Genomic DNA, 72,089 nt, shown 5'->3' with positions numbered 1-72,089 from the left:
CGTAGCTTCTGTGTGTGTCTGTCTTTGTTAGAAACTAGCATTGGAACGTGTTCAAGGAACCCCCCCCCGGTCTCCGGTTGCATTGTACCGGTGCCGGTGGGCTCGCTCAGCGCCAGGGTGGCGAAGCGGAGGAGGAGGAGGGGGGCAGAGAGCTGCACATTATAACTTTTGTGGCTCTTACAGATTTGCTTCACGCAGCCCGAGCTGCACGAACCGGTGCCGGTCACCAGCAGCTCGCTGCCGCCTCCGTCGCTCGCTTTAAAATAGACTCATACTCGGGGTTTTAAGTGCATTTCGCCGCAGAAGTGGCAGCAGTGTTAGCTTCCAAGGCTAGCCCCCACATCCCTTTGCCTGTGTGTGTCTGTGTCTATCTGTGTGTGTGCGTGTGTGTGCGTGTGTCTGTGCGAGCGCTCAGATACAATTATATACTGTATACACACATATCTAATGCATGTATTTAAATAAATGTACATCCTTATCAGAGGGTGTAGTAGTTTTAAAATTGTAGCTTCAATGAAGAAACAAAAACAAACAAATACAGAAATATGTGCAGGACAGTGACTTAAAATTATTTTAACAACCTTACATATGCTAAGGAGAGATTTAAGACGTGAAAGTGGATGTGTGTGTGTGTGTGTGATTGACAGGGGGGGGCGGGGCGGTGAGAGAGGGGGGGGGAGGACTCAATCTGAAGAGGGCTGTTTTAGACAGGGTAAAAAGGCTGTTGTTTTAAATGATCCTTGTGGTATTTTGACCAAAAAATGTTACAGACATTCCATTAAGACCCCAAGGAACCATATCAACTGTGGTAAAATGGACATACGAGGGGACCTTTAATACAAAACGTGGAACCATATTGTGATATATTGCATTTGTATCACACATATCCATCAAACTTAGAAACTTGAAGAAACAATAATGTGACATTTAGTATATTAATATTATTCATTACGAATTATTATATTTTGACATCATCTTTGCCCAAACCCTCCAAGTGGAATCCAATTTTGTTTAAGTGTTCCCCTGATGTACTCCCACAGCTGCAGAAGCCTGATCCCAACCACCAGGGGGAGATAGAGCTCTGCTTTTGTGACTGTGCAGCATGCATCGTGGGTCCTCCTATTTTTCTGCATGAGACCATCCTCCTCTGGTTCTGCTCTCCTCCTCCTCCTCCTTCTCCTCTGACCCCATCCCTCCTTTTCTTATTGTCTTCTGCGGTCTTAACATCCAGCTGTGTGTGTCCAGCTGTTCCTGGATCAGCTGTGACCGGACGGATCCCCAGCTGTGCGGCTCCAGTCCCGCAGGCAGAGAGCAGGCAGAGGCAGGCAGGGTCGGCCATGTTGTTGTGTGGGGGGTGGATACAAGTTTAGTAGTAGGAATTGGAGGCTGCACAGAGGAGGAATACTACAGGATCTGTTCTCCATCTTCTTTTTATTAGTGTCCTGTGTGGTGGCTGTGATGCAGCTGCAGGCCTCCTCTTCCTCCTGTACCTCCTCCTGCTCCTCTTCATCCGTCACCTCTCTGGAACAATGAGTGACTCCTGTTGAGGATTTCAAACTTTTAACTATAGGTTGTGTCTGACAGAATTCTAAACAAATAAAGATAGCATCATTTCAAATTATATTTGTACTCTTACCAAATAAAGATAGAAGTATTTTTAGTAGGCCTTCATACAAATGATTTTATTAACTGTTGCTGCTTAGTGTTAATAATGAATTTTGGATATTAAAGCGTAATTCCCTCAGATTCATTAAACTCACATAGAGATCCAGGAACTGTCCTTTCTGGGGCAAGTCAGTATAACATTGTTTGGGTTAAGTTGTTGCGAATGTTTACACAGTCAGGATTGTGTTGATATAGCTTAAACATAATATTCTTTGCTTCACTGGACAACAGTTTTGCCCCACATTGCATCTGCTGGTTGAAGGACTTTCATGACGTAAACAGGTTGCCAAGCAACTATAACGTCATTGGGAGTGTCTTCCTGTTCACTTCCGTATTCCAAAAGCCAGGAGGATGAATTACGCCTGCGCACTTCTGAGGAGGAGGAACGAAGATCTACTGTAATAAAATAGACAGATGCCGGATGTTCAGGGCGCTCTGATACAACTAATGTACTGGAAGCCCATTGCTTTGCTGCAACCTGTTCATTGCTTTCTAAATAAATACTTTGATTGACCAAACCGAGTTTGGCTCTACTTCTCATAAAGGATAAACGAACACGGCTTTCAACACTCCTGCATCAGCTCCGACCTCCTCGCACACTGCTTTGATTTAACTTCAGCACGAAACCCCAGCGAGCACACAGCAACCTCCTCCGCCACCGGATGCACAAAGTGAGGATGAAGGTTGGGTCAGTCCCTGCTGGAATAACTCAGATCTCCGTTATTTCACCAGGATCTGACTCGAGGAGGGAAGGAGGAGAGAAGGACACGGATCCTGATAAGGTAAAAGATCTCAGATTATTATGCAGGTCTTTGTCAGATAAGAATGGGCCCGTCTGACCTGTCAGCAACAAAGAGAAGAATCTGTCTCACTGTGACATAAACCTCACTCCCATTCAAAACGAATGTTATCGTTCAAAAATCACAACAGTCGACATTAAATGACACAACACAGGTTTCTCAAAACACTTCAGGAAACTCTAAAATGATAAACGTGTGTATTTGTGTTTCAGTGTGTCCTGCAGACGTCCAGCAACTGATTGTGATTGAAGAAGAGGTTCCCCCTGAGGAGCAGCATTGGAGCCCCCTTGTGGACAAGAAGGACCCAGAGCCCCCCCACATTAAAGAGGAACCGGAGGAACCGTGGACCAATCAGGATGGACAGCAGCTTCGAGGACTGGAGGAGGCTGATATCAAGTTCACATTGACTCCTGTCGCTGTGATGAGTGAAGAAGATGAAGAGAAACTGAAAACGTCAAAGCTTCATCCAAGTGAGACGAAGGAGAACAGAGTGGACTCAGTGCTTTTCTCCCGTCACATCTCGCGTCCCTCATCACCAGCGATAAGCTCTTGTTGTCCAGACATTGCACCAGCTCTGCATATGCCTCACCGTTCTTCGCCTCATCTTCCGCGAGAGCATCGTCGTCATCCTCGTCTATCCGCGGGTCCTCCAGGATAACTTCTCTGAGGCGACGCAACCAGGGCCGGTCTTTCCTACAGACGACATAGGCGGTTGCCTAGGGCGCCACTCAGAGGGTGGCGCCAAAAACTGCGCCCAGCAAAAAAACAAAAAATATATATATATATATATATATATATATATATATATATATAAAATATATATATATTTAATGACTTTAACAGTAATTAAAGATTATTCCTACTAATATACGTGATAGTCACGTGGATTTATGTTTCATTAGAGAAATCAGTAAACGACCGCAGCACTCAGGTGGAACGTTTGGCGCGGGAGCAGTTGCACCCCGTACTGTCTCTCTGGGGGGAACGTCCTCCCACATGCCAGATGCAGTCTGGATCATAGATATCGTCTGGATGAGGAACTGAATGCTCCGTGTCTTCATTGCTGCTGCATTCATCCTGTATTCTACGGGTTAGTAGTGGGTGAGAGTCACCTACGTTAGCTCCTAAAGCTTTGCTTGATCACCACGAGTGTCATTGAGACATATTGATATCGTTTTGATTGTCTACTTAGACTGGTAAAAACTTAGAAACTCGGCTGTGCAATACGTGGGCGGGGCTACATTCGTCTGTACACCGCGTTCCACATTATTATGCAAATTACACTTTGCTCAGATTTTCCTAAATAGTAATGCACAGCCAGTCAGTATAATTTTCAAGTCATCAACTGTTAGAGTATAATTCAAATTTTATTGAACAAACCTCCCAATGATAACAGTATTTTTTTCAAAAATAAAAAACTCAAAATGCAGTGTTCCAAATTATTATGCAAGTTTCTGAGTTTCAGAGTTTCAAGATATTTTATAGGTTGTTAAAAACTAAAAATTGTCATTTGTTGAATTTGCAGCATTAAGAGGTCATATTTACTGAAATCAAAACAAGTTTTAATCAAAAACATCTTAACAGGTCAAGTTGCATGTTAACATAGGACCCCTTCTTTGATATCACCTTCACAATTCTTGCATCCATTGAACTTGTGAGTTCTTTGATAGTTTCTGCTTTAATGTCTTTGCAGGATGCCATAATAACCTCCCAGACCACCTGCTTGGATGTGAACTGCCTTCCACCCACATAGATATTTTGCTTGATGATGCTCCAAAGGTTCTCAATAGGGTTAAGGTCAGGGGAAGAGGGGGGCCACACCATGAGTTTCTCTCCTTTTATGCCCATAGCAGCCAATGCCCCAGAGGTATTCTTTGCAGCATGAGATGGTGCATTGTCATGCATGAATATGATTTTGCTTCGGAAGGCACGGTTCTTCTTTTTGTACCACGGAAGAAAGTGGTCAGTCAGAAACTCTACGTACTTTGCCGAGGTCATTTTCACACCGTCAGGGACCCTGAAGGGGCCGACCAGCTCTCTCCCCATGATTCCGTCCCAAAACATGACTCTGCCACCTCCTTGTTGACGTCTCAGCCTTGTTGGGACATGGTGGCCATTCACCAACCATCCTTTACTCCATCCATCAGGACCATCAAGGGTTGCACGGCACTCATCCGTAAACAAAACAGTTTGGAAGTAAGTCTTCATGACTGACTCGAGGAGGGAAGGAGGAGAGAAGGACACGGATCCTGATAAGGTAAAAGATCTCAGATTATTATGCAGGTCTTTGTCAGATAAGAATGGGCCCGTCTGACCTGTCAGCAACAAAGAGAAGAATCTGTCTCACTGTGACATAAACCTCACTCCCATTCAAAATGAATGTTATCGTTCAAAAATCACAACAGTCGACATTAAATGACACAACACAGGTTTCTCAAAACACTTCAGGAAACTCTAAAATGATAAACGTGTGTATTTGTGTTTCAGTGTGTCCTGCAGACGTCCAGCAACTGATTGTGATTGAAGAAGAGGTTCCCCCTGAGGAGCAGCATTGGAGCCCCCTTGTGGACAAGAAGGACTGAATATGATTTTGCTTCGGAAGGCACGGTTCCATCAGGACCATCAAGGGTTGCACGGCACTCATCCGTAAACAAAACAGTTTGGAAGTAAGTCTTCATGTAGTCCTGAGCCCACTGCAACCTTTTTTGCTTGTGAGCTTGGTTTAGGGGCTGAATAACAGGTTTAAGGACACTTGCAAACCTCTTGAGCATCCTACATCTTGAAGTTCGCGACACTCCAGAGGCACCAGTGGCTTCAAACACCTGTTTGCTGCTATTCAATGGCGTTTTAGTGGCTGCCCTCCTAACCCTACGCATTTGTTTGGCAGAAATCTTCCTAATTTTGCCTTTGTCTGAACGAACCCGCTTGTGCTGTGAATCAGTGACAAATTTCTTCACCGTCCGATGATCACGTGCAATTCTTTTGGAAATATCCAATGTTGTGATACCTTGACCAAGGTATTGCACTATTTGTTGCTTTTCAGCAGCAGAGAGATCCTTTTTCTTCCCCATTTTGCCTGAAACATGTAGCTTGCTTAATAATGTGGAACATCTTTCTTAAGAAGTTTTCCTTTGATTGGGCTCACCTGGCAAACTAATTATCACAGGTGTCTGAGATTGATTTCAATCATCCAAATAGCCCTGAGACACAATACCATCCATGAGTTTAATTCAAAAACTAAAAAATGAATGTTTATGACCCTTAAATCCAATTTGCATAATAATGTCGAACGCGGTGTATAGGTGTTTATTTTACCTGCGCGTCGTCTTGCAGGCGGGTCGAGATAGTATATTGTTTACTTTAGACAGGGTGTAGTTCAGCTCCGACACAAACAGACTCTGTAATTAAGTCATGTATTGTTATTGTGCCTTATAAAGACCAGTTATAAGCCAATGTTCAATAGGTCTATATTGTAAATGTTTATATTTCTTTATGAGCGATAATGTTTGAAGTAAAGAGACACCATAATAATTGAATGTATGTTTTATGCACTTTAAAATGCAGTTACACTCAGAGAAATGCTTGTACTTGAAATTGTGTTTAATTTGAATAAGATGCAGTCTGGATGAGGAACTGAAGGCTCCATGTCGTTATTGCTGCTCCATTCATGTTGTATTCTACAAATATACTTTGTTGCTGTGGTATTAACATTAGGGTAAAATGAGCCAAAAATCGGTGACGGTGAAAACGGTGTTGTCAGAACATGCTAGCACATTGAGGCTTATGGTTAGAGTGTGTGTGTCCAAGCAACTTCGACGAAGAAAGAAATAATTTTATAAGTTTTCGTTTGAAAATCGGGGGGGGGGCGGCCCTGGACGCAACTCCATGTGCGCGAGGAACCTCGTCTCCCAGAGTTCGTAGCTTTTCTCATCACCGTCGAATAAAAGTCTGAACAACCTCTGGCCTGAATGACTGGGCCCATAACCTGTTGCGGTAGACATCCCTGCAGCGGTCTATCCGTTTTGGCGGTCACCAGATCGGTTAACTATAATCACGGGAGGAAAAATCAGCACACCTTCGTCTCTTTGGTCTGAGAACTCGAGACCGTTTATTCAGCGTATGCGCAACAGGTTCCCAGTGCACGCAGGCACAACATGTTCCGTGACATCACTGCCTGGGCTTTTTAACATGGCATTGCTCGCTCAACAGTTTTAAATAGACTATTAACAGTTTTTATGCCCCTAGAAAATATAACTCATTGAATAACACGAAGATTTGTGTTTCTACTGAATTACATAATTTGTCTATTTTTCATAATGTCCAATATCTCATTTTAAGGTTAAAGTGTTTGGTCCTTGCACAGTATGAATGTGTGTTTCTAACTACTTCATATGATTCAATATGTTTGTTTAAAACTGTCGTTTCTTGGTTGGTGAGATTCAATGACAGTGTGTGTTCTCCTTCATGTATTGAATGTGTTTCCAAGAATGAAAGTCTAATAAAAAGATAATGGCGTCGTCGCCCTCCTCCTCTTTGTTTCTGTACGAACGCAGGCTGCACTGGCTACAGTTGAATTGTCTCATCACGACACAAATGAATCACCTTCTCACAGTTAGACATGTTTGTTTACGTTGGATCTGGGCAATTTCAGGTCAGAATATCTGACATACGAGTCGTCTGGAACGCAGCATTACACTCAACACACAGACAGTGAACAGGGTATCCGTGGGGTCTTGAAAAGTATTACAAGTTGATATATAAATTTAGGGAAAATCAAGACTCTTGAAAACTTTTAAAAAGTCTTGAATCTTTTTCAAATTCAAGACTCTGTTTAGCCGAATTTTTTTTTCCTCTTAAATTGTCAGAACTCAGCCGAAAAATGACACAGGGCTCGAGCGGGCTCAAAGCGCGAGTCGTTTAATCTTCCATGTAGAGGACGGCCACCTGCGAATAGTGTGCTTTAAATTGTTTATATTCCTGCAATGGGGAAGTGTAAATTTGCGGGGTCGTGGCTGCAACACAAGCAGTTTATTCGGACATCGCCAAGACGTTCACCTGCGGCAAGGACAAATCTGGTTACATAACAAAATTCGGACTAGCACCATACTTCAAGCAACAGCTTGTTGATGGTGTCAATAAAGCTGGGCAGTTTGTGCTGATGTTTGATGAGAGCCTCAATCAGTCCACAAAAAATAAACAGCTCAATGTCCACGTTCGATACTGGGAGGATGACAGAGTCCAATCCAGGTACCTTGGATCTCAATTTTTGGGACATGGCAGAGCCCATGACTTGTTGCATCACATCAAAGTAAGTGTATCTCCGAGCATTTTTTGTATCGATAATTAAATGTTGTGTGGGTGTGGTTGGTTGCTGGGGTACAGATTTGACCAAATTTCTTCGATTTAGAATTGCTTTCAAGTTACAATTTAGCATGTCAGCAATTTTTTCCACTCTTTGGGAGTGCAGTTGTCTAATTATGCAATTAACATTAACTTGAATGGCTTGGAAGTAGCCAGAGTAACATGACCTGGATGTAAAATATTATCACATTTGGTCAATAGGTCTAGTGTACAAACAAACAAGATAATTGCACACATTTCACAATAATTGTTCAGTACCCTTGTTATTTGTTTGAGCAAAATCTAGGTTTATATTGTATTTTCTTTTCAGGCAATTAGAGCAACACAAAATAATGGTTGCTACAACAATTTTAATGTAAATATAAGTTAGAAATCTGGTGAATAGTTGTACCTTACTGTCTGAATGCCAGTCTATTTCAAGAATGAACATTCAAGGATTATTGTCATTAATAAACTTACTGCCTTGTCATCCACAGGAATGTGTTGCAAAACTGAATATGAGGCACCTTATGTCCATCAGCATGGATGGCCCCAATGTCAACTTTAAGTTGGTGGAACTTCTCCAGAAAGAACACGCAGAGCTCTATGGAGGTGCTCAGCTGGTCCTGGTTGGAAGCTGTGGTCTTCACACCCTCCACAACGCAGTAAAGGCATGCTTCACCATGTGGCATCTGGAAAAGCTCCTGAGAGCAATGCACTTCCTCTTCCACAATGTTCCTGCAAGGAGAGAGGACTTCACTAGCCTGACTCTGTCCTCCAGCTTCCCACTTCCATTCTGTGGCCACAGATGGGTTGAAAATGTCCCTGCGGCAGAGAGAGCAGTTGAGGTTTGACCAATGCTACAGATGTATGTGGATGCTGTCAAGAAGAAGAAGGTCCCAAACCCTGCCACTGCCTTGTATGACACCATTGAGGCAGCACAAGGGGATCCATTCATCATTCCCAAGCTACATTTCTTCCTGGCGATTTCCAGGACCTTCAACCCCTTCCTGACAAAATACCAAACCGATGAGCCAGTGCTGACCTTCTTGGCCAAAGACTTGGCTGAGCTGTTGAAGGTACTAATACAGTAATTTAACTGAATTGGATTAATCTATATTAAAAAAATGTCTATATCCAAATAGTGTAAACTGTTTTGCAGACATTCTTTTAGTTTCACAGTCATTGAGAGTTTATTTGAATTACGTTTTATAACAGTGATGTCGTACATGCACAAATTAGATCACTGGTCAACAACCTAAAATCAACTCTCAATAAATACGTAATGAATGAATGCATAACCCTTCACAGATTTTGGATATGCTACTGATTTTGTAATGATACAAAGCAGAACATTTCTTTAATTGCTCTGTCACTCATTACATGCAATTTCTTTTTAAGAGTCTACTGAGGCGGTTTGTGAAGAGGGAACTCCTACAGGATTTCTCGCCCCTGAAGCTGACCAAAGTCGATGCAGCTGATAAGGCAAACTGGGTCTCCACTTTGAATGCTGACATACGCCTGGGTGCAGAATGCGCCATCAAGGTAATTTTGATATATTCATTTTCAGGGTTGCATGTAGGCCACTCTCTCCCCCCTGGGGTAGTTTCAAATAAATATCTACTTAAAGTCTTTAAGTTCAATGAGTGTATATACAGTATAAAAAGCTAACCGTCTGCATCATTTACACTCTGTTCCTTAAATAAATCAGGCACTTCAGAGCAAGCCAGGAAGCAAGGTCAGTGAGCTTTCTGTGCTCACCTTCAGGAGAGAATGTATGCAGGGCCTGGCTAACATGGTTAAGAAAGTGCAGGAGAAAAGCCCTCTGAAATTCCCAGTGGTCAGGAACATCGCCTGCTTGGATCCCACAAAGATGAACACAGATCCAGAGTGGTGCATCAGAAAGATGAAGAATATAGTCCAAACATTCCTGCAGGACAAGCAGTTGGCTGGAGGCATTTCAGCTGGTACGAAAAATATGGTCTAGGGACAGTAGAAGTGGATACGTAACTGTATTTCCTGTAATATTGTCCCAGGCTTTTATTTACCTAAACGACTGAGGGTACCAGTCCTTTATTCAAAGCAGTGTCAAAGAGACATGCCTTTATTTATAATTCCCTGTGTTTGATAAGTAGATTTGCTAATATTTTAGTACCACACAAGGCTAACAGGCATCAAGAGTTATCAGTTTCACTGTTGTTTTTTGCCCCCACTTGGCCTGTACTTAGGGCCAGCCTTTATTTGTTTCTGTCGACCACGTCCCCAGCCATTATTTAAGTAAATATGATATTCCAATTTACCAAGGCTGTATTTTACTAGTCTCAATGTGCATTACCCTTTTAATTTGCGTGTATTCTTGCGTAAACATTGTGAAACTGAAATAACTTTCTGAAGAAATCTACAATACACTATTTACCTTTTTATGTGCACAGATGCTGTGAGAAATATATTTGTCAAATAAATGATGAAGCAGTTTACTAGAATGAAATTTAATGACCTATGTATAATAACTTCTTTTACTTCTCTCTTTTCCCTGTCAATTCTGTAGGTGATGTGATCGTCCAACAGTTCGAGAGCTTTCTTTCTGTTGAGGGCAGAGATGAGAGATTCCTCTCCTTTCAGCCACTGAAGCAGCGAGTTGATGTGTTCTTGCACTCAGTACTTAAGTCCTACCCTGAGCTTTTAATTTTCTCTCAGAGCCTGCTACTTCTGTCCCATGGACAAGCCACGGTAGAGAGAGGATTCTCGATAAACAAGCATGTTGAAACCTGTAACATCCAAGAAGAGTTGATGGAAGCTCTGCACTTGATCTGTGACAAGGTCAGTGTCTGTGGGGGGGTTCTGCAGGTACCCATCACAAAGGAACTCCTTCTGCAGCCTCCACAAGGTCCAAATATAGGAATCACCTGGAACAAGAACGGAAGAAAAGAGAGACTGACACGCAGGGACTCAAGAGGAAAGCAGTCGTGGATGAGCTGGAAGAGCTGAAAAATAAAAAGAAAGTCCTAACAGAGGTTTGCGAATTCCTGCAAAAAGATGCGGATCAGCTGGCAGAGCAGGCAGAGGGAAAGTCTGGATCGCTAATGGCTCAGCTGATAACAAAGTCAAACACCCTCAGGAGAAGGCACAAGGAAAAACGCACTGAGCTGGTTAAAACTGAAAAGTTGTTGGAAAACAAAGCAACTAAATTGAGGCACATGCCATGAATCCTATTTGTAAGGATTAGTTAGTTTCGTCCGTGTTCAATGTTTACACACATACGTTTCTGAGTTCTATAAATAAATTGTGACTTTTGGCTTAGTACCTCAATTTGTTCTTTTGAGCTTTATTCCCTCCCGGCCTATCTGAATTCTGTTGTGTTGATACAGTGCTACATAGAAGTTCTTGCAAACTTCATTTAATTTTGCAATCTCAAACTCAATTGTGTCGCTGATGTAACCGGTTAAAGCTCCTAGTGGCGCTGGGGTCTTGAAAAATATTAGAAGGGTCTTGAAAAAGGTCTTGAAAAGTATTGAATTTAATCTCAGGATTGCTGCATATACCCTGGGGCCGGTTTTCAAAAGTAATCTGATCGGATTACGGCTATCGGATTGGATCAAATCTTGAAAATGGGTATTTCAAAAGAAAAAAAGGATTCAGAAATTGGATTGGATCACGTAATCTAATCTTGTTGTTGATCCGGATCGAACCTTGAGTTTGGGTTTTTCAAAACTTTGTGGTAGGATTGGGATCATTGTGATCCTAAAAATCTGGATTAAACTGATCCCAGCAGGAGGGTGGATTCATGGTGGATATCAGTAATAAAGCTAGGTAACTAAAATTGGTTAGTTAAATAATACAACATTTATATCATGCATTTTACAGTATTTATATTTATTCATCAATTTCACTTGAATTGTTCAACAGGAAGTACATAAAGTAGGTAGGCTATATAGGCTAGCAACCTTTCAGTACAGCAAATTATAAATTATAAATAGTTCGGCCCCATAAAATAATCCCCCAAACAGCTGTCAATATTGAACTCAAATAATAAATCAAGGCCAGACTTGAGATCCGCCTCCTAAAGGCCAAGCTTGGACACGCTGGTCTCTCCACAGCAGACGAAGCAGATGATGATGATGATGAAGAAGAAGGAGAACTCATAAGAAGAACTACTCATAACAAGAACTAAGAAGTAATTTATTTTGTTAAGTATTGGACATTTAAGCCTTTTTTTTATCCAGTTCAATTCAATAAATCTTTGTTTGAAACCTGTTCGATTTATTTGTTGTAGGTCTCAGATGAGTGGACTGCCTGTTTCCAAGAAATGGACAATGGAGGGGGATGTTTATATTGTTTGTTTGCTGTTCCGTTCAGTCCTTTTTTCTGTTCAAATGAAGCATATTGGAGTGACCCCACACTATTCTACCTGTTGTTCTTTACATAGCTACATTTTGATAGTCCCATTTAGACCACAGGTAATCCAGATTTGGTAATCCTGAAAAGTTTGAATCCGGATCAGAGTAATCCAATCCCACATTGCTTTGAAAAACCAGCATAAAAATAAAATGGATTACGTGATCCTGGATAGCAGAAAAAGAGATTTCCAAATCTGGATCAGTTTGATCCAGATTAAAACTTTTGAAAAACCGGCCCCAGGGGCCGGTTTTTCAAAAGTAATCTGATCGGATTACAGCTATCGGATTGGATCAAATCTTGAAAATGGGTATTTCAAAAGAAAAAAAGGATTCAGAAATTGGATTGGATCACATAATCTAATCTTGTTGTTGATCCGGATCAAACCTTGAGTTTGAGTTTTTCAAAACTTTTTGGTAGGATTGGGATCATTGTGATCCCAAAAATCAGGATTAAACTGATCCCAGCAGGAGGGTGGATTCATGGTGGATATCAGTAATAAAACTATGTAACTAAAATTGGTTAGTTAAATAATACAACATTTATATCATGCATTTTACAGTATTTATATTTATTCATCAATTTCACTTGAATTGTTCAACAGGAAGTACATAAAGTAGGTAGGCTATATAGGGCAACAAAAGACCAAGCTGAAGCCAAGAACAGCCAAACAGGCAACAACCCATATAAGAGGGGTGAATACACAAACATAGTCCTTGATATTATTGGAGGTGAAAAGTCGGAAGCTCTGCATGGGATCCAAGATGTTGCAGAGGATGGTGAGCCTGTGATGACAGCAGAAAGTGAGCCTTCTTCAGAAACATTTATTCTTAATCTCTGCCCTGTAATCGAGGGAGAAGGTCAATCACAGGTGGAGCCAGAAGGCCTAGTTCCCACAGGACCCCCAGAGAGAGGCTCAAAGCACCCAAAGAAAGATGACGCCTATAAGGTACTTCTGCAAAAAGAGACTGAAAGGGCAGAAGTACAGATCCATCTAGCAGAGGAACAGCTTATTCTTGCCCGACTACAGCAAACCAAGCAGCAGATGATGATGATGAAGAAGAAGGAGAACTCATAAGAAGAACTACTCATAACAAGAACTAAGAAGTCATTTATTTTGTTAAGTATTGGACATTTAAACCTTTTTTTATCCAGTTCAATTCAATAAATCTTTGTTTGAAACCTGTTCGAAACATCCATAATGTATTTGTGAGTAAAGTATGTATTTATTTACTTATTTGTTGTAGGTCTCAGATGAGTGGACTGCCTGTTTCCAAGAAATGGACAATGGAGGGGGATGTTTATATTGTTTGTTTGCTGTTCCGTTCAGTCCTATTTTCTGTTCAAATAAAGCATATTGGAGTGACCCCACACTATTCTACCTGTTGTTCTTTACATAGCTACATTGTGATAGTCCCATTTAGACCACAGGTAATCCAGATTTGGTAATCCTGAAAAGTTTGAATCCGGATCAGAGTAATCCAATCCCACATTGCTTTGAAAAACCAGCATAAAAATAAAATGGATTACGTGATCCTGGATAGCAGAAAAAGAGATTTCCAAATCTGGATCAGTTTTGATCCAGACCGGCCCAACTTTTGAAAAACCGGCCCCTGAGGATCAGCTGATCCTGATCCTGATCCAGGTCCACTAGGATCTGCTGATCCAGATCCACATCTGGATCAGCTGATCCACCAACACCCACGCCAACATCTGTGAAGAAATCAAAACAGTTTCATTAAAGATTTTAAACTTGTTTATTTTGTGTCTTTCTGCCTCAGCAAAGATCAAATGAATCATTCACATATAAATGTTACATGTCAGTATTATTGTTTTAAATTTCTTTGAATCATTACATTTATTAAATGAATCTAAATGTTTGAAATTATAAAAACAGATCAATCTTTTTTTAATACATCTAACTTCTATTAAAACAATAATATGTTGTTTAGGGCCCGAGCACTGACATCAAAGGTGTCAGGTGAGGCCCTATTGAAATTGTAAGGATTATTATTATTATTCAGGCAAATGAATTGGCTTTTTGAGGCGTTAACATGCTCAAATTCGTACCAAAATTTGCAGAAAGTTAGAAAGTGGTGATAATTTACGTATTCTGAAGGAATTTTCAATGGGCGTCGCAGAATGGCTCAACGGTGCCCCCCCCCCCGAGACCCCTGGAACGTGTTCACATTGACCAGTCTTCACAAAAATCGATACACATGTGTATCATGACCAGACAAACAAAAAAGTATTAGGTGCAATTGGAAAAACACAACAGGAAGCCTGCTGTTTTGCATTTAGTGGCTATTTTGGCAATATTCCACATTTTTTCTTTGATGTACTTGTACCAGGGCTTTCATCGGATCAACTTCAGATTGAGACGAGTGTCATCACAACAAGATGGAGATAAAAACTGACTGACGGATTTTTTTTTCGTCACACAGTGTGACCGTGGCGTGGCGTCAATGTTTGATTACACGCCATGAATTGTTTGCATCTTTGCCTTTTTGCATAAAGAACACTGACTATTGTCTGTAGCAGAGGAGGAGCTGGAGTTACATTTCCCTAAAGCTGCACTAGAACTGGATCAGTTAGGTGTTGGTGGAGGACACTGGGACAGACAGTCCACCGAGCAGCATCAGGATGGACCGGATCCTCTTTGGTGTCTTGTGTCTCTCAGGTCAGTGAATTTAACTGTTTGTATGATGTCTAACAGGAAATATGAATATAGAGATTAGTCCTCATACATAACAACAATAACTGGTTTCCTCCTCAGGGTGCCTCACTTTCTCCACCTGCCTCCTCCACCAGTACCACTTTGTGTCTGAAGCAAAGACTTGGACTGAAGCTCAGAGCTACTGCAGAGAGAAGTACACCGACCTGGCCACTGTGGGAAACCCTGAAGAAATGAAGAAACTGAAAGACACAGGTTCTGCTGCTGGTCACAGGTCTCAGGTTTGGATCGGCCTGTACAGTCATATGGACTGGAAGTGGTCAGATGGGTTCAACCAGAGTGGAGCTGAATATAGGAACTGGGATCATGACCAACCAAACTATTATGATGCCAATACGCTCTGTGGGCTAATGAATCCAGCAGGAAAATGGCATGATTATTTCTGCGATAACCCTTGTCCATTTGTCTGCTACAATGGTAATGTTGTGCTTTATATTGATCTTTACGATACAACATCATGTTTAAGATATGATTTAGAAATCCATTGTGTAATCTCAACAATCCCTCTTTTGTTCTCAGACTCAGCTGCAGGAGGATATTACTTCACTGTGCCAGTGAATACAGGAAAGAATTGGTCTGAGGCTCAGAAGCACTGCAGAGAACACTTCACAGATCTGGCCACTGTGACGAACGACGCTGACAACGACCAGATACAGAGCTTGATACCCCCTGGCCCTGGGGCATGGATCGGTTTGTACAGAGATCCTCAGATTTACTGGTCCGACGGGAGTCACTTCTCTTTCAGCTCCTGGTCCCAGGGTGTCAACCTACTTGGCTCGATGGAAGTCGTATGTGGTGTTGCAGATTTGAGTAATGGAGGAAAATGGAGATTAATTTCCTGTGAAGCAAGAAGAGCATTTGTCTGCTACAGCGTCACAAGTGAGAATCTTTTTTGTATTTTTATTGCTGCTTATTTGCTTATTTGTGAGTTTTTTGACAGGCCTGATCAGACTGTCTTGTAGGCAACGTGCAGCCCAGAGACAGGGTTCCCGCGGGGTCTTAAAAAGTCTTAAAAGGTCTTAAATTTGATTCGGCCAGGTCTTAAAAATGTATGGATTCTCAAACTGTGTCTGGGAGGTGGAAATGTGAAGCGGAACTTATGTTTTGATGTTGGCATCTCTTTAACGGTGGAACCGTAAACAAATCGTTCTTTCGCCGTAGCCAGGGGTCGCAATACTGTCTGTGGTCGCAACCCGCGGCTCTGCAGCGGCTACCTGTTCAGTATTGTGCGGGCGAATGCGTGTGTGTGTGCGTGTTCCCCCAGACAGCACACACACACACACACACACACACACACACACACACACACACACACACACACACACACACACACACACACACACACACAGGCCCCGGGGCTCCGCCCCCACTCATTCGCTCAGAGAGACACACAGTGAGACTCTTGGGAAAAGGAGTTAAAATGTGTGAACAACATAAAGTGAATGACCACTGACAGCGTGATGGGAGTGATGCTGCTGCTGTACAGCGAGAAAATAAAGTGTCGCCGTTAAGACGGAAAGAAACGTCTCCTCCTCCTTCTCCACGGAGTGGTCCGGAGCCACGATACTCCTTTTTTGCATACACATCTACTCTAGCTTCTGAAGGCTGTTCATGCAGATGAAAACCTGACGTGACTCAGATGAGGTCATAAATAATAATTGTGATCTATTGACATTACAAACAGCCGATTGGCTAACGTTTTGTAGTGTTCGATGGGATGTTTAATGCATGTCTAAAGCTTGTTTGACTTGTGTATTGTTATTGTTCTTATGTTGAACTACCTGGAGGAACTGAAAGAGAGAAGGAAAACCACCCTAGAGGTGTCTAACGGTCTGGCCAGAGATGCAGACAGGTTTTCAGAAGAAGCTGAGGGCAAGGCTGGGAGCAAGATGGCCGAGCTCATCGCCAAGTCAAATATCCTGAGGAGGGGCTGCAAGGAGAAGCTTGCTGAGCTTGAGACAATTGATAAGGAGATTGTGGCCAAGGCAGCAGAGCTGAGAAGTAAAAGGTTTTGTAGTGTTCGATGGGATGTTTAATTTCCTTCTCTGGACATGTTTTATGGAACATCCTTTTATTTCAATTTATTTCAGCATGTTTAATGCATGTTTAAAGCTTGTTTGACTTGTGTATTGTTATTGTTCTTATGTTGAACGGGTATAAATTTACTTTGCAAGTAATTCTGTGACATTTCTTCTTTCATAGTAATTTTCCTTCATACTTTTTGCCAGTATGGTCGTGAAATAGGTCTTAAATTCTATTCAAAGTGGTCTTAAAAAGGTCTTAAAAAGTCTGACATTTATCTTGTTAAAACCTGTAGGAACCCTGCAGAGAGCAGAGGTTCCTCACTCTGTGTTTTAAATCAAAGATCTGAGTAGTTCTATCTCCACAGGAATAACTGTAGGTTTCACAAAACCACAGACCACATTAAACGTGTTCTGTTTCTCTTCTCCTTCTTTGTCTAAGCAGCAGTGAAGACGTTGGTGAGGGTGAAGATACAGGGCTCCTCTGTGGATCTGAATGACCAGAAAGAACAGATTCTGAAACAGGCAAGTCTCCAAAATCCACCCTGAAACAATAACTCCTTCATAGACCCTGGACAAATGTATTACAGAGTTTGACATCATCAAATAACCATGAAGGAGTGAATGTCAATAAAACTCCAGTCACAGATGTTCTACAATGCAAAGCAGCCACAAGAAAGAAGAGTTATAATCCTGTTGACAGATTATTCTTCCAGGAAATGCTCATGTAGATCTGCAGTTTTGTATTTGAGACCAGGAAAGATGAATCCTGATTTTGGCGTGATTGCTATGTGACGATCACAAAATACAAACATTCCAGCAGACAAATATCTTGGTAGCTGAGCAGTTACAGCTCCTGCCACGAAAGAGCAGTGTCCATGTAAATATTATCTTTCTGATAAAGACCAAAAATACCTCAAAAGAAAATGTTACTTTGGGACCTGATGCTGTCCGGAGCTGCAGGATTCAGACAAACAACAATTATTATACTAAATCTTCTCCTTTTAATTATTATTATCATTATTATTATTTTTATATGATGAATTATTAGTGCTGTTATTAATAACATCATTCCATTAATAATGATCTCTCTTGTTTGTCGCTCTCTATTCTCTCGCCCCCTGTCTTCCTCTTCCATCCCCTCTTTTCCAGCCTCCTCTCCTCCCACTATCTCTCTCTCTTCTCTTCCTCTTTTACACCCCCCCTCTCCTTCTTGCCCACCTTGAGTCTGGCTCTAGAGGTTTCTTCCAGTTTATGAGTTTTTTCTCCACAGTCTCCAAAGTGCTGCTCATTGTGGGAACGGTTGGGTTTCTCTATACATTTTAAAGTCTTGACTTTCTATGTAAAGTTCCTAGAGATGATGTCTATTATGATTCACACGCTATATAAATAGAATTGAATTGACTAAAAACACATAAATCTTTGTATTAGAGAGCAAAGGAATCTGTTAAAAGTATTTAAAATAGCTGCCATTTCTGTTTTTCAGCTCCAGGACAGATTGAAGGAGAACGGACTGAGTGGCGTCACCTTGAGGTGGAAAAAACAGGCTGATGGGAACGTTTTCCACAAGGAGGAGAAAGGTTCCGACAAGAAAACAAAAACTGAGCTTTAAAAATGTGACTTTTATTGCATGCGCTAAAGTTTCATGTCTGCACGTGTACACACCTCTATCACTGTACGCAGTTAAACCATAACTATGAATGATGTAGAAAAACTAGCCTCTGTTTGATTATATGCTTAAACTGTGCGTCTGTGTGTAAAGAGCATCAGGAACTGTTTGCAGCCCGGCAAGAATGTCTAACTAACACCAGACACAGGGAGAGTCTCCATCGGAAGGAAAATGTAATTGTTGCTAGGCAGGTTTATAACATTACAGCTGAGTATGTCTTATACTAAGGGAATCATAAAGACCCACAGCACAGGTCAAGCTTTTACAAAACAGATTCCTGGTTGCAACTGTACACTTTTACCAGACAGCACCATATATCCAGCATAAAGAAATGTAATGCATGCGCCCTTACTGGAATGATTTTTTTTTAACCTATATTAAGTGTGTGGAAATGTGATCATTAATGTGTGTGTGTGTGTTTCCTGGAAGAGTCCTCCTTCCTCTACCTGGAGTGAAAGAGAGAGAACACATCCTGGCATTAGAAAAACAGTAATTGTGTCAATAGTGATTCTTATAAATTAATGCATTCATGAATATTTGGATGATTCTGTCTATTGTTTCTTTACAGTGAAAGAAACTAGAAATGTCTTGTGATGTACTTGTATGTTATTACTTCATTAATCTGCTCTGTGATGGTTCTTCAACACAAACTGACACTTTGGATCATTTAGACTCTGTCTGGTTTTGACTCCTTCACTCATTCTCCTTGTGAATGAGATTTCAGCTCTTAGCTCTCACCACACAACTTGTGTGTGTGAGTATTTGTCTTCACAACTGATTCAGCTGGATGTTTCCTAATGTAATGATGCTGGGAGTGATATTATATTATCGTTAGAAAAATAACCGTCTTTCGGTTTTTGTGGTCAGAATAAAATGCAAAATTACAAAAAATTGACTGCTTTTGGTTTCATGCAATCCTTCTTTTATAGAAAATAGTTTGTTAAGATAAAGTAGATATACAAAAACTTGTAAATTAATGAATGCATCAATAAATCTATGTATTTGCAACATAAATGAATGACTTATGTTCTTTTTGACATAAAATATCTTGAGCAGCACACATAAGTAGCTTGATTAAATATATGTATTGAAATAGTGACCAGCAGAGGTCGCTATGTGTTACCAAATTCCTCATATCTCCAAACATGACCAGCTAATTATAACTTTTAATGGGCCTTTTCCTTCCTGGTGAACTGTGACATTAGGTCTATAGTGGACAAATCAATTTTCCACAGCAGTATTGATCATCATATTTGCAACGGGCAGGCTTTTAAGTCCATTTAATGAATCATTAATATTAAAATGATCATGTATGTGTTTCCTGGAGGAGCCCTCCTTCCTCTTCCTGCCCTTATTCGGTGATGTTTTCTTCCAACTGATTCAGCGGACGGACACAGCAGTAAACAGCAGTAACAGCAGCAGTCAACATGTAAAGACATAAACGCTTTAAACATTTAATTATTTGTGTAATTAATCTATATAATATATGAGTTTCCCTTTTTGAATTGAATTATCGAAATAGCTATCCAGTTAATGAATTGTCAAACAGATTTCCAATATTTCAACTAAAGTTTTTGGCATTGTGTTAAATGCTACACCCAGGGCGAGTGATGTGAATTTTGCATCCCAACGCGTCTTTGTATTGACTTCAAATGTAATCTCGACGTTCGGTATAAAAGCACCATTGGGATCAGCATAAGACATGTCTTGACCTCAATAGGGAGCGGCCGACCAAACTTTCTGCATTCCTTGTTGGCTGAGAGTTGAGAACTCGTTCTGGTCACACAGTTCCATTTATTAAATGAGGCTCTGCGTTGTTCTGGCGTTCAGTGCATACGTACCTGATCCCACATTTCACTCCAGTTGGCAGATATATTGGACCTGGAGCCTGCACAGTCAATGTGTACAGTCAACGCAGACACACCATTTGGTCTGCATACAGACGTCCACATATGGGTCTGTGCATGGATTTACTGGGTCCAGACTATAGCTGGTGTTTGTCTTTTACGCAGCAAGAGATTCTCTGCTAGGACTCGTTCAGATCACCAAAAATCTCTCTTTGGAGCGTTCAGGTGGGGGGTGCTATATCAATTCTGCTGCGGAGATCGAATTATTTTGTTTACATCACATCGACACCGGCGTCAGCTTTTATCACCAAAAGCTCTCTTGGCGTCGTCTTCAGTGTCTTCTTCGTGTAAGGCACCGCTTTTTTATGCAGAGAGATTTGTTGTCTTTTTTTTATTTTTTTATTTTTGAGACGGTAACATGTTTGAAGCTTCATCAACATACCCAATCGCTCGCTCTTACTCTTAGTTAGAGTTTTAGAGAGAAACTCCGGAGAAATTCCTGATGCTCTCACTCTGAATTTTGCATCCTCACATACAGCACCTCTGGAGACTATCAGGAGATTATCTGGAGTTTAGTGCATGTCTGAAAGTGGCCTAAGATTGAGCTGACTTCTCTCTGTGAAGTCTGTTCACATGTACATGAGATTTCCATTTTAATTCCACATATTTCTCTCCTCAGATAAAGAGATAAACCTGCAGAGAACCAGTAGACTGTTTGTTCACTGCAGAGTGAATGTGCTCTAGCATCCAGGTATAATCCCACTGGGTTCTAGCACATTGGCTTTGTAGGGTACAGAAATAAAACCACTGATTTGTTACAAAGGGGACACAGCTCATCGTCTCACAGATGTCACTGCACCCAAACTACAGTCGTCTGGGAATATGAAACTTGGAGCATCTCTCTGCCCCTCCCCCTTGTTTTTGAGGGTAGTCTTGCTCCTTGAAACGTAGTTGCTCCTTGAAACTGTGGTGGAAATTTTTGTATTTAGATATGTTTAAATGAAACAAATGACATTTATGTAGAAGGAGTTTAATGAAGAATGTATTTCTGTGGCTCAGGACTCATAGTCAGAGTGTGGCTCAAGGTAACTGTATGCATATTGCTCCTGGAAGTCTTCAGATTGTGGCTTCCTCAATCTAGTGTGAACAAAAGGTTTCTCAACAGGGGCCAATTAAGTCTCCTGCAACAGGAGGCTTCAAAGGTTATTAGGTGTGACTGACCAGAGAGGTTGGGTCTGAGAGGAAGATGTATTCACACCTAGAGCCTTCCCTGACTCTGAGCAGAATCTATTGTATTGTAAGCCTGGTCAGAGAGGTGATTGGATAACTTGCTTCCTCTGTCTAAGGAGGGGCCTTTGTACAATAAATGCTGTGTGTTTGCTTAATGAAACCCTAATGTAATTTAGCACTACTGAAAATCGTTTGCGATTAACTTTAAACTCCCTTTTAAAATCTTTTAATTTGATTAAATGTATTTTCTTAGGATTAAATGTCTTGTAGCCAATGTGTCTATCAAAAACTACTGAGACAACACCGTATTTACTATTCTAAATGCAACCAAACTTATTTTATCCTTTATTTATTTCCTATATAACCTTTTAAACTTTGTTTGTCTTACCAAGTGTTTAGGTAAATCTGAGTAAATACCATTTGTGATGTAATTTGATCTCTCCCCCCTGCTCTTTGCAAGAGGATGTTAAGGATCTGGGCCATTGTGTTAAGTCTGTTGCCGTGACTTAACCCTTGCGCCCCGTCCGCAGACGGTTAAAGAATTAAACTCCAGAATGATAATTGTATTGCTGTGTCCTGTATGGAAATTTCTATTACAAAACGTAGTTACAAGGGTTAATGGTTAAAATCTTCCCCTTCAAATTGGGACTGCATTTCAAAAACATCGACTTCATTAGTAGTCGTTGATGTAAACTAATCCGACAAAAAGATTTGCCGGGGTAGTCATGGTAATAACATTGTTGAGATCTTAAATAAACCAATGCTATGGTTTGCAGTTACTTAACTGACAAACCTATAATATCATCAGAATATCTTTGCTAATGCAGATGAATCAATGACATTTGCCATTCATCCAATTGAAATTGAAAAGCTCTGCATTATTTCACGTATGAATCAATAGCACACAGCTTCAGGCTGCTAGCAGTGGTCTGTATGCAACCCTGCCAGGATGCTTTGTTATTAGAGGGTTGTTTCAGTGTTTATGAAGCTGTACATATCTTCACACTCAGTTAAGTGGAAGCAATCTTTGGACTATTATTATGAAAATACATAAGAAACAGCTAGTGTGTTTTTTTTTTTTTACACATCTTTTTATTAGTTTTTTCGTTCACATACAGCATAATAATTCACACATACAGTGTATACAAAAATTCTTAGAGGTAGAAAATAGCGGTAGGATGTCCTACACGATGTATGATGATAACAACAATGTGCTTAAACTGAGCCAGAACGGCTTCTATGAACCACAGTTAACCCTTGACCCTTCCCACCCACTGAAGCAGCGATGACGGAGGAGCCCTCGTTGACATGAATGAAGGTAAATGACAAATAACAGGATTGTTAAATTCAGAGACAGCTGTGATGTCCCCAATCTTTTAAATTAAAGATTATTTTTATATGCTTGTGTTTGCACTGGGATGGTTTGGTTCCGTCGGTCAATCTGTGTGATACCAAACTCAGTAGATCACATATATATAAAACAACAGATCATAGGGCAGTGATTCACAACAAACATTTTTATTCTTAAGGAGCAATTAACAGGCAAGGATCAACATCACGTTACGGACGCAGGAACTGAAGCGTGTATCCTTGCTGAAGAAGAGAAGAGTTGGGGGGTTCTGCAGGTACCCATCACAAAGGAACTCCTGGCTTCTGCAGCCTACGCAAGGTCCAAATATAGGAATCACCTGGAACAAGAACGGAAGAAAAGAGAGACTGACTCAAGTGGAAAGCAGTCGTGGATGAGCTGGAAGAGCTGAAAAATAAAAAGAAAGTCCTAACAGAGGTTTGCGAATTCCTGCAAAAAGATGCGGATGAGCTGGCAGAGCAGGCTGAGGGAAAGTCTGGATCGCTAATGGCTCAGCTGATAACAAAGTCAAACACCCTCAGGAGAAGGCACAAGGAAAAACGCACTGAGCTGGTTAAAACTGAAAAGTTGTTGGAAAACAAAGCAACTGAATTGAGGCACATGCCATGAATCCTATTTGTAAGGATTAGTTAGTTTCGTCCGTGTTCAATGTTTACACACACATACGTTTCTGAGTTCTATAAATAAATTGTGACTTTTGGCTTAGTACCTCAATTTGTTCTTTTGAGCTTTATTCCCTCCCGGCCTATCTGAATCCTGTTGTGTTGATACAGTGCTACATAGAAGTTCTTGCAAACTTCATTTAATTTTGCAATCTCAAACTCAATTGTGTCGCTGATGTAACCGGTTAAAGCTCCTAGTGGCGCTGGGGTCTTGAAAAATATTAGAAGGGTCTTGAAAAAGGTCTTGAAAAGTATTGAATTTAATCTCAGGATTGCTGCATATACCCTGGTGAAGCAGCGATGACGGAGGAGCCCTCGTTGACATGAATGATGGTAAATGACTAATAACAGGATTGTTAAATTCAGAGACAGCTGTGATGTCCCCAATCTTTTAAATTAAAGATAATTTTTATATGCTTGTGTTTGTATGTGGGATGGTTTGGTTCCGTCGGTCAATCTGTGTGATACCAAACTCAGTAGATCACATCTATATAAAACAACAGATCATAGGGCAGTGATTCACAACAAACATTTTTATTCTTAAGGAGCAATTAACAGGCAAGGATCAACATCACGTTACGGACGCAAGAAGTGAAGCGTGTATCCTTGCTGCAGTGCGCAAAACTTATGCAACCCTTCAAAATACATGTGCTCGGGTCCGTTCAGTGCTGCTTTGCAGTCCTAGAAATTGTAGGAATTGTAATTAACATGTTTAATTATTTTTGTTTCATCTCAATTTGAAGTTGATCTGATGTAAGCCCTGGTACAAGTGCCTCAAAGTTAAAATGTGGAATATGGCCGAAATTGCCCCTAAATGCAAAATGGCAAGCTTCCTTTTGTGTCTTTCATAATGCCCCTTGAGATTTTTTGTTTTTCTGGTTTTCCATTTTATGCCATTATAGTTGAAAATTTGTCTCTGTCTCATACACGTCCACAAATCCCAAAATGCACAATATAATAACAATTACCTTAAATATGGGTTAATACAAAACGTGGAACCATATTGTGATATATTGCATTTGTATAACACATATCGATCAAACTTAGAAACTTGAAGAAACAATAATGTGACATTTATATTATTTATTACGAATTATTATATTTTTATATCATCTTTGCCCAAACCCTCTCAGTGGAATCCAATTTTGTTTCAGTGTTCCCCTGATGTGCTCCCACAGCTGCAGTAGCCTGATCTCAACCACCAGGGGGGAGCTAGAGCTCTGAGTTTGTGACTGTGTAGCATGCATTGTGGGTCCTGTCGCTGTCTGTCTTTGTCCCCTCAGAGACTCAGAGAGGAGCAACATGTCCGCCGTGCAGCTGCTGCGGGAGTCGGTACATGAGCGGATCCTCGCTGCCGCTGAAGACTTCCTGCTGCAGGTGGAGGAAGGAGGAGGAAAGGCTCGAGTCCTGGAGCTGAGAGCGATGCTCACCGAGCGGCTAATAGCGGCGGAGGAGCAGATCCTCGCTGGGCTTGAGGAAACCTTGTTAGAGTCCGAGGAGCAAGTGGAGCGGTCCGAGCGGGAGATCTGCCGCCAGAGGAGGCTGCTCGATGCCGTGATGCAGCCCGAAGTCCGGCTGCACAGAGCAGGTCAGTCCCTAGAGGAACCGCTAACATGCTAACGCTAGCTAGCATCAGGTCTGCTAACGTTAGCTAGCATCAGGTCTGCTAACGTTAGCTAGCATCAGCTCTGCTAACGTTAGCTAGCATCAGAGCGAGCAGCGGAGTTAAGACGTCACTTCCTGTCTCTCTCTGCTGCTCCACCTCTCACCTGATTAATGAGGAGGATTTGATGCTGTTGTGAACGAGTCTGTGCAGAAAACCTGCTGCTGTGTTGCTCACAGTGTTGTGCAAGTTCACACCTCATGAACTAGTTCAAAGTTCAGTTCATACAAGTAAACATGAGTAGTTCACGTTCATAGTTCACCATTTACATTCTGAACTAGTTCATAGTTCAGTTCATTTCATAGTTTAAAGGTGGAATGTGAGAATGAAAGACTGTTTTTTAAAGACAACTTCATCCATCACTACCCCTTGCCTTAAACTGTACTTAATATGTATCAATTCCAAAAAGAAATGTTATTTTTAATTTTGTTTTTATTATTGCTAATATTGCCTGCTTATTTATTCATACCCTGCAAACAAAAGGCACAACAAATCATAGTGCTCTGCCTTGCTATGAAACCAATTATTAGGTTAGACCTTCAATTCTATCATTTAAATTCATAAAATAAATGTGTGTGTGTGTTGTGTGGGAGCGCGCACACACAGTCGCCCGCTGCTGGTATTTCATGCTGGCCTGATACAATCATGATTTCACAAATTAACGTGACGTTCCCTCTCGTTAACGTTCAACATATGAAAACTGATTCGTAATGTTCACTATTCGCGAAAAATATACGCGACATGCACAACCCTGCACAGGGAGCCACTGTAGAGGGGCTGAAGAGCTGCATGTGTTTCCAGAGCCGCGGGTTGCCGACCCCTGGCTACGGCAAAAGAGCGATTTGTTTACTGCTCCGCCGTCAAAGAGATGCGGACGTCAAAACATTAGTTTGGCTACAATGTGAGTTCCGCCTCTCATTTCCCCCTCCCGGTGGCGCGCCCCTCCTGTTATGCCTCCGCGCCGGCACCGGTGGGCTGCACCACACAGTTTGAGAATCACTGGGCTACATCGTGGAAATGATACGGGCACTGAGCAACGACATGGTGCAAGCATTCCATTTAGACAGCGTCTCTCCTCAGGAGAAGGAAAACATTATGTAACGTTTTAGCTAGACCTCAGATAATATGAGCGGGTTCACCGTTCAAATTCATTATTTGTCATTAAGTTGCGTTCGGTTCATCGTTCTCATAAAAATGTACGTGTTCAATGGAGGCGTTCTTTTGAACTCATTTATGCACAACACTGGTTGCTCATGTCTGAAACAGAAAGTCGGGACACATTTCTCTGAGTTTTACCCACAGGTCTTGTCTGAAAGCAGCTTAACCAACTAACTAACTTCCCCTCGCCCTGTTCTCCTCTGTTAGTGACCTACTTGGTTTATTTGGTCTCAAAATGAAACATGTTTTTACCAGAAACCCTTTGTTTATGCTGCTTCCTTTACGAGCTGCGTTGTAAAACCAACTGTAAACAACCTCAACATCTCTACTTCCTGAATGTGATCCTTCAAAAATAACAACAGTCGACATTAAACGACACAACACAAGTTTTTCAAAACACTTCAGGAAACTCTAAAATGATAAACGTGTGTATTTGTGTTTCAGTGTGTCCTGCAGTCGTCCAGCAACTGATGGTGATTAAAGAAGAGGTTCCCACTGAGGAGCAGAAGTGGAGCCCCTTTGTGGACAAGAAGGACCCAGAGCCCCCCCACATTAAAGAGGAACAGGAGGAACCGTGGACCAATCAGGATGGACAGCAGCTTCAAGGACTGGAGGAGGCTGATATCAAGTTCACATTGACTCCTGTCGCTGTGAAGAGTGAAGAAGATGAAGAGAAACTTAAATCGTCAAAGCTTCATCCGAGTGAGATGAAGGAGAACAGAGTGGACTGTGGAGGACCAGAACCAGCCAGGAACTCAGGTCCTGATGGACGTTTACAACCAGGTCCTGAGGAGAAGACTGAAGACTCTTCTGAGACTGAAGAGAGTGAGGATGATTGGATGGAGACCAGGGAACCTCAGACTGGTTTAAATACAAGAAATAACAAACAGCCTCTAAGTGATATGGGATGTAAGACAGAAAAAAAATTGTTTAGCTGCTCTGAGTGTGGTAAAAGATGTATCCATAGGGGAGATCTAAATAGACATATGAGGATTCATACAGGAGAGAAGTCGTTTAGCTGCTCTGAGTGTGGTAAAAGATTTACCAAAAGGGGCAGTCTAAATGTACATTTTAGGATTCATAAAGGTGAGAAACCGTTTAGTTGCTCTGAGTGTGGTAAAAGATTTAGCCATAGGGGAGCTCTAAATAAACATGTGAGGATTCATACAGGTGAGAAACCGTTTTGTTGCCTTGAGTGTGGTAAAAGATTTACCTCAAGGGGCAATCTAAATTCACATATGAGGATTCATACAGGAGAGAAGCCGTTCAGTTGACCTGAGTGTGGTAAAAGATTTAGCCATAGGGGAGCTCTAAATAAACATGTGAGGATTCATACAGGTGAGAAACCGTTTTGTTGCCTTGAGTGTGGTAAAAGATTTACCACAAGGGGCAATCTAAATTCACATATGAGGATTCATACAGGAGAGAAGCCGTTCAGTTGACCTGAGTGTGGTAAAAGATTAAAGATTCAGTCCTATTGTACGAGACGTGAGGATTCATAAAGGAGAGAAGTGACTACGTTGCAACCTTTGCAACAAAAGAGTTATTAGGGTTTATCAGCAAATATTCATATTATACATATTCATAGTTCACTGTTTTAAATAGACTTAACAGTTATTATGTCCCTAGAAAATACAACTCTTTGAATAACACAAAAGATTTGTGTTTATATGTCTTGTTTCTCCTTTTTTTTTTACATAATTTATCTTTTTTTCATAATGTCCTTGTCGTTTAAGGTTAAAGTGTGTTCCTTGCACAGTATGAATGTGTCTTTCAAACTAGTTCATATGATTAACTACGTTTGTTTAAATCAATGGTTTCTTGGTTGGTGAGATTCAATGACAGTGTGTGTTCTCCTTTATGTATTGAATGTGTTTCCAAGAATAAAAGTCCAATAAAAAGATAATGTGTCGTTGCCCTCCTCCTCTTTGTTTCTGTACGAATGGAGGCTGCACTGGCTACAGTTGAATTGTCTAATCAAGACACAAATGAATCAGCTTCTTACAGTCAGACAAGTTTGTTTACGTTTGACGTGAAGTCTGAACTGGGCAATTTCAGGTCAGAATATCTGGCATACGAGTCGTCTGGAACGCAGCATTACACTCACACACACAGACAGTGGAGCAGCGATGACGGAGGAGCCCTCGTTGACATGAATGATGGTAAATGACAAACAGCAGGACTGTTGGATTCAGAGACAGCTGTGATGTTCCCAAATTTAAGATAATTATTTTCATGTGCTTGTGTTTGTACTGGGATGGTTTGGGTCCGTTGGCCAATCTGTGTGATACTGGAGTCAGTAGATCACAGATCTATTTAAAGCACCATAGATCATAGGGCAGTGATTCAAAACAAACATATTTAATCGAATGAGCAATTAACAGGCAAGGATCAACATCACCTGACGGACGCAGGAAGTGAAGCGTGTATCCTTGCCACAGTGAGCAAAACACATGCCACTCTTTAAAATTTCAGTGCTGCTTTGCAGTCCTAGAAATGGTAGAAATTGTAATTTTAATGTTTAATTGTTTTTGTCTTCATGTCAATTTGAAGTTGATCTGATCTAGGGTTGCAAAGGGGCGAAAAGTTTCCGGTAAATTTCCATGGGAAGTTAAGCTCGGGAATTTTGGGAATTTTGAAGAAAAAAAAACTACGCAAATTAGACGCTGAGCAATAAAAACATAATTCAAAACTCTATTTTTAAGATGGATGGAAAGCAGCACACGCTGCACGTTGAATTTCAACCCTCAACTGTGCATTCTTCCATCATTACTGCTGGGATAATTCCCAGCATCCTGCACACTACAGCACTATTGAGGCCTGCTGTTGTGTGCAGGACTAGTCAGGTAAGTTTCCATGATATTACTGGGGAAAATATATTAGCATGCTGATTGAGGATTGTTCATCTGTTCATCTAGCCTATTTCCATTCATTTATCCATCAATTGTAAAATATGAGTAGAGACGATTCCAATTGTTTGGCTAACTATTTATATCTCTGGCATTGCATTAGTGTTTTTTTACAAACTTTTTTCTCATCTCATTCTACAGAACAATGCCACGTGCACTATCTCATGTGTGGAGACATTTCACCCCATCCAATGTAGAAGGAAAGGCTGTGTACATTAGCAAATACTGTGCAAAGACCTATGTTAAGAATGACACAACGATGCAGAAGCATATAGTCAAGTGCCCAAAGTTTCCTCAGGGCTCAAATCAGCCTATGACGAAACAAAATGTTTATATTTATGTCTGTATATGACAAGGTAAACACAGTTAGTATAAATTACTCACAACATTTCCAGTTCATTCCCGTTAATTCCCATATATTCCCGGTAATTCCCGTTAATTCCCATGGAAAGTTTCCAACTTTAAGATTCCCGGAATTTTGCAACCCTAATCTGATCTAAGCCCTGGTACAAGTACCTCAAAGTAAAAAAATGTGGGATATTGCACTAAATGCAAAATGGCGGGCTTCCTGTTGTGTTTTTCATAATGCCCCTTGAGACTTTTTTGATTTTCTGGTTTTCCATTTTCTTCCATTATAGTTGAAAATTTGTCTCTGTCTCACACACATCCACAAATCCCAAAACGCACAACATAATAACAATTACCTTAAATATGTGTTAATACAAAACGTGGAACCATATTGTGATATATTGCATTTGTATCACACATATCTATCAAACTGAGAAACTTGAAGAAACAATAATGTGACATTTAGTATATTAATATTATTCATTACGAATTATTATATTTTGATATCATCTTTGCCCAAACCCTCCAAGTGGAATCCAATTTTGTTTAAGAGTTCCCCTGATGTACTCCCACAGCTGCAGTAGCCCGATCGCAACCACCAGGGGGAGCTAGAGCTCTGCATTTGTGACTGTGCAGCATGCATCGTGGGTCCTCCTATTTTTCTGCATGAGACCATCCTCCTCTGGTTCTGCTCTCCTCCTCCTCCTCCTTCTCCTCTGACCCCATCCCTCCTTTCTTATTGTCTTCTGCGGTCTTAACATCCAGCTGTGTGTGTCCAGCTGTTCCCGGATCAGCTGTGACCGGACGGATCCCCAGCTGTGCGGCTCCAGTCCCGCAGGCAGAGAGCAGGCAGAGGCAGGCAGGGTCGGCCATGTTGTTGTGTTGGGGGTGGATACAAGTTTAGTAGTAGGAATTGAAGGGTGCACATAGGAGGAATACTACAGGATCTGTTCTCCTTCTTCTTTTTATTAGTGTCCGGTGTGGTGGCTGTGATGCAGCTGCAGGCCTCCTCTTCCTCCTGTACCTCCTCCTGCTCCTCTTCATCCGTCACCTCTCTGGAACAATGAGTGACTCCTGTTGAGGATTTCAAACTTTTAACTATAGGTTGTGTCTGACAGAATTCTAAACAAATAAAGATAGCATCATTTCAAATTATATTTGTACTCTTACCAGATAAAGATAGAAGTATTTTTAGTAGGCCTTCATACAAATGATTTTATTAACTGTTGCTGCTTAGTGTTAATAATGAATTTTGGATATTAAAGCGTAATTCCCTCAGATTCATTAAACTCACATAGAGATACAGGAACTGTCCTTTCTGGGGCAAGTCAGTATAACATTGTTTGGGTTAAGTTGTTGCGAATGTTTACACAGTCAGGATTGTGTTGATATAGCTTAAACATAATATTCTTTGCTTCACTGGACAACAGTTTTGCCCCACATTGCATCTGCTGGTTGAAGGACTTTCATGACGTAAACAGGTTGCCAAGCAACTATAACGTCATTGGGAGTGTCTTCCTGTTCACTTCCGTATTCCAAAAGCCAGGAGGATGAATTACGCCTGCGCACTTCTGAGGAGGAGGAACGAAGATCTACTGTAATAAAATAGACAGACGCCGGATGTTCAGGGCGCTCTGATACAACTAATGTACTGGAAGCCCATTGCTTTGCTGCAACCTGTTCATTGCTTTCTAAATAAATACTTTGATTGACCAAACCGAGTTTGGCTCTACTTCTCATAAAGGATAAACGAACACGGCTTTCAACACACTTCATCAGCTCCGACCTCCTCGCACACTGCTTTGATTTAACTTCAGCCCGAAACCCCAGCGAGCACACAGCAACCTCCTCCGCCACCGGATGCACAAAGTGAGGATGAAGGTTGGGTCAGTCCCTGCTGGAATAACTCAGATCTCCGTTATTTCACCAGGATCTGACTCGAGGAGGGAAGGAGGAGAGAAGGACACGGATCCTGATAAGGTAAAAGATCTCAGATTATTATGCAGGTCTTTGTCAGATAAGAATGGGCCCGTCTGACCTGTCAGCAACAAAGAGAAGAATCTGTCTCACTGTGACATAAACCTCACTCCCATTCAAAATGAATGTGATCGTTCAAAAATCACAACAGTCGACATTAAATGACACAACACAAGTTTCTCAAAACACTTCAGGAAACTCTAAAATGATAAACGTGTGTATTTGTGTTTCAGTGTGTCCTGCAGACGTCCAGCAACTGATTGTGATTGAAGAAGAGGTTCCCCCTGAGGAGCAGCATTGGAGCCCCCTTGTGGACAAGAAGGACCCAGAGCCCCCCCATATTAAAGAGGAACCGGAGGAACCGTGGACCAATCAGGATGGACAGCAACTTCGAGGACTGGAGGAGGCTGATATCAAGTTCACATTGACTCCTGTCGCTGTGATGAGTGAAGAAGATGAAGAGAAACTGAAAACGTCAAAGCTTCATCTGAGTGAGACGAAGGATAACAGAGCGGACTCAGTGCTTTTCTCCCGTCACATCTCGCGTCCCTCATCACCAGCGATAAGCTCTTGTTGTCCAGACATTGCACCAGCTCTGCATATGCCTCACCGTTCTTCGCCTCATCTTCCGCGAGAGCATCGTCGTCATCCTCGTCTATCCGCGGGTCCTCCAGGATAACTTCTCTGAGGCGACGCAACCAGGGCCGGTCTTTCCTACAGACGACATAGGCGGTTGCCTAGGGCGCCACTCAGAGGGTGGCGCCAAAAACTGCGCCCAGCAAAAAAACAAAAAATATATATATATATATATATATATAAAAAATATATATATATTTAATGACTTTAACAGTAATTAAAGATTATTCCTACTAATATACGTGATAGTCACGTGGATTTATGTTTCATTAGAGAAATCAGTAAACGACCGCAGCACTCAGGTGGAACGTTTGGCGCGGGAGCAGTTGCACCCCGTACTGTCTCTCTGGGGGGAACGTCCTCCCACATGCCAGATGCAGTCTGGATCATAGATATCGTCTGGATGAGGAACTGAATGCTCCGTGTCTTCATTGCTGCTGCATTCATCCTGTATTCTACGGGTTAGTAGTGGGTGAGAGTCACCTACGTTAGCTCCTAAAGCTTTGCTTGATCACCACGAGTGTCATTGAGACATATTGATATCGTTTTGATTGTCTACTTAGACTGGTAAAAACTTAGAAACTCGGCTGTGCAATACGTGGGCGGGGCTACATTCGTCTGTACACCGCGTTCCACATTATTATGCAAATTACACTTTGCTCAGATTTTCCTAAATAGTAATGCACAGCCAGTCAGTAAAATTTTCAAGTCATCAACTGTTAGAGTATAATTCAAATTTTATTGAACAAACCTCCCAATGATAACAGTATTTTTTTCAAAAATAAAAAACTCAAAATGCAGTGTTCCAAATTATTATGCAAGTTTCTGAGTTTCAGAGTTTCAAGATATTTTATAGGTTGTTAAAAACTAAAAATTGTCATTTGTTGAATTTGCAGCATTAAGAGGTCATATTTACTGAAATCAAAACAAGTTTTAATCAAAAACATCTTAACAGGTCAAGTTGCATGTTAACATAGGACCCCTTCTTTGATATCACCTTCACAATTCTTGCATCCATTGAACTTGTGAGTTCTTTGATAGTTTCTGCTTTAATGTCTTTGCAGGATGCCATAATAACCTCCCAGACCACCTGCTTGGATGTGAACTGCCTTCCACCCACATAGATATTTTGCTTGATGATGCTCCAAAGGTTCTCAATAGGGTTAAGGTCAGGGGAAGATGGGGGCCACACCATGAGTTTCTCTCCTTTTATGCCCATAGCAGCCAATGCCCCAGAGGTATTCTTTGCAGCATGAGATGGTGCATTGTCATGCATGAATATGATTTTGCTTCGGAAGGCACGGTTCTTCTTTTTGTACCACGGAAGAAAGTGGTCAGTCAGAAACTCTACGGACTTTGCCGAGGTCATTTTCACACCGTCAGGGACCCTGAAGGGGCCGACCAGCTCTCTCCCCATGATTCCGTCCAAAAACATGACTCTGCCACCTCCTTGTTGACGTCTCAGCCTTGTTGGGACATGGTGGCCATTCACCAACCATCCTTTACTCCATCCATCAGGACCATCAAGGGTTGCACGGCACTCATCCGTAAACAAAACAGTTTGGAAGTAAGTCTTCATGTAGTCCTGAGCCCACTGCAACCTTTTTTGCTTGTGAGCTTGGTTTAGGGGCTGAATAACAGGTTTAAGGACACTTGCAAACCTCTTGAGCATCCTACATCTTGAAGTTCGCGACACTCCAGAGGCACCAGTGGCTTCAAACACCTGTTTGCTGCTATTCAATGGCGTTTTAGTGGCTGCCCTCCTAACCCTACGCATTTGTTTGGCAGAAATCTTCCTAATTTTGCCTTTGTCTGAACGAACCCGCTTGTGCTGTGAATCAGTGACAAATTTCTTCACCGTCCGATGATCACGTGCAATTCTTTTGGAAATATCCAATGTTGTGATACCTTGACCAAGGTATTGCACTATTTGTTGCTTTTCAGCAGCAGAGAGATCCTTTTTCTTCCCCATTTTGCCTGAAACATGTAGCTTGCTTAATAATGTGGAACATCTTTCTTAAGAAGTTTTCCTTTGATTGGGCTCACCTGGCAAACTAATTATCACAGGTGTCTGAGATTGATTTCAATCATCCAAATAGCCCTGAGACACAATACCATCCATGAGTTTAATTCAAAAACTAAAAAATGAATGTTTATGACCCTTAAATCCAATTTGCATAATAATGTCGAACGCGGTGTATAGGTGTTTATTTTACCTGCGCGTCGTCTTGCAGGCGGGTCGAGATAGTATATTGTTTACTTTAGACAGGGTGTAGTTCAGCTCCGACACAAACAGACTCTGTAATTAAGTCATGTATTGTTATTGTGCCTTATAAAGACCAGTTATAAGCCAATGTTCAATAGGTCTATATTGTAAATGTTTATATTTCTTTATGAGTGATAATGTTTGAAGTAAAGAGACACCATAATAATTGAATGTATGTTTTATGCACTTTAAAATGCAGTTACACTCAGAGAAATGCTTGTACTTGAAATTGTGTTTAATTTGAATAAGATGCAGTCTGGATGAGGAACTGAAGGCTCCATGTCGTTATTGCTGCTCCATTCATGTTGTATTCTACAAATATACTTTGTTGCTGTGGTATTAACATTAGGGTAAAATGAGCCAAAAATCGGTGACGGTGAAAACGGTGTTGTCAGAACATGCTAGCACATTGAGGCTTATGGTTAGAGTGTGTGTGTCCAAGCAACTTCGACGAAGAAAGAAATAATTTTATAAGTTTTCGTTTGAAAATCGGGGGGGGGGCGGCCCTGGACGCAACTCCATGTGCGCGAGGAACCTCGTCTCCCAGAGTTCGTAGCTTTTCTCATCACCGTCGAATAAAAGTCTGAACAACCTCTGGCCTGAATGACTGGGCCCATAACCTGTTGCGGTAGACATCCCTGCAGCGGTCTATCCGTTTTGGCGGTCACCAGATCGGTTAACTATAATCACGGGAGGAAAAATCAGCACACCTTCGTCTCTTTGGTCTGAGAACTCGAGACCGTTTATTCAGCGTATGCACAACAGGTTCCCAGTGCACGCAGGCACAACATGTTCCGTGACATCACTGCCTGGGCTTTTTAACATGGCATTGCTCGCTCAACCGTTTTAAATAGACTATTAACAGTTTTTATGCCCCTAGAAAATATAACTCATTGAATAACACGAAGATTTGTGTTTCTACTGAATTACATAATTTGTCTATTTTTCATAATGTCCTATATCTCATTTTAAGGTTAAAGTGTTTGGTCCTTGCACAGTATGAATGTGTGTTTCTAACTACTTCATATGATTCAATATGTTTGTTTAAAACTGTCGTTTCTTGGTTGGTGAGATTCAATGACAGTGTGTGTTCTCCTTCATGTATTGAATGTGTTTCCAAGAATGAAAGTCTAATAAAAAGATAATGGCGTCGTCGCCCTCCTCCTCTTTGTTTCTGTACGAACGGAGGCTGCACTGGCTACAGTTGAATTGTCTCATCACGACACAAATGAATCACCTTCTCACAGTTAGACATGTTTGTTTACGTTTGACGTGAAGTTGGATCTGGGCAATTTCAGGTCAGAATATCTGACATACGAGTCGTCTGGAACGCAGCATTACACTCACACACACAGACAGTGAACAGGGTATCCGTGGGGTCTTGAAAAGTATTACAAGTTGATATATAAATTTAGGGAAAATCAAGACTCTTGAAAACTTTTAAAAAGTCTTGAATCTTTTTCAAATTCAAGAGTCTGTTTAGCCGAATTTTTTTTTCCTCTTAAATTGTCAGAACTCAGCTGATAAATGACACAGGGCAACACCTTCCTCAGCTAATGTTGTTACACCATCCACAACGAATAGGACAACTTAAGCTAGTAACGCTGCTAGGGTTGCTAACGTTCCATCAGTTGTCGCGGCTTCAAGTTGTACAGACCTCAGAGTGACGCTGGGAGCCACACCTACGCTGCGTGCGGAAGTGTTGTGGTGTCTCCGCACCACAGTAAAACACCACTCTCTCACATCCAATGACGGCATTTCAGAAATGTTCAAAGAAATGTTTCCCGAGTCAGACATCGCCAAGACGTTCACCTGCGGCAAGGACAAATCTGGTTACATAACAAAATTCGGACTAGCACCATACTTCAAGCAACAGCTTGTTGATGGTGTCAATAAAGCTGGGCAGTTTGTGCTGATGTTTGATGAGAGCCTCAATCAGTCCACAAAAAATAAACAGCTCAATGTCCACGTTCGATACTGGGAGGATGACAGAGTCCAATCCAGGTACCTTGGATCTCAATTTTTGGGACATGGCAGAGCCCATGACTTGTTGCATCACATCAAAGTAAGTGTATCTCCGAGCATTTTTTGTATCGATAATTAAATGTTGTGTGGGTGTGGTTGGTTGCTGGGGTACAGATTTGACCAAATTTCTTCGATTTAGAATTGCTTTCAAGTTACAATTTAGCATGTCAGCAATTTTTTCCACTCTTTGGGAGTGCAGTTGTCTAATTATGCAATTAACATTAACTTGAATGGCTTGGAAGTAGCCAGAGTAACATGACCTGGATGTAAAATATTATCACATTTGGTCAATAGGTCTAGTGTACAAACAAACAAGATAATTGCACACATTTCACAATAATTGTTCAGTACCCTTGTTATTTGTTTGAGCAAAATCTAGGTTTATATTGTATTTTCTTTTCAGGCAATTAGAGCAACACAAAATAATGGTTGCTACAACAATTTTACTGTAAATATAAGTTAGAAATCTGGTGAATAGTTGTACCTTACTGTCTGAATGCCAGTGTATTTCAAGAATGAACATTCAAGGATTATTGTCATTAATAAACTTACTGCCTTGTCATCCACAGGAATGTGTTGCAAAACTGAATATGAGGCACCTTATGTCCATCAGCATGGATGGCCCCAATGTCAACTTTAAGTTGGTGGAACTTCTCCAGAAAGAACACGCAGAGCTCTATGGAGGTGCTCAGCTGGTCCTGGTTGGAAGCTGTGGTTTTCACACCCTCCACAACGCAGTAAAGGCAGGCTTCACCATGTGGCATCTGGAAAAGCTCCTGAGAGCAATGCACTTCCTCTTCCACAATGTTCCTGCAAGGAGAGAGGACTTCACTAGCCTGACTCTGTCCTCCAGCTTCCCACTTCCATTCTGTGGCCACAGATGGGTTGAAAATGTCCCTGCGGCAGAGAGAGCAGTTGAGGTTTGACCAATGCTACAGATGTATGTGGATGCTGTCAAGAAGAAGAAGGTCCCAAACCCTGCCACTGCCTTGTATGACACCATTGAGGCAGCACAAGGGGATCCATTCATCATTCCCAAGCTACATTTCTTCCTGGCGATTTCCAGGACCTTCAACCCCTTCCTGACAAAATACCAAACCGATGAGCCAGTGCTGACCTTCTTGGCCAAAGACTTGGCTGAGCTGTTGAAGGTACTAATACAGTAATTTAACTGAATTGGATTAATCTATATTAAAAAAATGTCTATATCCAAATAGTGTAAACTGTTTTGCAGACATTCTTTTAGTTTCACAGTCATTGAGAGTTTATTTGAATTATGTTTTATAACAGTGATGTCGTACATACACAAATAAGATCACTTGTCAACAACCTAAAATCAACTCTCAATAACTGGCATACGTAATGAATGACTGCAAAACCCTTCACAGATTTTGGATATACTACTGATTTTGTAATGATACAAAGCAGAACATTTCTTTAATTGTTCTGTCACTCATTACATGCAATTTCTTTTTAAAAGTCTACCGAGGCGGTTTGTGAAGAGGGAACTCCTACAGGATTTCTCGCCCCTGAAGCTGACCAAAGTCGATGCAGCTGATAAGGCAAACTGGGTCTCCACTTTGAATGCTGACATAGGCCTGGGTGCAGAATGCGCCATCAAGGTAATTTTTATATATTCATTTTCAGGGTTGCATGTAGGCCACTCTCTCCCCCCTGGGGTAGTTTCAAATAAATATCTACTTAAAGTCTTTAAGTTCAATGAGTGTATATACAGTATAAAAAGCTAACCGTCTGCATCATTTACACTCTGTTCCTTAAATAAATCAGGCACTTCAGAGCAAGCCAGGAAGCAAGGTCAGTGAGCTTTCTGTGCTCACCTTCAGGAGAGAATGTATGCAGGGCCTGGCTAACATGGTTAAGAAAGTGCAGGAGAAAAGCCCCCTGAAATTCCCAGTGGTCAGGAACATCGCCTGCTTGGATCCCACAAAGATGAACACAGATCCAGAGTGGTGCATCAGAAAGATGAAGAATATAGTCCAAACATTCCTGCAGGACAAGCAGTTGGCTGGAGGCATTTCAGCTGGTACGAAAAATATGGTCTAGGGACAGTAGAAGTGGATACGTAACTGTATTTCCTGTAATATTGTCCCAGGCTTTTATTTACCTAAACGACTGAGGGTACCAGTCCTGTATTCAAAGCAGTGTCAAAGAGACATGCCTTTATTTATAATTCCCTGTGTTTGATAAGTAGATTTGCTAATATTTTAGTACCACACAAGGCTAACAGGCATCAAGAGTTATCAGTTTCACTGTTGTTTTTTGCCCCCACTTGGCCTGTACTTAGGGCCAGCCTTTATTTGTTTCTGTCGACCACGTCCCCAGCCATTATTTAAGTAAATATGATATTCCAATTTACCAAGGCTGTATTTTATTAGTCTCAATGTGCATGACCTTTTAATTTGCGTGTATTCTTGCGTAAACATTGTGAAACTGAAATAACTTTCTGAAGAAATCTACAATACACTATTTACCTTTTTATGTGCACAGATGCTGTGAGAAATATATTTGTCAAATAAATGATGAAGCAGTTTACTAGAATGAAATTTAATGACCTATGAATAATAACTTCTTTTACTTCTCTCTTTTCCCTGTCAATTCTGTAGGTGATGTGATCGTCCAACAGTTCGAGAGCTTTCTTTCTGTTGAGGGCAGAGATGAGAGATTCCTCTCCTTTCAGCCACTGAAGCAGCGAGTTGATGTGTTCTTGCACTCAGTACTTAAGTCCTACCCTGAGCTTTTAATTTTCTCTCAGAGCCTGCTACTTCTGTCCCATGGACAAGCCATGGTAGAGAGAGGATTCTAGATAAACAAGCATGTTGAAACCTGCAACATCCAAGAAGAGTTGATGGAAGCTCTGCGCTTGATCTGTGACAAGGTCAGTGTCTGTGGGGGGGTTCTGCAGGTACCCATCACAAAGGAACTCCTGGCTTCTGCAGCCTACGCAAGGTCCAAATATAGGAATCACCTGGAACAAGAACGGAAGAAAAGGGAGACTGACTCAAGTGGAAAGCAGTCGTGGATGAGCTGGAAGAGCTGAAAAATAAAAAGAAAGTCCTAACAGAGGTTTGCGAATTCCTGCAAAAAGATGCGGATGAGCTGGCAGAGCAGGCAGAGGGAAAGTCTGGATCGCTACTGGCTCAGCTGATAACAAAGTCAAACACCCTCAGGAGAAGGCACAAGGAAAAACGCACTGAGCTGGTTAAAACTGAAAAGTTGTTGGAAAACAAAGCAACTGAATTGAGGCACATGCCATGAATCCTATTTGTAAGGATTAGTTAGTTTCGTCCGTGTTCAATGTTTACACACATACGTTTCTGAGTTCTATAAATAAATTGTGACTTTTGGCTTAGTACCTCAATTTGTTCTTTTGAGCTTTATTCCCTCCCGGCCTATCTGAATCCTGTTGTGTTGATACAGTGCTACATAGAAGTTCTTGCAAACTTCATTAAATTTTGCAATCTCAAACTCAATTGTGTTGCTGATGTAACCGGTTAAAGCTCCTAGTGGCGCTGGGGTCTTGAAAAATATTAGAAGGGTCTTGAAAAAGGTCTTGAAAAGTATTGAATTTAATCTCAGGATTGCTGCATATACCCTGGTGAAGCAGCGATGACGGAGGAGCCCTCGTTGACATGAATGATGGTAAATGACAAATAACAGGATTGTTAAATTCAGAGACAGCTGTGATGTCCCCAATCTTTTAAATTAAAGATAATTTTTATATGCTTGTGTTTGTACTGGGATGGTTTGGTTCCGTCGGTCAATCTGTGTGATACCAAACTCAGTAGATCACATCTATATAAAACAACAGATCATAGGGCAGTGATTCACAACAAACATTTTTATTCTTAAGGAGCAATTAACAGGCAAGGATCAACATCACGTTACGGACGCAAGAAGTGAAGCGTGCATCCTTGCTGCAGTGCGCAAAACTTATGCAACCCTTCAAAATGGATGTGCTCGGGTCCGTTCAGTTCTGCTTTGAAGCCCTAGAAATTGTAGGAATTGTAATTAACATGTTTAATTAGTTTTGTTTCATCTCAATTTGAAGTTGATCTGATGTAAGCCGTGGTACAAGTACCTCAAAGTTAAAATGTGGAATATGGCCGAAATTGCCCCTAAATGCAAAATGGCAAGCTTCCTTTTGTGTCTTTCATAATGCCCGTTGAGATTTTTTGTTTTTCTGGTTTTCCATTTTATGCCATTATAGTTGAAAATTTGTCTCTGTCTCATACACGTCCACAAATCCCAAAACGCACAATATAATAACAATTACCTTAAATATGGGTTAATACAAAACGTGGAACCATATTGTGATATATTGCATTTGTATAACACATATCGATCAAACTTAGAAACTTGAAGAAACAATAATGTGACATTTATATTATTTATTACGAATTATATATTTTTATATCATCTTTGCCCAAACCCTCTCAGTGGAATCTAATTTTGTTTCAGTGTTCCCCTGATGTGCTGCCACAGCTGCAGTTGCCTGATCTCAACCACCGGAGGGAGCTAGAGCTCTGCATTTGTGACTGATCAGCATGCATTGTGGGTCCTGTCGCTGTGTGTCTTTGTCCCCTCAGAGACTCAGAGAGGAGCAACATGTCCGCCGTGCAGCTGCTGCGGGAGTCGGTACATGAGCGGATCCTCGCTGCCGCTGAAGACTTCCTGCTGCAGGTGGAGGAAGGAGGAGGAAAGGCTCGAGTCCTGGAGCTGAGAGCGATGCTCACCGAGCGGCTAATGGCGGCGGTGGAGCAGATCCTCGCTGGGCTTGAGGAAACCTTGTTAGAGTCCGAGGAGCGAGTCGAGCGGTCCGAGCGGGAGATCTGCCGCAAGAGGAGGCTGCTCGATGCCGTGATGCAGCCCGAAGTCCGGCTGCACAGAGCAGGTCAGTCCCTAGAGGAACCGCTAACATGCTAACGCTAGCTAGCATCAGGTCTGCTAACGCTAGCTAGCATCAGGTCTGCTAACGTTAGCTAGCATCAGGTCTGCTAACGTTAGCTAGCATCAGCTCGAGCAGCGGAGTTAAGACGTCACTTCCTGTCTCTCTCTGCTGCTCCACCTGAATAATGAGGAGGATTTGATGCTGTTGTGAACGAGTCTGTGCAGAAAACCTGCTGCTGTGTTGCTCACAGTGTTGTGCAAGTTCACACCTCATGAACTAGTTCAAAGTTCAGTTCATACAAGTAAACATGAATAGTTCACGTTCATAGTTCACCATTTACATTCTGAACTAGGCCATAGTTCAGTTCATTTCATAGTTTAAAGGTGGAATGTGAGAATGAAAGACTGTTTTTTAAAGACAAATGTATCCATCACTACCCCTTGCCTTAAACTGTACTTCATATGTATCAATTCCTAAAATAAATGTTATTTTTAATTTAGTTTTTATTATTGCTAATATTGCCTGCTTATTTATTCATACCCTGCAAACAAAAGGCACAACAAATCATAGTGCTATGCCTTGCTATGAAACCAATTATTAGGTTAGACCTTCAATTCTATCATTTAAATTCATAAAATATGGGCTGCACCACACAGTTTGAGAATCACTGGGCTACATCGCGGAAATTATACGGGCACTAAGCAACGACATGGTGCAAGCATTCCATCTAGACAGCGTCTCTCCTCAGGAGAAGGAAAACATTATGTAACGTTTTAGCTAGACCTCAGATAATATGAGCTGGTTCACCGTTCAAATTCATTATTTGTCATTAAGTTGTGTTTGGTTCATCGTTCTCATAAAAATGTACGTGTTCAATGAAGCCGTTCTTTTGAACTCATTTATGCACAACACTGGTTGCTCTTGTCTGAAATAGAAAGTCGGGACACATTTCTCTGAGTTTTACCCACAGATCTTGTCTGAAAGCAGCTTAACCAACCAACTAACTTCCCCTCACCCTGTTCTCCTCTGTTAGTGACCTACTTGGTTTATTGGTCTCAAAATGAAACATGTTTTTACCAGAAACCCTTTGTTTTATGCTGCTTCCTTTACGAGCTGCGTCATAACACCAACTGTAAACGACCTCAACATCTCTACTTCCTGAATGTGATCCTTCAAACAGGGTTCCCGCGGGGTCTTAAAAAGTCTTAAAAGGTCTTAAATTTAATAATCGAAATCTAAGGCCTTAAAAAGTCTTAAAAAGGTCTTAAATTTGATTCGGCCAGGTCTTAAAAATGTGTGGATTCTCAAACTGTGTCACGCGCCCCAGGGTCGCGCGACCGGGAGGGGGGAAATGTGAGGCGGAACATATGTTTTGACGTCGGCATCTCTTTAACGGTGGAACCGTAAACAAATCGTGTTTTGGGGAAAGGTCCGCGCTGCAAAATGTCCCCCCACCCAACAATTCGTAACGAAATAAATCAGCATGGAACCAATAATCACTAACTTTGCAGCCCCCGGTGAGGACTTATCGGCGAACACCCAGTGCCTAGAGCAGTGATTCTCAAACTGTGTGGCGCAGAGGCATTACAGCTGGGGCACGCGTCCGGGAGGAGGAAATGTGAGGCAGAACTTATGTTTTGACGTCCGCATCTCTTTAACGGTGGAACAGTAAATAAAACGTTCTTTCGCCGTAGCCAGGGGTCGGCAACCCACGGCTCTGCAGCGGCTCCCTGTACAGTGTTGTGCGGGCGAGTGCGTGTGTGCGCGTGTCCCCCCAGACAGCACACACACACACAGGCCCCGGGGCTCCGCCCCCACTCATTCGCTCAGAGACACACACTGGAGATCAGTGCTCGTTCCCGTGCAGCCGCCGGTCAGTGACAAACAAGAGACAGTGTTCAAACACCAAGTTGAAAAGAAAGTACGATGAAGCCTGTCTTGCTCTTGGGTTCACAGTGAATGAAGGAGGACATGAGGAGAGACCAGTGTGGATCTTAGGTCTGAAAACTCTCGCAGCTGAAAGAATGAGACCCAACAAATTAAAAAGACACTTAGAAACATTACACCCCAGTCACATGCATGTGTTATTTTTGGTTGAGCTTCATCATCGTTGTAACAAAGTGATTATAATTGAATACATTTTTTTTCTATTTTTGAAAAAGTACAGACTGGTTGAGGAATATATTGATAAATGTCACCAAAAGTACTTCAATTAAGTTGAATTTAACCAAAGTTATTGCACTATTCTTTGAAAAAAGTGTCAAATGTCACAAAGTTTTTTATTTGCAGATCAGAAATTATTTAAAGTAAGGTGAATTTAATGTTCATGTGTATTTTATGTAAATACACATGTTAAACTTGGCCCATTTTGTCATAATTTTGTTGGGGCAGGGGGGGCATAATTTTGTTGGGGCAGGGTAGCGGGTGGGGCATGAAAAATATTCTAGCTCCAAAGTGGGGCATGACAGAAAAAGTTTGAGAACCACTGGCCTATAGAGACTGAACAGGTGCGCAGCAATCAAGCGAAAAGAGGGACATTTTAATCGTGTGTCGACGACTTTTGTGAATAATGGGGAAGTGTAAGTTTAACCCATCTTGTTTGCATAAAAGCACGTTTAGTGCGTGGCTAAAACCAGTGGAAAGGAATGCTTTTGAAGCCCACTGTACTCTTTGCAAGAAAACGGTAAAACTTGGAACATTGGGTGTAAGGGCTTTAGAGTCACATGCCCAGTCAGATAAACACAAAACCGACGTGAAAAGCCAACTACAAACTCCTGCCATCTCGTCGGGGTTCGCCCCTGCTTCGGGACCATCACCTGTGTCAAATGCTCCATTAGCGAGTGTGCCTGTCATACTGGGTAACTGTTTGGAAAAAAAGCATGTTTATTGATTACAAGGCTCAGTTATTTCTGATTCTATTTGTTACCATTTTGGACTTGTTTGACTTGTGTACTGTTTTGTTCAGTCATTGTTCTTATGTTGAATGGATATCAATTTACTTTGTAAGTAATTCTGTGACTTATTTCTTCTTTCATAGTGATTTTCCTTCATACTTTTTGCCAGTATGGTCGTGAAATAGGTCTTAAATTCTATTCAAAGTGGTCTTAAAAAGGTCTTAAAAAGGTCTTAAATTTATCTTGTTAAAACCTGTAGGAACCCTGTATGTAACGTTTTAGCTAGACCTCAGATAATATGAGCGGGTTCACCGTTCAAAATCATTATTTGTCTTTAAGTTGTGTTCGGTTCATCGTTCTCATAAAAATGTACGTGTTCAATAGGGCTGCAACTAACGACTATTCTGATAGTCGATTAGTCACCGATTATTGAAACGATGAATTGACTAATCGGATTATGAATGACACAAATTCTCAATTGCTCTTATTTAGCAAACAGCTTTTAAATTTAGCTTGAGGTTGTTTGAGGCATGTGATGACTGAAAATAAAGGCAATAAAGATTGATACTTCATTCCAAAAAAATGTCTTTTAATAAACTTTGCTGCATGTAAGGGTACTGTTGACCCAAAGAAAAATCAAGTTTTTGTCTATTTAAAAGCAAGGACAGGCAAAGTGCTAATAAAAAAAATTAATTTAAATTCAAGTTTCCCTTTTTCCTGTCAACCAAGAACAGGGCAAGTGCTGGTAATAAAAATAAATTAAAAATCAAGTATCCATTTTTCCTGTTAACAAAAATGACCACACAGTTTGAGAATCACTGGGCTACATCGCGGAAATTATACGGGCACTGAGCAACGACATGGTGCAAGCATTCCATTTAGACAGCGTCTCTCCTCAGGAGAAGGAAAACATTATGTAACGTTTTAGCTAGACCTCAGATAATATGAGCAGGTTGACCGTTCAAATTCATTATTTGTCATTAAGTTGTGTTCGGGTCATCGTTCTCATAGAAGTGTACCTGTTCAATCAAGGCGTTCTTTTGAACTCATTTATGCACAACACTGGTTGCTCTTGTCTGAAACAGAAAGTCTGAACACATTTCTCTGAGTTTTACCCACAGGTCTTGTCTGAAAGCAGCTTAACCAACTAACTAACTTCCCCTCACCCTTTTCTCCTCTGTCAGTGACCTACTTGGTTTATTTGGTCTCAAAATGAAACTTGTTTTTACCAGAAACCCTTTGTTTTATGCTGCTTCCTTTACGAGCTGCGTTGTAAAACCAACTGTAAACAACCTCAACATCTCTACTTCCTGAATGTGATCCTTCAAAAATCACAACAGTCAACATTAAACGACACAACACAAGTTTTTCAAAACAGTTCAGGAAACTCTAAAATGATAAATGTGTGTATTTGTGTTTCAGTGTGTCCTGCAGACGTCCAGCAACTGATGGTGATTAAAGAAGAGGTTCCCCCAGAGGAGCAGCAGTGGAGCCCCCTTGTGGACAAGAAGGACCCAGAGCCCCCCCACATTAAAGAGGAACAGGAGGAACCGTGGACCAATCAGGATGGACATCAGCTTCAAGGACTGGAGGAGGCTGATATCAAGTTCACATTGACTCCTGTCGCTGTGAAGATTGAAGAAGATGAAGAGAAACTTAAATCGTCAAAGCTTCATCCGAGTGAGACAATGGAGAACAGAGCGGACTGTGGAGGACCAGAACCAGCCAGGAACTCAGGTCCTGATGGACGTTTACAACCAGGTCCTGAGGAGAAGACTGAAGACTCTTCTGAGACTGAAGAGAGTGAGGATGATTGGATGGAGACCAGGGAAACTCAGACAGGTTTAAATACAAGAAATAACAAACAGCCTCTAAGTGATAGGGGATGTAAGACAGAAAAAAAATCGTTTAGCTGCTCTGAGTGTGGTAAAAGATGTATCCATAGGGGAGATCTAAATAGACATATGAGGATTCATACAGGAGAGAAACTGTTCAGCTGCTCTGAGTGTGGTAAAAGATTTATCCATAGGGGCAGTCTAAATAAACATATGAGGATTCATACAGGAGAGAAACCGTTCAGCTGCTCTGAGTGTGGTAAAAGATTTACCGAAAGGGACAAACTAAATAGACATATGCGGATTCATACAGGAGAGAAGCCGTTCAGTTGCACTGAGTGTGGTAAAAGATTTACCCAAAGGGGCAATCTAAATACACATATGAGGATTCATACGGGAGAGAAACTGTTTAGTTGCTCTGAGTGTGGTAACAGATTTAGCGAAAGGAGCAGTCTAATTACACATATGAGGATTCATAAAGGAGAGAAGCCGTTCAGTTGCTCTGAGTGTGGTGAAAGTTTTACCCAAAGGGGCAATCTAAATACACATATGAGGATTCATGCAGGTGAGAAACCGTTTTGTTGCTCTGAGTGTGGTGAAAGATTTACCCAAAGGGGCAGTCTGAATAGACATATGAGGACTCATACAGGTGAGAAACCGTTTTGTTGCCTTGATTGTGGTAAAAGATTTACCCAAAGGGGCAGTCTAAATACACATATGAGGCGTCATACAGTAGAGAAGCTGTTAAGTTGATCTGAGTGTGGTAAAAGATTAAAGATTCAGTCCTATTGTACGAGACGTGAGGATTCATAAAGGAGAGAAGTGACTACGTTGCAACCTTTGCAACAAAAGAGTTATAAGGGTTTATCAGCAGATATTCATATTATACATATTCATAGTTCACTGTTTTAAATAGACTTAACAGTTTTTATATCCCTAGAAAATACAACTCATTGAATAACACAAAAGATTTGTGTTTATATATCTTGTTTCTACTCTTTTCTTTTTTTACATAATTTATCTTTTTTTCATAATGTCAATGTCGTTTAAGGTTAAAGTGTGTTCCTTGCACAGTATGAATGTGTCTTTCAAACTAGTTCATATGATTAAATACGTTTGTTTAAATCAATGGTTTCTTGGTTGGTGAGATTCAATGACAGTGTGTGTTCTCCTTTATGTATTGAATGTGTTTCCAAGAATAAAAGTCCAATAAAAAGATAATGCTCTTTGTTTCTGTACGAACGGAGGCTGCACTGGCTACAGTTGAATTGTCTCATCACGACACAAATGAATCAGCTTCCCACAGTCAGACAAGTTTGTTTACGTTTGACGTGAAGTCTGAACTGGGCAATTTCAGGTCAGAATATCTGACATACGAGTCGTCTGGAACGCAGCATTACACACACACACAGACAGTGGAGCAGCGAAGACGGAGGAGCCCTCGTTGACATGAATGATGGTAAATGACAAACAGCAGGACTGTTAAATTCAGAGAAAGCTGTGATGTCCCCAAATTTAAGATAATTATTTTCATGTGTTTGTGTTTGTACTGGGATGGTTTGGGTCCGTTGGCCAATCTGTGTGATACTGGAGTCAGTAGATCACAGATCTATATAAAGCACCATAGATCATAGGGCAGTGATTCAAAACAAACATATTTAATCGAATGAGCAATTAACAGGCAAGGATCAACATCACCTGACGGACGCAGGAAGTGAAGCGTGTATCCTTGCCACAGTGAGCAAAACACATGCCACTCTTTAAAATTTCAGTGCTGCTTTGCAGTCCTAGAAATGGTAGAAATTGTAATTTTAATGTTTTATTGTTTTTGTCTTCATCTCAATTTGAAGTTGATCTGATCTAGGGTTGCAAAGTGGCGAAAAGTTTCCGGTAAATTTCCGTAAACTTTCCATGGGAAGTTAAGCTCGGGAATTTTGGGAATTTTGAAGAAAAAAAAACTACGCAAATTAGACGCTGAGCAATAAAAACATCATTCAAAACTCTATTTTTAAGATGTATGGAATGCAGCACACGCTGCACGTTGAATTTCAACCCTCAACTGTGCATTCTTCCATCATTACTGCTGGGATAATTCCCAGCATCCTGCACACTACAGCACTATTGAGGCCTGCTGTAGTGTGCAGGACTAGTCAGGTAAGTTTCGATGATATTACTGGGGAAAAAATATATTAGCATGCTGATTGACTATTGTTCATCTGTTCATCTAGCCTATTTCCATTAATTTATCCATCAATTGTAAAATATGAGACGATTCCAACTGTTTGGCTAACTATTTACATCTCTGGCATTGCATTAGTGTTTTTTTACAAACTTTTTTCTCATCTTATTATACAGAACAATGCCACGTGCACTATCTCATGTGTGGAGACATTTCACCTCATCCAATGTAGAAAGAAAGGCTGTGTACATTTGCAAATACTGTGCAAAGACCTATGTTAAGAATGACACAACGATGCAGAAGCATATAGTCAAGTGCCCAAAGTTTCCTCAGGGCTCAAATCAGCCTATGACGAAACAAAATGTTTATATTTATGTCTGTATATGACAAGGTCAATACAGTTAGTATAAATTACTCACAACATTTCCAGTTCATTCCTGTTAATTCCCATGGAAAGTTTCCAACTTTGAATATTCCCGGAATTTTGCAACCCTAATCTGATCTAACCCTGGTACAAGTACCTCAAAGTAAAAAAATGTGGGATATGGCCAAAATGGCCACTAAATGCAAAATGGCGGGCTTCCTGTTGGGTTTTTCAGAATGCCCCTTGAGACTTTTTTGATTTTCTGGTTTTCCATTTTTCTTCCATTATAGTTGAAAATTTGTCTCTGTCTCATACACATCCACAAATCCCAAAACGTACAACATAATAACAATTACCTTAAATATGTGTTAAAACAAAACGTGGAACCATATTGTGATATATTGCATTTGTATCACACATATCTATCAAACTGAGAAACTTGATGAAACAATAATGTGACATTTAGTATATTAATATTATTCATTACGAATTATTATATTTTGATATCATGTTTGCCCAAACCCTCCGAGTGGAATCCAATTTTGTTTAAGTGTTCCCCTGATGTACTCCCACAGCTGCAGTAGCCTGATCGCAACCACCAGGGGGAGTTAGAGCTCTGCATTTGTGACTGTGCAGCATGCATCGTGGGTCCTCCTATTTTTCTGCATGAGACCATCCTCCTCTGGTTCTGCTCTCCTCCTCATCCTCCTTCTCCTCTGACCCCATCCCTCCTTTTCTTATTGTCTTCTGCGGTCTTAACATCCAGCTGTGTGTGTCCAGCTGTTTCCGGATCAGCTGTGACCGGACGGATCCCCAGCTGTGCGGCTCCAGTCCCGCAGGCAGAGAGCAGGCAGAGGCAGGCAGGGTCGGCCATGTTGTTGTGTGGGGGGTGGATGCAAGTTTAGTAGTAGGAATTGGAGGCTGCACAGAGGAGGAATACTACAGGATCTGTTCTCCTTCTTCTTTTTATTAGTGTCCGGTGTGGTGGCTGTGATGCAGCTGCAGGCCTCCTCTTCCTCCTCTACCTCCTCCTGCTCCTCTTCATCCGTCACCTCTCTGGAACAATGAGTGACTCCTGTTGAGGATTTCAAACTTTTAACTATAGGTTGTGTCTGACAGAATTCTAAACAAATAAAGATAGCATCATTTCAAATTATATTTGTACTCTTACCAGATAAAGATAGAAGTATTTTTAGTAGGCCTTCATACAAATGATTTTAATAACTGTTGCTGCTTAGTGTTAATAATATAGATATTAAAGCGTAATTCCCTCAGATTCATTAAACTCACATAGAGATCCAGGAACTGTCCTTTCTGGGGCAAGTCAGTATAACATTGTTTGGGTTAAGTTGTTGCGAATGTTTACACAGTCAGGATTGTGTTGATATAGCTTAAACATAATATTCTTTGCTTCACTGGACAACAGTTTTGCCCCACATTGCATCTGCTGGTTGAAGGACTTTCATGACGTAAACAGGTTGCCAAGCAACTATAACGTCATTGGGAGTGTCTTCCTGTTCACTTCCGTATTCCAAAAGCCAGGAGGATGAATTACGCCTGCGCACTTCTGAGGAGGAGGAACGAAGATCTACTGTAATAAAATAGACAGACGCCGGATGTTCAGGGCGCTCTGATACAACTAATGTACTGGAAGCCCATTGCTTTGCTGCAACCTGTTCATTGCTTTCTAAATAAATACTTTGATTGACCAAACCGAGTTTGGCTCTACTTCTCATAAAGGATAAACGAACACGGCTTTCAACACTCCTGCATCAGCTCCGACCTCCTCGCACACTGCTTTGATTTAACTTCAGCACGAAACCCCAGCGAGCACACAGCAACCTCCTCCGCCACCGGATGCACAAAGTGAGGATGAAGGTTGGGTCAGTCCCTGCTGGAATAACTCAGATCTCCGTTATTTCACCAGGATCTGACTCGAGGAGGGAAGGAGGAGAGAAGGACACGGATCCTGATAAGGTAAAAGATCTCAGATTATTATGCAGGTCTTTGTCAGATAAGAATGGGCCCGTCTGACCTGTCAGCAACAAAGAGAAGAATCTGTCTCACTGTGACATAAACCTCACTCCCATTCAAAACGAATGTTATCGTTCAAAAATCACAACAGTCGACATTAAATGACACAACACAGGTTTCTCAAAACACTTCAGGAAACTCTAAAATGATAAACGTGTGTATTTGTGTTTCAGTGTGTCCTGCAGACGTCCAGCAACTGATTGTGATTGAAGAAGAAGTTCCCCCTGAGGAGCAGCATTGGAGCCCCCTTGTGGACAAGAAGGACCCAGAGCCCCCCCACATTAAAGAGGAACCGGAGGAACCGTGGACCAATCAGGATGGACAGCAGCTTCGAGGACTGGAGGAGGCTGATATCAAGTTCACATTGACTCCTGTCGCTGTGATGAGTGAAGAAGATGAAGAGAAACTGAAAACGTCAAAGCTTCATCCAAGTGAGACGAAGGAGAACAGAGTGGACTCAGTGCTTTTCTCCCGTCACATCTCGCGTCCCTCATCACCAGCGATAAGCTCTTGTTGTCCAGACATTGCACCAGCTCTGCATATGCCTCACCGTTCTTCGCCTCATCTTCCGCGAGAGCATCGTCGTCATCCTCGTCTATCCGCGGGTCCTCCAGGATAACTTCTCTGAGGCGACGCAACCAGGGCCGGTCTTTCCTACAGACGACATAGGCGGTTGCCTAGGGCGCCACTCAGAGGGTGGCGCCAAAAACTGCGCCCAGCAAAAAAACAAAAAAAATATATATATATATATATATATATATATATATAAAAAATATATATATATTTAATGACTTTAACAGTAATTAAAGATTATTCCTACTAATATACGTGATAGTCACGTGGATTTATGTTTCATTAGAGAAATCAGTAAACGACCGCAGCACTCAGGTGGAACGTTTGGCGCGGGAGCAGTTGCACCCCGTACTGTCTCTCTGGGGGGAACGTCCTCCCACATGCCAGATGCAGTCTGGATCATAGATATCGTCTGGATGAGGAACTGAATGCTCCGTGTCTTCATTGCTGCTGCATTCATCCTGTATTCTACGGGTTAGTAGTGGGTGAGAGTCACCTACGTTAGCTCCTAAAGCTTTGCTTGATCACCACGAGTGTCATTGAGACATATTGATATCGTTTTGATTGTCTACTTAGACTGGTAAAAACTTAGAAACTCGGCTGTGCAATACGTGGGCGGGGCTACATTCGTCTGTACACCGCGTTCCACATTATTATGCAAATTACACTTTGCTCAGATTTTCCTAAATAGTAATGCACAGCCAGTCAGTATAATTTTCAAGTCATCAACTGTTAGAGTATAATTCAAATTTTATTGAACAAACCTCCCAATGATAACAGTATTTTTTTCAAAAATAAAAAACTCAAAATGCAGTGTTCCAAATTATTATGCAAGTTTCTGAGTTTCAGAGTTTCAAGATATTTTATAGGTTGTTAAAAACTAAAAATTGTCATTTGTTGAATTTGCAGCATTAAGAGGTCATATTTACTGAAATCAAAACAAGTTTTAATCAAAAACATCTTAACAGGTCAAGTTGCATGTTAACATAGGACCCCTTCTTTGATATCACCTTCACAATTCTTGCATCCATTGAACTTGTGAGTTCTTTGATAGTTTCTGCTTTAATGTCTTTGCAGGATGCCATAATAACCTCCCAGACCACCTGCTTGGATGTGAACTGCCTTCCACCCACATAGATATTTTGCTTGATGATGCTCCAAAGGTTCTCAATAGGGTTAAGGTCAGGGGAAGAGGGGGGCCACACCATGAGTTTCTCTCCTTTTATGCCCATAGCAGCCAATGCCCCAGAGGTATTCTTTGCAGCATGAGATGGTGCATTGTCATGCATGAATATGATTTTGCTTCGGAAGGCACGGTTCTTCTTTTTGTACCACGGAAGAAAGTGGTCAGTCAGAAACTCTACGTACTTTGCCGAGGTCATTTTCACACCGTCAGGGACCCTGAAGGGGCCGACCAGCTCTCTCCCCATGATTCCGTCCCAAAACATGACTCTGCCACCTCCTTGTTGACGTCTCAGCCTTGTTGGGACATGGTGGCCATTCACCAACCATCCTTTACTCCATCCATCAGGACCATCAAGGGTTGCACGGCACTCATCCGTAAACAAAACAGTTTGGAAGTAAGTCTTCATGACTGACTCGAGGAGGGAAGGAGGAGAGAAGGACACGGATCCTGATAAGGTAAAAGATCTCAGATTATTATGCAGGTCTTTGTCAGATAAGAATGGGCCCGTCTGACCTGTCAGCAACAAAGAGAAGAATCTGTCTCACTGTGACATAAACCTCACTCCCATTCAAAATGAATGTTATCGTTCAAAAATCACAACAGTCGACATTAAATGACACAACACAGGTTTCTCAAAACACTTCAGGAAACTCTAAAATGATAAACGTGTGTATTTGTGTTTCAGTGTGTCCTGCAGACGTCCAGCAACTGATTGTGATTGAAGAAGAGGTTCCCCCTGAGGAGCAGCATTGGAGCCCCCTTGTGGACAAGAAGGACTGAATATGATTTTGCTTCGGAAGGCACGGTTCCATCAGGACCATCAAGGGTTGCACGGCACTCATCCGTAAACAAAACAGTTTGGAAGTAAGTCTTCATGTAGTCCTGAGCCCACTGCAACCTTTTTTGCTTGTGAGCTTGGTTTAGGGGCTGAATAACAGGTTTAAGGACACTTGCAAACCTCTTGAGCATCCTACATCTTGAAGTTCGCGACACTCCAGAGGCACCAGTGGCTTCAAACACCTGTTTGCTGCTATTCAATGGCGTTTTAGTGGCTGCCCTCCTAACCCTACGCATTTGTTTGGCAGAAATCTTCCTAATTTTGCCTTTGTCTGAACGAACCCGCTTGTGCTGTGAATCAGTGACAAATTTCTTCACCGTCCGATGATCACGTGCAATTCTTTTGGAAATATCCAATGTTGTGATACCTTGACCAAGGTATTGCACTATTTGTTGCTTTTCAGCAGCAGAGAGATCCTTTTTCTTCCCCATTTTGCCTGAAACATGTAGCTTGCTTAATAATGTGGAACATCTTTCTTAAGAAGTTTTCCTTTGATTGGGCTCACCTGGCAAACTAATTATCACAGGTGTCTGAGATTGATTTCAATCATCCAAATAGCCCTGAGACACAATACCATCCATGAGTTTAATTCAAAAACTAAAAAATGAATGTTTATGACCCTTAAATCCAATTTGCATAATAATGTCGAACGCGGTGTATAGGTGTTTATTTTACCTGCGCGTCGTCTTGCAGGCGGGTCGAGATAGTATATTGTTTACTTTAGACAGGGTGTAGTTCAGCTCCGACACAAACAGACTCTGTAATTAAGTCATGTATTGTTATTGTGCCTTATAAAGACCAGTTATAAGCCAATGTTCAATAGGTCTATATTGTAAATGTTTATATTTCTTTATGAGCGATAATGTTTGAAGTAAAGAGACACCATAATAATTGAATGTATGTTTTATGCACTTTAAAATGCAGTTACACTCAGAGAAATGCTTGTACTTGAAATTGTGTTTAATTTGAATAAGATGCAGTCTGGATGAGGAACTGAAGGCTCCATGTCGTTATTGCTGCTCCATTCATGTTGTATTCTACAAATATACTTTGTTGCTGTGGTATTAACATTAGGGTAAAATGAGCCAAAAATCGGTGACGGTGAAAACGGTGTTGTCAGAACATGCTAGCACATTGAGGCTTATGGTTAGAGTGTGTGTGTCCAAGCAACTTCGACGAAGAAAGAAATAATTTTATAAGTTTTCGTTTGAAAATCGGGGGGGGGGGCGGCCCTGGACGCAACTCCATGTGCGCGAGGAACCTCGTCTCCCAGAGTTCGTAGCTTTTCTCATCACCGTCGAATAAAAGTCTGAACAACCTCTGGCCTGAATGACTGGGCCCATAACCTGTTGCGGTAGACATCCCTGCAGCGGTCTATCCGTTTTGGCGGTCACCAGATCGGTTAACTATAATCACGGGAGGAAAAATCAGCACACCTTCGTCTCTTTGGTCTGAGAACTCGAGACCGTTTATTCAGCGTATGCGCAACAGGTTCCCAGTGCACGCAGGCACAACATGTTCCGTGACATCACTGCCTGGGCTTTTTAACATGGCATTGCTCGCTCAACAGTTTTAAATAGACTATTAACAGTTTTTATGCCCCTAGAAAATATAACTCATTGAATAACACGAAGATTTGTGTTTCTACTGAATTACATAATTTGTCTATTTTTCATAATGTCCAATATCTCATTTTAAGGTTAAAGTGTTTGGTCCTTGCACAGTATGAATGTGTGTTTCTAACTACTTCATATGATTCAATATGTTTGTTTAAAACTGTCGTTTCTTGGTTGGTGAGATTCAATGACAGTGTGTGTTCTCCTTCATGTATTGAATGTGTTTCCAAGAATGAAAGTCTAATAAAAAGATAATGGCGTCGTCGCCCTCCTCCTCTTTGTTTCTGTACGAACGCAGGCTGCACTGGCTACAGTTGAATTGTCTCATCACGACACAAATGAATCACCTTCTCACAGTTAGACATGTTTGTTTACGTTGGATCTGGGCAATTTCAGGTCAGAATATCTGACATACGAGTCGTCTGGAACGCAGCATTACACTCAACACACAGACAGTGAACAGGGTATCCGTGGGGTCTTGAAAAGTATTACAAGTTGATATATAAATTTAGGGAAAATCAAGACTCTTGAAAACTTTTAAAAAGTCTTGAATCTTTTTCAAATTCAAGACTCTGTTTAGCCGAATTTTTTTTTCCTCTTAAATTGTCAGAACTCAGCCGAAAAATGACACAGGGCTCGAGCGGGCTCAAAGCGCGAGTCGTTTAATCTTCCATGTAGAGGACGGCCACCTGCGAATAGTGTGCTTTAAATTGTTTATATTCCTGCAATGGGGAAGTGTAAATTTGCGGGGTCGTGGCTGCAACACAAGCAGTTTATTCGGACATCGCCAAGACGTTCACCTGCGGCAAGGACAAATCTGGTTACATAACAAAATTCGGACTAGCACCATACTTCAAGCAACAGCTTGTTGATGGTGTCAATAAAGCTGGGCAGTTTGTGCTGATGTTTGATGAGAGCCTCAATCAGTCCACAAAAAATAAACAGCTCAATGTCCACGTTCGATACTGGGAGGATGACAGAGTCCAATCCAGGTACCTTGGATCTCAATTTTTGGGACATGGCAGAGCCCATGACTTGTTGCATCACATCAAAGTAAGTGTATCTCCGAGCATTTTTTGTATCGATAATTAAATGTTGTGTGGGTGTGGTTGGTTGCTGGGGTACAGATTTGACCAAATTTCTTCGATTTAGAATTGCTTTCAAGTTACAATTTAGCATGTCAGCAATTTTTTCCACTCTTTGGGAGTGCAGTTGTCTAATTATGCAATTAACATTAACTTGAATGGCTTGGAAGTAGCCAGAGTAACATGACCTGGATGTAAAATATTATCACATTTGGTCAATAGGTCTAGTGTACAAACAAACAAGATAATTGCACACATTTCACAATAATTGTTCAGTACCCTTGTTATTTGTTTGAGCAAAATCTAGGTTTATATTGTATTTTCTTTTCAGGCAATTAGAGCAACACAAAATAATGGTTGCTACAACAATTTTACTGTAAATATAAGTTAGAAATCTGGTGAATAGTTGTACCTTACTGTCTGAATGCCAGTGTATTTCAAGAATGAACATTCAAGGATTATTGTCATTAATAAACTTACTGCCTTGTCATCCACAGGAATGTGTTGCAAAACTGAATATGAGGCACCTTATGTCCATCAGCATGGATGGCCCCAATGTCAACTTTAAGTTGGTGGAACTTCTCCAGAAAGAACACGCAGAGCTCTATGGAGGTGCTCAGCTGGTCCTGGTTGGAAGCTGTGGTCTTCACACCCTCCACAACGCAGTAAAGGCAGGCTTCACCATGTGGCATCTGGAAAAGCTCCTGAGAGCAATGCACTTCCTCTTCCACAATGTTCCTGCAAGGAGAGAGGACTTCACTAGCCTGACTCTGTCCTCCAGCTTCCCACTTCCATTCTGTGGCCACAGATGGGTTGAAAATGTCCCTGCGGCAGAGAGAGCAGTTGAGGTTTGACCAATGCTACAGATGTATGTGGATGCTGTCAAGAAGAAGAAGGTCCCAAACCCTGCCACTGCCTTGTATGACACCATTGAGGCAGCACAAGGGGATCCATTCATCATTCCCAAGTTACATTTCTTCCTGGCGATTTCCAGGACCTTCAACCCCTTCCTGACAAAATACCAAACCGATGAGCCAGTGCTGACCTTCTTGGCCAAAGACTTGGCTGAGCTGTTGAAGGTACTAATACAGTAATTTAACTGAATTGGATTAATCTATATTAAAAAAATGTCTATATCCAAATAGTGTAAACTGTTTTGCAGACATTCTTTTAGTTTCACAGTCATTGAGAGTTTATTTGAATTATGTTTTATAACAGTGATGTCGTACATACACAAATAAGATCACTTGTCAACAACCTAAAATCAACTCTCAATAACTGGCATACGTAATGAATGACTGCAAAACCCTTCACAGATTTTGGATATACTACTGATTTTGTAATGATACAAAGCAGAACATTTCTTTAATTGTTCTGTCACTCATTACATGCAATTTCTTTTTAAAAGTCTACCGAGGCGGTTTGTGAAGAGGGAACTCCTACAGGATTTCTCGCCCCTGAAGCTGACCAAAGTCGATGCAGCTGATAAGGCAAACTGGGTCTCCACTTTGAATGCTGACATAGGCCTGGGTGCAGAATGCGCCATCAAGGTAATTTTTATATATTCATTTTCAGGGTTGCATGTAGGCCACTCTCTCCCCCCTGGGGTAGTTTCAAATAAATATCTACTTAAAGTCTTTAAGTTCAATGAGTGTATATACAGTATAAAAAGCTAACCGTCTGCATCATTTACACTCTGTTCCTTAAATAAATCAGGCACTTCAGAGCAAGCCAGGAAGCAAGGTCAGTGAGCTTTCTGTGCTCACCTTCAGGAGAGAATGTATTCAGGGCCTGGCTAACATGGTTAAGAAAGTGCAGGAGAAAAGCCCTCTGAAATTCCCAGTGGTCAGGAACATCGCCTGCTTGGATCCCACAAAGATGAACACAGATCCAGAGTGGTGCTTCAGAAAGATGAAGAATATAGTCCAAACATTCCTGCAGGACAAGCAGTTGGCTGGAGGCATTTCAGCTGGTACGAAAAATATGGTCTAGAGACAGTAGAAGTTGATACGTAATTGTATTTCCTGTAATATTGTCCCAGGCTTTTATTTACCTAAACGACTGAGGGTACCAGTCCTTTATTCAAAGCAGTGTCAAAGAGACATGCCTTTATTTATAATTCCCTGTGTTTGATAAGTAGATTTGCTAATATTTTAGTACCACACAAGGCTAACAGGCATCAAGAGTTATCAGTTTCACTGTTGTTTTTTGCCCCCACTTGGCCTGTACTTAGGGCCAGCCTTTATTTGTTTCTGTCGACCACGTCCCCAGCCATTATTTAAGTAAATATGATATTCCAATTTACCAAGGCTGTATTTCAATAGTCTCAATGTGCATGACCTTTTAATTTGCGTGTATTCTTGCGTAAACATTGTGAAACTGAAATAACTTTCTGAAGATATCTACAAACCACTATTTACCTTTTTATGTGCACAGATGCTGTGAGAAATATATTTGTCAAATAAATGATGAAGCAGTTTACTAGAATGAAATTGAATGACCTATGAATAATAACTTCTTTTACTTCTCTCTTTTCCCTGTCAATTCTGTAGGTGATGTGATCGTCCAACAGTTCGAGAGCTTTCTTTCTGTTGAGGGTAGAGATTCCTCTCCTTTCAGCCACTGAAGCAGCGAGTTGATGTGTTCTTGCACTCAGTACTTAAGTCCTACCCTGAGCTTTTAATTTTCTCTCAGAGCCTGCTACTTCTGTCCCATGGACAAGCCACGGTAGAGAGAGGATTCTCGATAAACAAGCATGTTGAAACCTGCAACATCCAAGAAGAGTCGATGGAAGCTCTGCGCTTGATCTGTGAAAACGTCAGTGTCTGTGGGGGGGTTCTACAGGTACCCTTCACAAAGGAACTCCTGGCTTCTGCAGCCTTCGCAAGGTCCAAATATAGGAATCACCTGGAACAAGAACGGAAGAAAAGAGAGACTGACTCAAGAGGAAAGCAGTTGTGGATGAGCTGGAAGAGCTGAAAAATAAAAAGAAAGTCCTAACAGAGGTTTGCGAATTCCTGCATAAAGATGCGGATCAGCTGGCAGAGCAGGCAGAGGGAAAGTCTGGATCGCTAATGGCTCAGCTGATAACAAAGTCAAACACCCTCAGGAGAAGGCACAAGGAAAAACGCACTGAGCTGGTTAAAACTGAAAAGTTGTTGGAAAACAAAGCAACTGAATTGAGGCACATGCCATGAATCCTATTTGTAAGGATTAGTTAGTTTCATCCGTGTTCAATATTTACACACATACGTTTCTGAGTTCTATAAATAATTGTGCCTTTTTGGCTTAGTACCTCAATTTGTTCTTTTGAGCTTTATTCCCTCCCGGCCTATCTGAATTCTGTTGTGTTGATACAGTGCTACATAGAAGTTCTTGCAAACTTCATTTCATTTTGCAATCTCAAACTCAATTGTGTCGCTGATGTAACCGGTTAAAGCTCCTAGTGGCGCTGGGGTCTTGAAAAATATTAGAAGGGTCTTGAAAAAGGTCTTGAAAAGTATTGAATTTAATCTCAGGATTGCTGCATATACCCTGGTGAAGCAGCGATGACTGAGGAGCCCTCGTTGACATGAATGATGGTAAATGACTAATAACAGGATTGTTAAATTCAGAGACAGCTGTGATGTCCCCAATCTTTTAAATCAAAGATTATTTTCATATGCTTGTGTTTGTACTGGGATGGTTTGGTTCCGTCGGTCAATCTGTGTGATTCCAAACTCAGTAGATCACATCTATATAAAACAACAGATCATAGGGCAGTGATTCACAACAAACATTTTTATTCTTAAGGAGCAATTAACAGGCAAGGATCAACATCACGTTACGGACGCAGGAACTGAAGCGTGCATCCTTGCTGAAGAAGAGAAGAGTTGGGGGGTTCTGCAGGTACCCATCACAAAGGAACTCCTGGCTTCTGCAGCCTACGCAAGGTCCAAATATAGGAATCACCTGGAACAAGAACGGAAGAAAAGAGAGACTGACTCAAGTGGAAAGCAGTCGTGGATGAGCTGGAAGAGCTGAAAAATAAAAAGAAAGTCCTAACAGAGGTTTGCGAATTCCTGCAAAAAGATGCGGATGAGCTGGCAGAGCAGGCTGAGGGAAAGTCTGGATCGCTACTGGCTCAGCTGATAACAAAGTCAAACACCCTCAGGAGAAGGCACAAGGAAAAACGCACTGAGCTGGTTAAAACTGAAAAGTTGTTGGAAAACAAAGCAACTGAATTGAGGCACATGCCATGAATCCTATTTGTAAGGATTAGTTAGTTTCGTCCGTGTTCAATGTTTACACACACATACGTTTCTGAGTTCTATAAATAAATTGTGACTTTTGGCTTAGTACCTCAATTTGTTCTTTTGAGCTTTATTCCCTCCCGGCCTATCTGAATCCTGTTGTGTTGATACAGTGCTACATAGAAGTTCTTGCAAACTTCATTTAATTTTGCAATCTCAAACTCAATTGTGTCGCTGATGTAACCGGTTAAAGCTCCTAGTGGCGCTGGGGTCTTGAAAAATATTAGAAGGGTCTTGAAAAAGGTCTTGAAAAGTATTGAATTTAATCTCAGGATTGCTGCATATACCCTGGTGAAGCAGCGATGACGGAGGAGCCCTCGTTGACATGAATGATGGTAAATGACTAATAACAGGATTGTTAAATTCAGAGACAGCTGTGATGTCCCCAATCTTTTAAATTAAAGATAATTTTTATATGCTTGTGTTTGTATGTGGGATGGTTTGGTTCCGTCGGTCAATCTGTGTGATACCAAACTCAGTAGATCACATCTATATAAAACAACAGATCATAGGGCAGTGATTCACAACAAACATTTTTATTCTTAAGGAGCAATTAACAGGCAAGGATCAACATCACGTTACGGACGCAGGAAGTGAAGCGTGTATCCTTGCTGCAGTGCGCAAAACTTATGCAACCCTTCAAAATACATGTGCTCGTGTCCGTTCAGTTCTGCTTTGAAGCCCTAGAAATTGTAGGAATTGTAATTAACATGTTTAATTAGTTTTGTTTCATCTCAATTTGAAGTTGATCTGATGTAAGCCGTGGTACAAGTACCTCAAAGTTAAAATGTGGAATATGGCCGAAATTGCCCCTAAATGCAAAATGGCAAGCTTCCTTTTGTGTCTTTCATAATGCCCGTTGAGATTTTTTGTTTTTCTGGTTTTCCATTTTATGCCATTATAGTTGAAAATTTGTCTCTGTCTCATACACGTCCACAAATCCCAAAACGCACAATATAATAACAATTACCTTAAATATGGGTTAATACAAAACGTGGAACCATATTGTGATATATTGCATTTGTATAACACATATCGATCAAACTTAGAAACTTGAAGAAACAATAATGTGACATTTATATTATTTATTACGAATTATATATTTTTATATCATCTTTGCCCAAACCCTCTCAGTGGAATCTAATTTTGTTTCAGTGTTCCCCTGATGTGCTGCCACAGCTGCAGTAGCCTGATCTCAACCACCAGGGGGGAGCTAGAGCTCTGCATTTGTGACTGATCAGCATGCATTGTGGGTCCTGTCGCTGTGTGTCTTTGTCCCCTCAGAGACTCAGAGAGGAGCAACATGTCCGCCGTGCAGCTGCTGCGGGAGTCGGTACATGAGCGGATCCTCGCTGCCGCTGAAGACTTCCTGCTGCAGGTGGAGGAAGGAGGAGGAAAGGCTCGAGTCCCGGAGCTGAGAACGATGCTCACCGAGCGGCTAATGGCGGCGGTGGAGCAGATCCTCGCTGGGCTTGAGGAAACCTTGTTAGAGTCCGAGGAGCGAGTCGAGCGGTCCGAGCGGGAGATCTGCCGCAAGAGGAGGCTGCTCGATGCCGTGATGCAGCCCGAAGTCCGGCTGCACAGAGCAGGTCAGTCCCTAGAGGAACCGCTAACATGCTAACGCTAGCTAGCATCAGGTCTGCTAACGCTAGCTAGCATCAGGTCTGCTAACGTTAGCTAGCATCAGGTCTGCTAACGTTAGCTAGCATCAGCTCGAGCAGCGGAGTTAAGACGTCACTTCCTGTCTCTCTCTGCTGCTCCACCTCTCACCTGAATAATGAGGAGGATTTGATGCTGTTGTGAACGAGTCTGTGCAGAAAACCTGCTGCTGTGTTGCTCACAGTGTTGTGCAAGTTCACACCTCATGAACTAGTTCAAAGTTCAGTTCATACAAGTAAACATGAATAGTTCACGTTCATAGTTCACCATTTACATTCTGAACTAGGCCATAGTTCAGTTCATTTCATAGTTTAAAGGTGGAATGTGAGAATGAAAGACTGTTTTTTAAAGACAAATGTATCCATCACTACCCCTTGCCTTAAACTGTACTTCATATGTATCAATTCCTAAAATAAATGTTATTTTTAATTTAGTTTTTATTATTGCTAATATTGCCTGCTTATTTATTCATACCCTGCAAACAAAAGGCACAACAAATTATAGTGCTATGCCTTGCTATGAAACCAATTATTAGGTTAGACCTTCAATTCTATCATTTAAATTCATAAAATATGGGCTGCACCACACAGTTTGAGAATCACTGGGCTACATCGCGGAAATTATACGGGCACTGAGCAACGACATGGTGCAAGCATTCCATCTAGACAGCGTCTCTCCTCAGGAGAAGGAAAACATTATGTAACGTTTTAGCTAGACCTCAGATAATATGAGCTGGTTCACCGTTCAAATTCATTATTTGTCATTAAGTTGTGTTTGGTTCATCGTTCTCATAAAAATGTACGTGTTCAATGAAGCCGTTCTTTTGAACTCATTTATGCACAACACTGGTTGCTCTTGTCTGAAATAGAAAGTCGGGACACATTTCTCTGAGTTTTACCCACAGATCTTGTCTGAAAGCAGCTTAACCAACCAACTAACTTCCCCTCACCCTGTTCTCCTCTGTTAGTGACCTACTTGGTTTATTGGTCTCAAAATGAAACATGTTTTTACCAGAAACCCTTTGTTTTATGCTGCTTCCTTTACGAGCTGCGTCATAACACCAACTGTAAACGACCTCAACATCTCTACTTCCTGAATGTGATCCTTCAAACAGGGTTCCCGCGGGGTCTTAAAAAGTCTTAAAAGGTCTTAAATTTAATAATCGAAATCTAAGGCCTTAAAAAGTCTTAAAAAGGTCTTAAATTTGATTCGGCCAGGTCTTAAAAATGTGTGGATTCTCAAACTGTGTCACGCGCCCCAGGGTCGCGCGACCGGGAGGGGGGAAATGTGAGGCGGAACATATGATTTGACGTCGGCATCTCTTTAACGGTGGAACCGTAAACAAATCGTGTTTTGGGGAAAGGTCCGCGCTGCAAAATGTCCCCCCACCCAACAATTCGTAACGAAATAAATCAGCATGGAACCAATAATCACTAACTTTGCAGCCCCCGGTGAGGACTTATCGGCGAACACCCAGTGCCTAGAGCAGTGATTCTCAAACTGTGTGGCGCAGAGGCATTACAGCTGGGGCACGCGTCCGGGAGGAGGAAATGTGAGGCAGAACTTATGTTTTGACGTCCGCATCTCTTTAACGGTGGAACAGTAAATAAAACGTTCTTTCGCCGTAGCCAGGGGTCGGCAACCCACGGCTCTGCAGCGGCTCCCTGTACAGTGTTGTGCGGGCGAGTGCGTGTGTGCGCGTGTCCCCCCAGACAGCACACACACACACAGGCCCCGGGGCTCCGCCCCCACTCATTCGCTCAGAGACACACACTGGAGATCAGTGCTCGTTCCCGTGCAGCCGCCGGTCAGTGACAAACAAGAGACAGTGTTCAAACACCAAGTTGAAAAGAAAGTACGATGAAGCCTGTCTTGCTCTTGGGTTCACAGTGAATGAAGGAGGACATGAGGAGAGACCAGTGTGGATCTTAGGTCTGAAAACTCTCGCAGCTGAAAGAATGAGACCCAACAAATTAAAAAGACACTTAGAAACATTACACCCCAGTCACATGCATGTGTTATTTTTGGTTGAGCTTCATCATCGTTGTAACAAAGTGATTATAATTGAATACATTTTTTTTCTATTTTTGAAAAAGTACAGACTGGTTGAGGAATATATTGATAAATGTCACCAAAAGTACTTCAATTAAGTTGAATTTAACCAAAGTTATTGCACTATTCTTTGAAAAAAGTGTCAAATGTCACAAAGTTTTTTATTTGCAGATCAGAAATTATTTAAAGTAAGGTGAATTTAATGTTCATGTGTATTTTATGTAAATACACATGTTAAACTTGGCCCATTTTGTCATAATTTTGTTGGGGCAGGGGGGGCATAATTTTGTTGGGGCAGGGTAGCGGGTGGGGCATGAAAAATATTCTAGCTCCAAAGTGGGGCATGACAGAAAAAGTTTGAGAACCACTGGCCTATAGAGACTGAACAGGTGCGCAGCAATCAAGCGAAAAGAGGGACATTTTAATCGTGTGTCGACGACTTTTGTGAATAATGGGGAAGTGTAAGTTTAACCCATCTTGTTTGCATAAAAGCACGTTTAGTGCGTGGCTAAAACCAGTGGAAAGGAATGCTTTTGAAGCCCACTGTACTCTTTGCAAGAAAACGGTAAAACTTGGAACATTGGGTGTAAGGGCTTTAGAGTCACATGCCCAGTCAGATAAACACAAAACCGACGTGAAAAGCCAACTACAAACTCCTGCCATCTCGTCGGGGTTCGCCCCTGCTTCGGGACCATCACCTGTGTCAAATGCTCCATTAGCGAGTGTGCCTGTCATACTGGGTAACTGTTTGGAAAAAAAGCATGTTTATTGATTACAAGGCTCAGTTATTTCTGATTCTATTTGTTACCATTTTGGACTTGTTTGACTTGTGTACTGTTTTGTTCAGTCATTGTTCTTATGTTGAATGGATATCAATTTACTTTGTAAGTAATTCTGTGACTTATTTCTTCTTTCATAGTGATTTTCCTTCATACTTTTTGCCAGTATGGTCGTGAAATAGGTCTTAAATTCTATTCAAAGTGGTCTTAAAAAGGTCTTAAAAAGGTCTTAAATTTATCTTGTTAAAACCTGTAGGAACCCTGTATGTAACGTTTTAGCTAGACCTCAGATAATATGAGCGGGTTCACCGTTCAAAATCATTATTTGTCTTTAAGTTGTGTTCGGTTCATCGTTCTCATAAAAATGTACGTGTTCAATAGGGCTGCAACTAACGACTATTCTGATAGTCGATTAGTCACCGATTATTGAAACGATGAATTGACTAATCGGATTATGAATGACACAAATTCTCAATTGCTCTTATTTAGCAAACAGCTTTTAAATTTAGCTTGAGGTTGTTTGAGGCATGTGATGACTGAAAATAAAGGCAATAAAGATTGATACTTCATTCCAAAAAAATGTCTTTTAATAAACTTTGCTGCATGTAAGGGTACTGTTGACCCAAAGAAAAATCAAGTTTTTGTCTATTTAAAAGCAAGGACAGGCAAAGTGCTAATAAAAAAAATTAATTTAAATTCAAGTTTCCCTTTTTCCTGTCAACCAAGAACAGGGCAAGTGCTGGTAATAAAAATAAATTAAAAATCAAGTATCCATTTTTCCTGTTAACAAAAATGACCACACAGTTTGAGAATCACTGGGCTACATCGCGGAAATTATACGGGCACTGAGCAACGACATGGTGCAAGCATTCCATTTAGACAGCGTCTCTCCTCAGGAGAAGGAAAACATTATGTAACGTTTTAGCTAGACCTCAGATAATATGAGCAGGTTGACCGTTCAAATTCATTATTTGTCATTAAGTTGTGTTCGGGTCATCGTTCTCATAGAAGTGTACCTGTTCAATCAAGGCGTTCTTTTGAACTAATTTATGCACAACACTGGTTGCTCTTGTCTGAAACAGAAAGTCTGAACACATTTCTCTGAGTTTTACCCACAGGTCTTGTCTGAAAGCAGCTTAACCAACTAACTAACTTCCCCTCACCCTTTTCTCCTCTGTCAGTGACCTACTTGGTTTATTTGGTCTCAAAATGAAACATGTTTTTACCAGAAACCCTTTGTTTTATGCTGCTTCCTTTACGAGCTGCGTTGTAAAACCAACTGTAAACAACCTCAACATCTCTACTTCCTGAATGTGATCCTTCAAAAATCACAACAGTCAACATTAAACGACACAACACAAGTTTTTCAAAACAGTTCAGGAAACTCTAAAATGATAAATGTGTGTATTTGTGTTTCAGTGTGTCCTGCAGACGTCCAGCAACTGATGGTGATTAAAGAAGAGGTTCCCCCAGAGGAGCAGCAGTGGAGCCCCCTTGTGGACAAGAAGGACCCAGAGCCCCCCCACATTAAAGAGGAACAGGAGGAACCGTGGACCAATCAGGATGGACATCAGCTTCAAGGACTGGAGGAGGCTGATATCAAGTTCACATTGACTCCTGTCGCTGTGAAGATTGAAGAAGATGAAGAGAAACTTAAATCGTCAAAGCTTCATCCGAGTGAGACAATGGAGAACAGAGCGGACTGTGGAGGACCAGAACCAGCCAGGAACTCAGGTCCTGATGGACGTTTACAACCAGGTCCTGAGGAGAAGACTGAAGACTCTTCTGAGACTGAAGAGAGTGAGGATGATTGGATGGAGACCAGGGAAACTCAGACAGGTTTAAATACAAGAAATAACAAACAGCCTCTAAGTGATAGGGGATGTAAGACAGAAAAAAAATCGTTTAGCTGCTCTGAGTGTGGTAAAAGATGTATCCATAGGGGAGATCTAAATAGACATATGAGGATTCATACAGGAGAGAAACTGTTCAGCTGCTCTGAGTGTGGTAAAAGATTTATCCATAGGGGCAGTCTAAATAAACATATGAGGATTCATACAGGAGAGAAACCGTTCAGCTGCTCTGAGTGTGGTAAAAGATTTACCAAAAGGGACAAACTAAATAGACATATGCGGATTCATACAGGAGAGAAGCCGTTCAGTTGCACTGAGTGTGGTAAAAGATTTACCCAAAGGGGCAATCTAAATACACATATGAGGATTCATACGGGAGAGAAACTGTTTAGTTGCTCTGAGTGTGGTAACAGATTTAGCGAAAGCAGTCTAATTACACATATGAGGATTCATAAAGGAGAGAAGCCGTTCAGTTGCTCTGAGTGTGGTGAAAGTTTTACCCAAAGGGGCAATCTAAATACACATATGAGGATTCATGCAGGTGAGAACCCGTTTTGTTGCTCTGAGTGTGGTAAAAGATTTACCCAAAGGGGCAGTCTGAATAGACATATGAGGACTCATACAGGTGAGAAACCGTTTTGTTGCCTTGATTGTGGTAAAAGATTTACCCAAAGGGGCAGTCTAAATACACATATGAGGCGTCATACAGTAGAGAAGCTGTTAAGTTGATCTGAGTGTGGTAAAAGATTAAAGATTCAGTCCTATTGTACGAGACGTGAGGATTCATAAAGGAGAGAAGTGACTACGTTGCAACCTTTGCAACAAAAGAGTTATAAGGGTTTATCAGCAGATATTCATATTATACATATTCATAGTTCACTGTTTTAAATAGACTTAACAGTTTTTATATCCCTAGAAAATACAACTCATTGAATAACACAAAAGATTTGTGTTTATATATCTTGTTTCTACTCTTTTCTTTTTTTACATAATTTATCTTTTTTTCATAATGTCAATGTCGTTTAAGGTTAAAGTGTGTTCCTTGCACAGTATGAATGTGTCTTTCAAACTAGTTCATATGATTAAATACGTTTGTTTAAATCAATGGTTTCTTGGTTGGTGAGATTCAATGACAGTGTGTGTTCTCCTTTATGTATTGAATGTGTTTCCAAGAATAAAAGTCCAATAAAAAGATAATGCTCTTTGTTTCTGTACGAACGGAGGCTGCACTGGCTACAGTTGAATTGTCTCATCACGACACAAATGAATCAGCTTCCCACAGTCAGACAAGTTTGTTTACGTTTGACGTGAAGTCTGAACTGGGCAATTTCAGGTCAGAATATCTGACATACGAGTCGTCTGGAACGCAGCATTACACTCACACACACAGACAGTGGAGCAGCGAAGACGGAGGAGCCCTCGTTGACATGAATGATGGTAAATGACAAACAGCAGGACTGTTAAATTCAGAGAAAGCTGTGATGTCCCCAAATTTAAGATAATTATTTTCATGTGTTTGTGTTTGTACTGGGATGGTTTGGGTCCGTTGGCCAATCTGTGTGATACTGGAGTCAGTAGATCACAGATCTATATAAAGCACCATAGATCATAGGGCAGTGATTCAAAACAAACATATTTAATCGAATGAGCAATTAACAGGCAAGGATCAACATCACCTGACGGACGCAGGAAGTGAAGCGTGTATCCTTGCCACAGTGAGCAAAACACATGCCACTCTTTAAAATTTCAGTGCTGCTTTGCAGTCCTAGAAATGGTAGAAATTGTAATTTTAATGTTTTATTGTTTTTGTCTTCATCTCAATTTGAAGTTGATCTGATCTAGGGTTGCAAAGTGGCGAAAAGTTTCCGGTAAATTTCCGTAAACTTTCCATGGGAAGTTAAGCTCGGGAATTTTGGGAATTTTGAAGAAAAAAAAACTACGCAAATTAGACGCTGAGCAATAAAAACATCATTCAAAACTCAATTTTTAAGATGTATGGAATGCAGCACACGCTGCACGTTGAATTTCAACCCTCAACTGTGCATTCTTCCATCATTACTGCTGGGATAATTCCCAGCATCCTGCACACTACAGCACTATTGAGGCCTGCTGTAGTGTGCAGGACTAGTCAGGTAAGTTTCGATGATATTACTGGGGAAAAAATATATTAGCATGCTGATTGACTATTGTTCATCTGTTCATCTAGCCTATTTCCATTAATTTATCCATCAATTGTAAAATATGAGACGATTCCAACTGTTTGGCTAACTATTTACATCTCTGGCATTGCATTAGTGTTTTTTTACAAACTTTTTTCTCATCTTATTATACAGAACAATGCCACGTGCACTATCTCATGTGTGGAGACATTTCACCTCATCCAATGTAGAAAGAAAGGCTGTGTACATTTGCAAATACTGTGCAAAGACCTATGTTAAGAATGACACAACGATGCAGAAGCATATAGTCAAGTGCCCAAAGTTTCCTCAGGGCTCAAATCAGCCTATGACGAAACAAAATGTTTATATTTATGTCTGTATATGACAAGGTCAATACAGTTAGTATAAATTACTCACAACATTTCCAGTTCATTCCTGTTAATTCCCATGGAAAGTTTCCAACTTTGAATATTCCCGGAATTTTGCAACCCTAATCTGATCTAACCCTGGTACAAGTACCTCAAAGTAAAAAAATGTGGGATATGGCCAAAATGGCCACTAAATGCAAAATGGCGGGCTTCCTGTTGGGTTTTTCAGAATGCCCCTTGAGACTTTTTTGATTTTCTGGTTTTCCATTTTTCTTCCATTATAGTTGAAAATTTGTCTCTGTCTCATACACATCCACAAATCCCAAAACGTACAACATAATAACAATTACCTTAAATATGTGTTAAAACAAAACGTGGAACCATATTGTGATATATTGCATTTGTATCACACATATCTATCAAACTGAGAAACTTGAAGAAACAATAATGTGACATTTAGTATATTAATATTATTCATTACGAATTATTATATTTTGATATCATCTTTGCCCAAACCCTCCGAGTGGAATCCAATTTTGTTTAAGTGTTCCCCTGATGTACTCCCACAGCTGCAGTAGCCCGATCGCAACCACCAGGGGGAGCTAGAGCTCTGCATTTGTGACTGTGCAGCATGCATCATGGGTCCTCCTATTTTTCTGCATGAGACCATCCTCCTCTGGTTCTGCTCTCCTCCTCCTCCTCCTTCTCCTCTGACCCCATCCCTCCTTTTCTTATTGTCTTCTGCGGTCTTAACATCCAGCTGTGTGTGTCCAGCTGTTCCTGGATCAGCTGTGACCGGACGGATCCCCAGCTGTGCGGCTCCAGTCCCGCAGGCAGAGAGCAGGCAGAGGCAGGCAGGGTCGGCCATGTTGTTGTGTGGGGGGTGGATACAAGTTTAGTAGTAGGAATTGGAGGCTGCACAGAGGAGGAATACTACAGGATCTGTTCTCCTTCTTCTTTTTATTACTGTCCCGTGTGGTGGCTGTGATGCAGCTGCAGGCCTCCTCTTCCTCCTGTACCTCCTCCTGCTCCTCTTCATCCGTCACCTCTCTGGAACAATGAGTGACTCCTGTTGAGGATTTCAAACTTTTAACTATAGGTTGTGTCTGACAGAATTCTAAACAAATAAAGATAGCATCATTAGGGCCCGAGCACAGACATCAAAGGTGTCTGGTGAGACCCTATTGAAATTGTAATGATTATTATTATTATTATTATTCAGGCAAATGAATTGGCTTTTTGAGGGCTTTAACATGCTCAACTTCTTACCAAAATTTGCAGAAAGTTAGAAAGTGGTGAAAATTTACGTATTCTGAAGGAATTTTCAATGGGCGTCGCAAAATGGCTCAACGGTGCCCCCCGAGACAGCCCGAGACCCCCGGAAGGTGTTCCCATTGACCTCTCTTCACAAAAATCGATATACAGGTGTATCATGACCAGACAAACAAAAAAGTCTCTTGGTGCAATTGGAAAAACACAACAGGAAGCCTGCTATTTTGCATTTAGTGGCCATTTTGGCCATATTCCACATTTTTTCTTTGATACACTTGTACCAGGGTTTTCATCGGATCAACTTCAAATTGAGATGAGTGTCATCACGACAAGATGGAGATAAAAACTGACTGACAGATTTGTTTTTAATCACACGGTGTGACCGTGGCGTGGTGTCAAAGTTTGATTACACGCCATTAAAACACGATGTTCTGTAACGCAAACATACATGGACCATGAATCCTTTGATTTCAGTCTTCCTAGATCAAAGGAAACTTTATGTCTTGTTATTAGGGCCCGAGCACAGACATCAAAGGTGTCTGGTGAGACCCTATTGAAATTGTAAGGATTATTAGGGCCCGAGCACAGACATCAAAGGTGTCTGGTGAGACCCTATTGAAATTGTAAGGATTATTATTATTATTCAGGCAAATTAATTGGCTTTTTGAGGGCTTTACCATGCTCAACTTCTTACAAAAATTTGCAGAAAGTTAGAAAGTGGTGAAAATTTACGTATTCTGAAGGAATTTTCAATGGGCGACGCAAAATGGCTCAACGGTGCCCCCCGAGACCCCTGAAACGTGTTCACATTGACCGGTCTTCACAAAAATCAATATACAGGTGTATCATGACCAGACAAACAAAAAAGTCTTCAGGTGTAATTGGAAAAACACAACAGGAAGCCTGCTATTTTGCATTTAGTGGCCATTTTGGCCATATTCCACATTTTTTGTTTGATGCACTTGTACCAGGGTTTTCATCGGATCAACTTTAAATTGAGATGAGTTTCATCACAACAAGATGGAGATAAAAACTGACTGACGGATTTTTTTTTAATCACACGGTGTGACTGTGGCGTGGCGTCAAAGTTTGATTACACGCCATTAAAACACGATGTTCCATGGACCATGAATCCTTTGATTTCAGTCTTCCTAGATCAAAGGAAACTTTATTTTATTTTTGTTTTTTCAGGCAAGAAGCATGCAACACTTCAAAATGCATGTGCTCGGGCCCACCCAGTGCTGCTTTGCAGCCCTAGAAATTTGTATGTATTGGATTTTTAGATTGGTCCTGTTTTCTTTTTTTCTTCCTTAATTCCTGTCATTGTCTGGTTTCCCACTTTTGTGATTATCTGCGCTGCCCTAATTTATTCTTATTATTATTATTATTCAGGCAAATGAATTGGCTTTTTGAGGGCTTTAACATGCT

At 41.2% G+C, this 72,089-nt stretch overlaps 3 protein-coding genes and 1 long non-coding RNA gene across 4 annotated transcripts; all 4 read left to right on the top strand.

Annotated features, from left to right (window-relative positions):
- The first annotated feature begins 13,240 nt into the window (after positions 1-13,240).
- LOC133023797 (uncharacterized) lies at positions 13,241-13,571 on the top strand. The gene is made up of 2 exons (XR_009683077.1): positions 13,241-13,307; positions 13,448-13,571. It is a non-coding gene; the product is annotated as an uncharacterized LOC133023797 (long non-coding RNA).
- Positions 13,572-25,278: 11,707 nt separating this feature from the next.
- LOC133011098 (oocyte zinc finger protein XlCOF7.1-like) lies at positions 25,279-37,640 on the top strand. The gene is made up of 4 exons (XM_061078799.1): positions 25,279-25,320; positions 26,998-27,753; positions 36,453-36,693; positions 37,328-37,640. The coding sequence occupies exons 1-4, from the start codon at positions 25,290-25,292 to the stop codon at positions 37,638-37,640; spliced, it is 1,341 nt and encodes a 446-aa protein (XP_060934782.1). The 5' UTR covers positions 25,279-25,289.
- An 8,364-nt stretch (positions 37,641-46,004) lies between these two features.
- LOC133023325 (gastrula zinc finger protein XlCGF8.2DB-like) lies at positions 46,005-47,594 on the top strand. Its single transcript, XM_061090368.1, has one exon. It carries the CDS (start codon positions 46,206-46,208, stop codon positions 47,103-47,105), a length of 900 nt encoding a protein of 299 aa, XP_060946351.1. The 5' UTR covers positions 46,005-46,205; the 3' UTR covers positions 47,106-47,594.
- An 18,899-nt stretch (positions 47,595-66,493) lies between these two features.
- LOC133023413 (gastrula zinc finger protein XlCGF8.2DB-like) lies at positions 66,494-68,080 on the top strand. The gene has a single exon (XM_061090473.1). It carries the CDS (start codon positions 66,695-66,697, stop codon positions 67,589-67,591), a length of 897 nt encoding a protein of 298 aa, XP_060946456.1. The 5' UTR covers positions 66,494-66,694; the 3' UTR covers positions 67,592-68,080.
- Positions 68,081-72,089: the final 4,009 nt, after the last annotated feature.

Source organism: Limanda limanda, chromosome 1 (genome assembly GCF_963576545.1).
Source record: "Limanda limanda chromosome 1, fLimLim1.1, whole genome shotgun sequence".
Taxonomy (NCBI): Eukaryota; Metazoa; Chordata; class Actinopteri; order Pleuronectiformes; family Pleuronectidae; genus Limanda; species Limanda limanda.
This window is presented reverse-complemented; position numbering and strand designations above follow the sequence as displayed.

Coding starts and splice junctions, on each gene's coding strand:
- LOC133011098 (XM_061078799.1), top strand. CDS start 25,290: ATGCAGCCCGAAGTCCGGCTGCACAGAGCAG. Junction 25,321..26,997: donor AGTCCGGCTGCACAGAGCAG/GTCAGTCCCTAG, acceptor TTTGTGTTTCAG/TGTGTCCTGCAGTCGTCCAG. Junction 27,754..36,452: donor GTTTTGTTGCCTTGAGTGTG/GTAAAAGATTTA, acceptor ACGGCATTTCAG/AAATGTTCAAAGAAATGTTT.
- LOC133023325 (XM_061090368.1), top strand. CDS start 46,206: ATGGAGAACAGAGCGGACTGTGGAGGACCAGAACCAGCCAGGAACTCA.
- LOC133023413 (XM_061090473.1), top strand. CDS start 66,695: ATGGAGAACAGAGCGGACTGTGGAGGACCAGAACCAGCCAGGAACTCA.